Source organism: Cololabis saira, chromosome 16, assembly GCF_033807715.1.
Source record: "Cololabis saira isolate AMF1-May2022 chromosome 16, fColSai1.1, whole genome shotgun sequence".
In the NCBI taxonomy this organism is placed as follows: Eukaryota; Metazoa; Chordata; class Actinopteri; order Beloniformes; family Belonidae; genus Cololabis; species Cololabis saira.
The window spans coordinates 20,269,418-20,330,365 of NC_084602.1; the positions used below are offsets into that span (position 1 = coordinate 20,269,418).

The 60,948-nt window shown below is 40.8% G+C and overlaps 4 protein-coding genes and 1 pseudogene across 4 annotated transcripts; 2 read left to right on the forward strand and 3 right to left on the reverse strand.

Annotated features, from left to right (window-relative positions):
- Positions 1-2,851: 2,851 nt before the first annotated feature.
- LOC133462520 (akirin-2-like) lies at positions 2,852-7,812 on the forward strand. Its single transcript, XM_061743800.1, has 6 exons — positions 2,852-2,996; positions 3,492-3,665; positions 5,433-5,576; positions 5,679-5,816; positions 7,022-7,093; positions 7,217-7,812. Exons 2-6 carry the CDS (start codon positions 3,494-3,496, stop codon positions 7,225-7,227), a joined length of 537 nt encoding a protein of 178 aa, XP_061599784.1. The 5' UTR covers positions 2,852-2,996; positions 3,492-3,493; the 3' UTR covers positions 7,228-7,812.
- Positions 7,813-8,005: 193 nt separating this feature from the next.
- Positions 8,006-15,368, reverse strand: orc3 (origin recognition complex, subunit 3). The gene is made up of 20 exons (XM_061744288.1): positions 15,191-15,368; positions 15,036-15,090; positions 14,846-14,943; positions 13,559-13,697; positions 13,328-13,432; positions 13,070-13,233; positions 12,823-12,968; positions 12,574-12,733; positions 11,451-11,564; positions 11,235-11,368; positions 11,017-11,080; positions 10,799-10,915; positions 10,610-10,689; positions 10,261-10,394; positions 10,067-10,161; positions 9,871-9,968; positions 9,649-9,790; positions 9,429-9,545; positions 9,100-9,179; positions 8,006-8,286 (listed from the first exon to the last, which is right to left on the reverse strand). The coding sequence occupies exons 1-20, from the start codon at positions 15,212-15,214 to the stop codon at positions 8,181-8,183; spliced, it is 2,172 nt and encodes a 723-aa protein (XP_061600272.1). The 5' UTR covers positions 15,215-15,368; the 3' UTR covers positions 8,006-8,180.
- Positions 15,369-16,774: 1,406 nt separating this feature from the next.
- znf292a (zinc finger protein 292a) lies at positions 16,775-30,569 on the reverse strand. Its single transcript, XM_061744287.1, has 8 exons — positions 30,406-30,569; positions 27,385-27,539; positions 25,316-25,394; positions 24,953-25,088; positions 24,603-24,805; positions 23,845-23,981; positions 23,455-23,596; positions 16,775-23,350 (listed from the first exon to the last, which is right to left on the reverse strand). Exons 1-8 carry the CDS (start codon positions 30,553-30,555, stop codon positions 17,189-17,191), a joined length of 7,164 nt encoding a protein of 2,387 aa, XP_061600271.1. The 5' UTR covers positions 30,556-30,569; the 3' UTR covers positions 16,775-17,188.
- An 8,685-nt stretch (positions 30,570-39,254) lies between these two features.
- Positions 39,255-41,658, reverse strand: cga (glycoprotein hormones, alpha polypeptide). Its single transcript, XM_061743031.1, has 4 exons — positions 41,567-41,658; positions 41,372-41,483; positions 41,008-41,195; positions 39,255-39,617 (listed from the first exon to the last, which is right to left on the reverse strand). Exons 1-4 carry the CDS (start codon positions 41,639-41,641, stop codon positions 39,543-39,545), a joined length of 450 nt encoding a protein of 149 aa, XP_061599015.1. The 5' UTR covers positions 41,642-41,658; the 3' UTR covers positions 39,255-39,542.
- An 8,978-nt stretch (positions 41,659-50,636) lies between these two features.
- LOC133462949 (heterogeneous nuclear ribonucleoprotein Q-like) lies at positions 50,637-59,178 on the forward strand (annotated as a pseudogene).
- Positions 59,179-60,948: the final 1,770 nt, after the last annotated feature.

The window sequence follows — 60,948 nt, forward strand, 5'->3', positions numbered from 1 at the left end:
AGATTCTCTTGTTAACCTCACAAACATGTTTTTGAACTGTGGTTGGAACCCATGCAAGCACTGGGAGAGGGTGCAAACTCTACTCAGGAAGACCTTTGACTTAGTCAAACCAGGAACCTTCCTGTGCGAACCACCAAGCCACCATGCTGCCCTTACTTTATTTTAAATGTTATTTATGTTTTCACTTTGCACACACACAGTTACACAGACATACACACCTGCTCACTCACCTACATAATCACTCTATAGTTTTGGGGACAGTTAATGGCAGTAGCCTTGATTCAGTTTCAGAGACCTGAAATGGTTGCTGCTTGTGTCTCTGCCTGTTCTCGCGTCTGTTTGTTTTCTTTGTTTTGTCTCTTGCAGATTTCAAAGGCTTGTGTGCCCATTGTGCGTTTCCCTGTGTCTCTTTCATTTCAGACTAGCAGTGATGCCACCCCCCAAACTCCCCCTCACACATTATATGTTATATATTAAATTAATTATATATTAAAATGCATATATATGCTTTAGGTTTTTACCAAACTTGGCATTAACCATTAATATATATGCAGACAAAAAGGAAATTTGAAATTTTGTTATTTTTAGAAACCATAGAAACGGATGTTGAGAATTTCTGTCCTTTAAGTAATCTTTAACAACGGCAAAACTACAATTTCAAACCGTAAAATCAAGTCACCTTTGTTCCTGTATAACACTGCCCTCTTATGGAGACTGTTAGAAAATCATATAAACTAGTGTAGTATGAACAGTTTTGTCGAAGGAACTGGGGTTAGAGACCATCAGATACATAGCTATAGTTTAAAAAAAAAAATATCAAAGGGCATTTGAAATGAAAGGGCATTTGAAAATGTGTTATTTTTAGAAACCATAGAAGCGGATGTTTAGAATTGTTGTCCCATGAGTAATCTTAAGGCTTTTAGAAAATCATATATAAACTAGTGTAGTATGAACAGTTTTGTCGAAGGAACAGATCAAATACATAAGAAAAGAAAAGAAAAGAAAAGAAAAGAAAAGAAAAGAAAAAGTGAGTTTATTCTATACGTTTCAGCTTTATCATCTTGTTCTTCTATCGCAGTTTCAAACCCTGAATGTTTTTTTTTGTTTTTTTTATGAAACTTTATTTCAATCCCAGAAAATACAATAACATTAAAGTAAATGGCAGGCATCATTCAGTAATATAAAGGCAAACATACATAGGCATCATTATAGTCCAAAAAGTATAAAATTGTTCACTACACAAAAAAACTACATTAAAGTGCAAGTAGTTCGTGACATTTACAATTACACTAAATAATAAAAGGAAGGCAATACATTCAGATATCTGTTGTGATAAGCTATACACGGGAAGTATTATAACTTATCTTATATAATAACGGCACACGGATACTTATTAGTTTCAGCTGAACTCGGGAGCTTGGTTTATTTCCAACGTCTCAGTCCGCACCTGCAATTCTCACTGACTGTTAGAGCAGCGCAATACATCCGGTTAAGGATAGACTTTCAAAGTAAAAGCTTTAGCAGTGGACATTGCTAAACATTACAATATCCGTAAACATTTCTTTTATGAGGTTGACAGTGGTATTAATTTTTTTGTTATTAACCAATTGTATTGTCTCAAAATACATTTTGAAATCAACTTTAAAGGGAACTAAGGATGGACAGGTTTTGGAGAATTTTGCCTTATGAATGTGAAACTTAGCAACAAGAATCATTAAGTTGACCAGTTGTTGAATTTTGTAATTTTGGTTTTCGTAATATAGTAAGATATCTTTAGCTTCTAATTTAATTACATTATTAGTTTGTATGTCAAAAAATTCTTCAAATTTTTTCCAGAAACTTAAAGTATGTTCACATTCATAAAACAAATGTATGATGGTCTCTTCGTCATGTTTACAAAATACACATCTGCTATCAATGTCTACAAATTTGGATATAAGTTGGTTGGTGGGGTAAATATGATGTAAAATTGTATATTGGACTTCTTTTAATTTGTTTGAGATTGCAAATTTATAGGGAAGGAGCCACGCTGTTTTCCATTGAATGTCCGAAAAATGGGAGTTCCAAACAAATTTCCCTCTCGGGGTTATTTTCCTTTTACTGTAGAAGTAGTTTCTTATGTGTTTATTAGTGTACTTATTATTTCTATTCAAACCCTGAACGTGTTTTTTTTTTTTTCTTGATACGGTTGACGGTTGATTTTTTTTTTTTTTTTTTTTTTTATTATTAACAATTGCAAACATAACAATGATAAAAAAAAACTTCATATTATGCAAATTCACGTCGAATTATAACATATAAAGAGTACAACTCAAATAAAAAACAAAACAAAAAGCACAACACATTACAACCAGCCAGGGGGGATGAAATTATAACAGAAAGCCAAAACATTTACATACATTTATGGTTTTGATTGCCTTTGAATTATTAGAAAACTTAATAGAGTCCAGATACTGTTTTAATTCACAATGAAAAGTAAAAAAAGAGGGTTTTTTGCGTAAGAATTTATATTTGTGGATGTGGAATTTTGCTAGGATAATCAACAAATTAATAATAAACATTTCATTTGGCTTTGTTCTAATTGTTACGTGGTCAAAAACACCAAACAATACTTCCTTCCAAAATAAAATCAATTCTTTCAGACACAAAATTACACATATCACTCCAAAAAGTTTGAACAATGGGGCAAAGCCAGAATAAGTGAGTCATTGTTTCCGAATTTGCAGAGCAAAAAGTACAGTTTGAATCAATATTTTTTTTGAATCTTTTTACAATGTGATCATTTGAAACCCTGAATGTGTTGTGATCATCACCATCACCGATGCCGTCACAGACGAGGGAAGTCTCGCGAGAAGACCGGGCTGCTAAGTAGCGTCAGCTAACCTCCCGAGTAACGGCCGACAGCTGGCTGCTCGTCCCTTTAACTTTGGAAACCAACTTTTACAACCGCACAAGTTGGAGGAAGCACGTGAACGAACCCACTTTACCCTCTCAAGGTAAAACAAGTCTGATTTCTCATCTTTCCGGGTGAAACTGAAACATGTCGCGGCGGCAGCGGCGCTAGCGTTAGCTTTGTTTTGTTTTCGACGAGCTAGCCGGTAGTGAGTGAAGCTGCGTTCCATTTACCTCGGAAATCGGAACTGGGAACTGGGAATGGCAGCCATCTTGGAATGGTAACTCGGGGGTGGTGAAGTTTTTCCCACTTTCCCAGTAGGAAATCCCACTTCGAGGGGCGTTCCAGTTGAAAATTCCGACTGGGAACTAGGAAATTCCGACTTCCCAGGACAAATGGAACGCGGCATGAAGCTGCGCAGCATGAACATGTTCAACATGTTCAACATGTTTCCCTCAGCCGCAGCACCGGCCACCTGGCCGGCCAGGGCCGGCAAACAGTGAACCACCAGCCATCCATACCTAGAATAACTTTGATCGCCTCGTTGTTGTGCTGGTTTTGGTGTGTTTTAACCGTTTTCTCCCCCTGGTGAACTCAGTCATGGCGTGCGGAGCCACCCTGAAGAGGAGCATGGAGTTCGACCCGCTGATGAGTCCCACGTCCCCCAAACGGCGGAGGTGTGTACCGGTGGCTCCGTCGTCCTCGTCTCCTAGGAAGTACCTCCGCATGGAGCCGTCGCCATTTGGGGAGTCGTCCTCCAGACTTAGTGCAGGTAAAGCTGGAGACAATCACCATCATTAATCACGATCATTAACCACTAGAGATCAGGAGATCAGTATCTGTATCTGTTTGTGGCTGCAAGAGTCAGTACTCTTCCAGCTGTTCTTAGAAATGTAATGCACTGTTTCATGTAGCTTCTGTTCTGTTAGTGCACAGGTCTGTGACTGTGAGATGTGCTAAAAACTTAAGATTAGAACTTAAAAATTGTTTTTTAAGCCTAAAATCTGTAATACTGTGCTGCCTTTATGATAAGATAAGATAAGAAATCCTTTAATAGTCCCGCAGACGCAGAGGGGAAATTTGCAGATTACAGCAGCAAAGGGGATAGTGCAAAAACAAGAGGCATCAATATCACACAGTAATAATAAAAACACTATAAACAGTATATACAATAATAATAAGAAGAAGGAGAATAAAAATAAATAAGAAGAAATACTAGTATATAAAAAAATAACAGATGGATATTTACAGATGTTATTTACATAATTGCACGTTGCAGAGAATGATATTGCACATTATATTCTAGTATGTATATTTATTGTCAGGTTGTTTGTGGTCTACTGTGAGCAGTGCTGGTTGTGTAGTCTCACAGCTGCAGGGAGGAAGGACCTTCTGTAGCTCCTTCACACACCTAGGGTGAAGGAGCCTGTCGCTGAATGAGCTCTCCAGTGCTCTGAATATGTCCTTCATGGGGTGGGAGTCCTTCTCCATCATGGATGACAGCTTAGCCATCATCCTCCTCTCTCCCACCACCTGTACTGTGTCCAGAGAGAAACCCAGGACAGAGCCGGCCCTTTTGATGGTTTTGTCCAGCCTCCTTCTGTCTGCAGCTGTGATGTTGCTGCCCCAGCAGACCACTCCATAAAAAATGGCTGATGCCACAACGGTGTCGTAAAATGTTTTCAGGAGTGTTTCCTGCACACCAAAAGCCCTCAGTCTCCTGAGCAGATAGTCTGCTCTGGCCTTTGATGATGTCGTATGATGACTACAAATGCCGCTTTTGATTTGTTATTAAGGTGTTTAACACAAGTGATAGTTTCAGTTGCATCTCTTAAAAAAGAAAAGGAAAAAACATTCTTATGGGCATTTTTTCTTCTACAGTCACAAAGAAAATGCTTCGACATTTTAGCCTTAGTTTGAATGTGCAGAAATGGCAACAAATTACAGCTTTATGTATAAAAAAAAACCTGTTGTATTCTCTTTGTTTACCTTTTGTTTTTTACATCATTGTAAAGCATCAATGTGACAGTGATTTCAAGATTTATGGTGAAATTCTGACTAAAATATCAGTTGTGAAAGAGAAAACATACTAGGAAAAATTGTCTTTTAATTAATTATAAGAAATTGATAAAACACTATTGCCATTGTTATATTTTCCAGTTGTTCTGTTTCATAAAAAAATGTACCTCATGTGTGTAAGTATTTATTTATATGAGATGAGCACTAAACAGACGTGTGTATCTGTATCTGTTTGTGGCTGCAAGAGTCAATACTCTTAAAGCTGTTCTTAGAAATGTAATGCACAGTTTCATGTGCCGTTTGGATGAGTGTGTGAATGGCATCATTGTCAATATTACCCTGGGAAGAGCTGTATCAGATACTCCTCTTGTCGCAGGAGACATTGGCTTAAAAGCTTGTATTTGTAACTCTCCCTGCTGGACAGGTTTTATGTTTTGTATGTATTTTGTCCTATGTTATTTGTTTGTTTTTGTATGGACCACGAGTCACCAATAAACTTCTACTATACCCCCCGCACTAGAACAAATCCTCAACAGCATCAAACAAGAGTACAAACGCATTCAAAAGAGGAAGCATCTAGATGGGAGCTACCAACAGTCGGACTGCTGCTATTCTCCAGAATCCCCATCCCAGTTGTCTAATATTAATGTTTCCAGCATCCCAGGTTTGTCTTTTGTAGTCCATCTCGCAACAGTTTGGACACACATTAAGGTAAACATGATGTCATTTACAAAAGCTCTTCTTTTTTTTATTGATTGTAACACAGGAAGCACCTCACCAACTAGAAAAGAACAACCGTTATTCACCCTCAGACAAGTGGGGATGATCTGCGAACGCCTGCTGAAAGAAAGGGAAGAGAAGGTGCGGGAGGAATATGAGGAGACCATGACTTCAAAATTGGCAGGTCGGTTAATTAAAAAAAATAAAAAAATTCAAGCAGTAGAACAAAGTCGAAAAGTGGAAAATATTTAAATTTGAAAAACAGGTCTCTCAGTTGCAGAGTATCTAAAGTTATTGATTTCCTTTCTGTCAGTTTAGGAAGACCCCTACACACACACACCAGAACTGAGTAAATAATTTTAAACAATGCTTCACTCTGTATAGTGCTGACAACTGCTTAAATTAACAGATGTCACACAATTGTTTTAAACTAGCGGTACTTGCAGGGTGATTCTGACCCCTCCTGCCCCTCAAAATAACACCCCTTGCATTTACACTGCCCAGCATGCATCGTACTCTGTCCAGGGAAATTAACAGGAGCTAAGCTAAAATCACCTAATGTCATGCAAACTATCATCAAGCAAAGAAAGAAAAGCTGGATGAAATTGCAAAAGACCAGATGAAAGTGGTTCACGCACGAGACCAGATGTGCACGCAAGACTGAATGAGGGATGCAGGATTGAATGGGGAGGGCACACACACCTATATGGTGAATGAACGTGTGTGAGAGTGAGTGTGCAACAGAGGTGTGCTGGATTGGAAACTGACTCGTGTGCCAGTGGAAAAATAGAGTTTATAGGAATGAATGCTATGGAGGAGGCGTTTAAAACTTGGCAAGTGGCAGAATAGAGGTATTTTCTAAAAGACCAAAGTCATTTTAAAGCTGTAATTTATGAACACATTTAGCTTGAAAAGGAACAACTCATGTACGGCACTAAATGATAACTGGTCTTGCACTTTTATGGCACTTTTTTTTGTTTGCCCAAACACCTGCACTACAAGTGTTGTCCTACATTTACTCTTTATCCAGCTGCATTACATACTAGACAGGCAGGCACTAAACTCGGGTCGCATTTCGCAAAACAAATTCAGCAAAGTTCGAGGTTTGAAAAAAAAAAAAAAGGGCAGAAATTGCCATAGTAACCAGTAAATGCAATGTACACAAAGAAAGGTGAAGATACTTATTACACTTAAAAAAAAAAAAAATATAGATCAGAATAACATATCTCTGGAATGACTGAATACGTAAGAGAATTATTCAGTGTTCAGTTTGTGTTGTATTTAAAGCTTTCTAGGCATGAGGACCAGGGTTGAATGCACTGCAGTATACAGTAGTACCTATTACAAATAAGCATACATAATTTCATACAGATTTGCTTTAAATTCCAGAACAATATGACACCTTTGTGAAGTTCACACACGATCAGCTAATGCGACGATTTGGGGAGCAGCCTGCAAGCTGTAAGTTCTCATATTTTATTTTAACATTCCTGATTCGCTGCCACAATTTCAGTAAGGAACGCTTGCCTTTTACGTTTGAACTCACAGGTCTGGTTTCTCTTATTTCATCTTCCTTTTCTCCAGATGTCTCCTGAGTGTGGCACAGAACCTCTACAAGACAGCCTTCACTTGCTTAATGTGATTCTCACAGAAGAAGAAAAAAACCAACTCATCATCATAAGAGATTCAGTTTAGCTAGTTAAAATGAAAGTTTTCTTACTGTGCCATATATGAAGCTGTTGTCAGTTGTTACCACTCTGTGAGCAACTAGGTGCTTCCTGATGTAAATGAATGGACCCTCTCTCTACCAGTGGCCTCCGTTTCTCCAGCCGAACATGTATCTACAGTTATCTCACTTTTGTAATGATTCCCAGCATTCCAGGCTTTGTCACTTGCTTCTGTTTGTTACATGTAAATACGATAAAGCGTTGGGAAGTTTTACAAGGTTTGCTGGTCAATCTTAAAGGATGTTAAAGGAGAAAAAGTTGAACAGAGAATTTATTTACAGTCTGTCCTGATCGTTTCTTTTCAGATTGAGCAGAAAGTGGGTTAATTTGCTTTTTTTTTTTTTTTCTTACCAGTGTTTTTTTTGTTGATTTTATTTATTTTGACATTTGTTCTGCTGGTATCACTTTTAACCAATGTATTTCATGGAGAAAAAAATAAATCTTAGACTTCAATCTTAATGCATGTGGGACATTCTTACAAGCTGATAAGGAAAACTCAAATTCTGCACTGTTCAAACTTTAAGTATCATGTTGTATACTCCACAAATATCGTCTTTCAGGGCTGAGAATCCTCTTTATAGTTTCCTATCATTGTTCTGACATGACCTGATGAAACCACAGCACAAGTTTGTACACAACATCCCTTTATTCAATTCAACACCAGATATGACGTGCATTTGAAAATGGAGAGAAAAAAGTTTGCACCATGACAACCAGGCACTGAATACTATTTATTACTGGAAAACAAGTCGATCTGCACACGAACTAAAAAGAAAAAAAACAGAACAGAGCAGCTGTTTGTTTTTTCTTGGCGGTTGTGGTCAGCAGCCTCCCCAGGTGAGTCGAGCCACATGGTCAGTTTTCTTCTTAGTTGACTTGATGAAGCCCAGAAACTCCAGCTCCGAGACGGCGCGGATGAAACGAGCACTGAAGTGCAGGTTAGGGAGTCAAATACTTAAAATTGTAATGTAAAATGTTTTTTTGGATTGACTTAAAATCAGTACAGCTATCGGACAAGGACTATACATCAAAATTAATAAATATACCAGCTATGTAACTTTGCCTAAAGTGTTTGAACTTCAGCTAAATACAAGCATGTTTTTGGAAACTTAAATTCCAAAAACATGCTTTGTGTGTCTGAGGTTTTCAGTGGATGACACGTCTGGTCTATTTAGCACCTAAACCCTCACTAAAAGGACATACTTGAATGTGGTTTGACAGATTTTTTTTTACAAAGCAAGTGAAACTTTCTCCTGAACAAGTCCTTATATGGAGCAATATTGTTTCTTCAAAGCCTGCATATGTTGTTCAGCACTAATGATGCCTTCACAGTTGTGCAAGTTAACATTTACCCCTACAGATGTTGCAGAGATGCCCAATGATCCCTACTTTTAACCCAGAAACACAAAGAATCCCATAATTTTCCTCCCAAAATGCATCTTAAATCCTTTATCCGTCTGACCAAAGAACAAATTATTGTGCCTCAATCTTCAACTCAGAAGAGGCAGATCTCGCCTCTTTGTATAAACCATTTAACTTGCCGTTGTGTGTACGCACGCACGCACACGGCCTGTAATTTTCATCACAGGTATATCAACTATGAGAGACAAAAAATGAAAAAGAAATTCCAGAAAAATCACATTGTCAAGTAATGTATTTGCAAATTATAGTGGAAAATAAATATTTGGTCAATGTTTGCGTGCATAAAAAAAAAAAAAGTATTTTGAACATCAAGGATACTGTCTGACTTCGTCCACTTTCCCAGAAGCTTCAGAGTCTGGACGGTCGGCCTCAGCTCCAGAAACCACGGTGGCATAAGACTAAAAAAAAACAAGTGTGTTTAGTCATGTCAGTATAAACATCTACCTGGTCCAGTATTTGATCCTCTGATCAATAATGTGATACAGTCCCCCTGGATCTATACGGCCTCTTCCACACAAAAAATACAAGAGCTATAAGGCAAAGTGGTCTGAATGTTATAAATAAAACAAACACTGTAGACATTTTTAGGTTTTACACAGAGATTTTTGTAACTGCAGTACATATTAATGTTTAAGATGAAGACTCACTTCCAGCCAATCATAGAGGTTGATCAGCCTGCCGCACTCCAGGTGGAGTTTGTACGCAATGCAGATGTCAGGAGCAGCGTTGGATAGCGTCCCATCCTCCGTCTTCAAGGTTTCATTCTGAAAGCGTCACACTTCTAGTAAAGTTTCTAATGATAAATGCATCACAAGAACTAGATGTTATTGAGTTCCACTCCCTCCTGTCGTTATACGTTAGCTGTACCTGCAGATAGTAGTGGGGATTTCTGAGCGCTTCCTGAATGGAGGTACGAGGAGTTGCGTTGAGGTGGTGTCTCACGGTGGCGGACGAGCTGTAGTAGCAGACCTCATGGAGAGTCTGAGACTCCGGCTGCGACAGGTGGCTCCTGGGTAGAACAACCACATTTGACAAATTAAAGTTTTGTTGTGTTTAAGTGCCACATGACTGAGTCAAGCCAGCGCTTACTTCACCAAGCCGTCGATAAACTCCAGGCTTTCCTTTCTGAGAGTCTCGAACGGACTCAGTTTCTTGGATCGACGAGACTCGTTCATCTCCAGCAGGGTCTGTATCGGGATGATAATACATTTGTGCATAAATATAAGTTTGTTTGGGTTTTTTTGTTATTTTTTTTTTATTTAAAAGGAGAAGTGAACCGACCTACCTTCTGCAGCTGGAACAAATTTGTTTTCTTTTGAAGATTTTTCACTGGAGAGGTGATATTTTCATCCTCACTGGATACGATTTCAGCAGCAGCAGCTTTAGGAAGAACAAATACAAGTGATGAAAGATGCGTTCATTTACAGCAATAACTGCAAGAAGACATAAAATGGTATTTTGAACCTTTTCACAACTTACAGTCCAGCTGCTTGAACTTGGCAAGAAGTTCTTCCAGCTGTACCAGAGCCTTCTTCACGCTCTTCGATTTGACAGACTTCAGAATCTCTGCACACTTCTGTAGCAACAAAATCAACTCATCTTTCGCCAGCATCCTGGAAAGAAAGGATGGCATTTAACAATTGCACTTCTTCAGGATGATTTGTTCAAAGGGCCTGATGCACAACAGAAAAAGAAAATAGCCAAAAAGGAGCTTAAAAGCCCTCCTCTTTAACAGCTCAGTGTTTTGTTTTGTCCACCAGGGGGCTGCAGTAATTTAAGAATACCGCCATCTAGTGGTGACATGTGCAAGTACGTGGAACTGACTTACTTGAGAAGACTCATGGCAGACTGGTATTCCTCAGACTCCCACACAATATTTTCTAGACATATCAAATAAAGCTCCATGATCTGCAATAAAGGAGAAACATGCTGTTAGGACATGGCAGGTTTGATTCTAGTACTTTAGAAATCAAACAAAAGAGTTATAAAGAGTTAGAAACAATAATCACTTTCTTGCCTGTTTTCCAAGAGGATATCGAGGTAAAGATGAAGTCAGTGTGTGGAGACACCTCAGAATGGGATAATAGGCTTTGTGATATTTGTGAAGGTCTTTTATCAGTTTGTGACACACCTCCTAAAAACACAAGGGTAAATAAAACAAAATGTTTAAGTTTTTTGGGGGGGAAAAGCATTTTTAACCCAATTGAAAAGATGAGTTTAAGAAAAGAAAAAAACCTTTAAGTGAGTGTCATCTGTCATCAGGTTGACTTGTTCTTGCTTCTCCTGTTTCTCCATGTACCTAAGAAAAAGACCAGATGTCAAAGCCTGCTTTTACATGCTGTGGGGGGAAAAAGCTGATCAACTTAGTATTTAAAAAGTATCTATAAGCAGAGTCATTATATAAATAAAAAAACAAGCCCAAAAAAAAAAAAAAAAGCCCACTGCTTGTTTACCTCTTGAATGATGGCAGCTGCCTGATCCTCTTCAAGTTGCCAGGACTGAGCTGCATCACATTAAGCAACGCTGCCTCCTTGGTGCAGCACAGCACGCTGAGCGGCTGTGAGTTAAAGTGCTCCAGAAGAGCCAGCTGCACAGACAGCGGGCAGAAATTCAGTCCTTCATATTCATGTATTCAAGCTGCACGTACACACCAGGACGCTGATCCTTACCTGCAGACCCTTTATGAAGTTTTTGACTGAGAAGTCGTGGTAGAGGAAGATGTTGGTCAGCACCTGCGCTACTTTCTTGCTGAGTTTAAAAGGGAACTTATGCGACAGGATCAACTAGACACAAGCGGAACAAGGAAGACGATTAAAACTGAATCCGTTTCATGGTTAGACAGATTGTAAAGCATCGTGGATAATGGATGTATGTGCAAAGAAGAAAGGAACAAAATAAAAGTCAGGTGTAACAAAATACTTGCACAAGGATTATTGAAAAGCTTGATTTAAGACATTGTGCCGTTACAGTTGTTCTCATACCCTAAAAAAGGATTAATTCATGTGACATCCAGCATTATATAATCAATTAGACTCAAATACACATAATGTCTGTTTCCTTTCTAAAGCTCATCAGTACCACAGCCACGCCCACCGATAAGGGGGGGCAAACGGGTCTGTTGTCCCGGGCCCTGGGTAGGGGGGGCCCAGAACTGGGCCCTCATTATTTTCTTTTATTTTAATTTTTTTTTTTTTTTTCTCATTAAATTATGGAATCATTTTTCAAAATATGCCTATTTGTGGAAAAATATGTAGTATTTGAGTTACATAAAAGCTTGTTATTTGTTTTCTTCCTAATTGTCCTTGTGGTCAAGAACCCCCAACACAAAAATAGTTTGGCTGCTGATCAAAATTTGATGTTATCTTTTATTTCAACCATTAGAATGGTCAAAATGTCTGGTCAACACAAGTCCGGTGCTCAGAAAAGAAGAGAAAAGAGAAGAGAAGAAGAAAATAGAGGCCTCAGAGATTCTCTACACAAATATTTAAAAAAAGGTGGTGACGGTGAAGCTGGAATTAATAAAGTCAGCGTAGAGCAAGGTAAGAAACAGCGCAGCCAACGTTTACCAACCTTGTAACTTAACCTAACTGGCTAGCTCTAATGTCAACGTCCATTAGCTTGTATGAAAACCTGAAGAGCAGAGGGAGAGGAGAAGGAGAGGGAGAAGGAGAGGAAGAGGGAGAAGGAGAGATCCGGGCGCACGGTGGCCCATCTTAGATTATTTTGTCTGGGGCCCCAGCTGGACTGTCAGCTGGCCCGACCACAGCACGCCTCATGTCAGCGTCAAACTACCTTGTCTATGACCGTGGCGAGGTGTTCCCTGCAGGACAGGGACTGGAACAGCTCGATGCACAGCAGCGAGGACACGGAGTGAGGCAGCATGTGCTGCACGGTGCTGGGCGACGTGGCGATCCCAAAGATGAACATGAGTGGGAGATGCTCGATGTACCGACTGAAGGACAGAGATAAAACCAAAGCACAGTTTTACTTGCTCAGAAGTTACCAGTAGTTTAGGTGTCACTCTCTGGAGAGCTTAGTTACCTGCAGATGAGTATGAAGTCTTGAAGAACCTTGGGGTTAAAAGCTTCAAAATCTTTAAAAATGATTACAAGAGGAGGCTGCTGATGCTGATGTTCATGCACGACTGCAGAACTGCGCTTCTTCCCAGGTGTCCCACTGTTGGATTCCTGACATAAAAGGGAATAATTGATAAGTGCGTTTCACTCATCTCATGCACATAACTGAAAAAGTCAATCTTGGCACAGCGCATGAGCTTTGTGACTCACACCTTTGTTTTTGAGATGTACCAGTCGCAGAGTGTACCGAGAGAGCAGCGGGTGCTCTTGTGGAGTTGAGTACTGGTCTGCTCAGGAGCCCCCTCATCTTCATCATCTACATCCACCTCTGTATCCATGAACCTCTCCAGGACCGTCTTCATCAAATGCTTCAATGCTGAAATGATTAATTCAATTAAATGATTAACCAAACGCACCAATATGTTTTACACTACAAATGCAGTGGCCATATTGAGATTTTAAGCCGTTACCTCCGCACTCTTTGGCCTGAACGGCGGCCACATGAGGGGTGACAGACTGCCGGAGCAGGTCAGAGAGACTTTGAACGGTCATGTCATGATCTGGCATGTTCACACCTATGGTGAATATTAAAAGGGAGGTCAGGATGGATACGCATTTCTCAAGAATTACAAACTAACACTGAGCACAGTAACTGTAAAACAGCCCAAACTAAGGTCACACTCAGTTTATCACCAGCGTACCCAGCAGAAGAGCGGCTGTGGGAATTTCACTGGCCCTCATCCGTGAGGCCCAGTCGCTGTGATGCCGAGTGGAAGAACACTTCCTGGTGAACTCAAGCAAGCTGTCCGAGATTCTTCTGTTGAGGTCGTTCTGTAAAACCTTCCAAGCGGCAGGAAATATCATTAAAACAAGGTGAAACAAACACTTTTCCTCAAATCCAATCATCTTGTCTGGTGAGTGCTACTCAATTCAAAAGTATTATTTTTTTTTTATAAATCTTTTTATTTTTTAGGCAATAACAGAATGGTTAAAAAAAATAAATCAAAACCAACCCTATCAAATATGCCATCTTTTAAACCCCAACCCACCCACAATCGCATGGCTGTACAAAATAATATATAGATGTGCAGAGAAAAAAAAAAACTACAGTACAATAATACAAAAACAGATTGTACGAAGATTGTAGCTAAGATTGTACCTAAACCCAATTCAGATTATTGCTCATCCCAATTCAATATTTGTAGCCTATCATAATAAACTAAGACAGGGAGCCATATTTTGCGAAACTTCACCAGGGAGCCTCTCAGTGTGAATTTGATCTTTTCTAATTTTATGTATAACAGAACAGACTTAATCCATCTGCTATGTGTGGGGGGGGGGGGGGGGGGACTGGTGCTTCCATTTAAGAAGAATCAGTCGCCTCGCAAGTATAGTCGTAAATGCAATAAAATTATGCATAGGCTACTATTACTAAAAGCGTCCCCGTCTGGTCTCACGCCGAATATAGCCATGAGTGGGAATTCAAAAGTATTATTGAGTAAAATCACCAACTAACCCATCTGTTGCAGGTTATCGATTACAAAAAAAGGAATATACAAGAGAAAAGAAAAAGGCATTTCATATAATCATAAAAGAAAAAAAATGAGGGAAAAAAATGTCTTTGGAGGCATATTTATTAAAAGCTATCCTGTTTTTTCCAGATGAGGAGAAAAAACAAAATTACAAACAATTTTGCCTCTTGCAGAGTTTTGCATCATTACACTTGATTATGATTGCTTCATCCAACCTCTATCATTTTAGTGTCCCATTATGCACAATTATTTATTTCCACTGTGCACCTCTTTACAGCCCTTTTGAATATTTTTCTCGTTGTTTTGAACCATGTATAAATCGTTTTAAATCACTTTTGCATTGTTTTTTTTCCACTCCTGACAATTCAAGGAAAAGCACCAGGGAGACCTATGAAATGCACCTTGACATTTTTATACATATCGATTCTTCTAATCCAATTTTTTGTCTGTTCTTACCTCAGTGTCATTTTTGATGTCATTCCACAGATCCTGGAAGAGTTTGAAGCGGATTTCACTGCTCTCAGCATCCTCACAGCCCCTGATGAAGTGACTCTCTGCAGGACAAAAACGCATCTAAATCAGCAGACAGCTCGTGATTTAAGACACTTAACTAAAAGAAGCATCTATGAGCATCGGCATATCTCACCCAAATCGAGATCCTGCTTCTTTCTCTTTGCACTCGGTTTAAAAACAAAGCAGCCCTGAGGAAAACAAACCGGTTAAAACAAACACGCATGGAGCCATCTTGTTCACGTGTCATTTATGAGCTTTATCAAACTTTTATGCAACAAAACGTGTTACCTTGGATACAGAAGTAGTAGACATGGTTGCTCTAAGTTCAGGAAACAGCTGTAAGCGTCTCAAAGGTCCGTTAGTTGGTTAGTTGCACCTCCAGAGCTGTTTTGGTGAAGTTTAAATGTCTCGTCTGACAGCGTATCGACTTCCCGCCAATGTGACGTTTGCGGAAAGAGTTGTGTTCAGGAACTCAACACCGACCACAGGGCGCGTTTCTATTCAGCCACATATGAAGGAAATTATCCAGAATTCACTTGTTGCAGTGGCTTAATAGGACTTAAAAGGGGGGGGATAAAAGAGTATAATTTAATTGTCTGGTTGCTGAAGGAGGAGCCCCATATCTGCATTTCATTGCGGTGGAAACGTGGTCAAATGTTGCTGATCTTGAACATAACTTCGTCCTCTCAGAGGCAATGATGGTCAGATTTCGATTTAGTTAAGTTTGTATTTTAACGTTATTATGTTTAATATATAGTGAATAGGCACCGATCTTCCCCCAAGCTGTTGCTCTAATGAACTCTCATCACTCATAGAGTCTCAGAGTAATCAATCACTGTGCAGCAATAATAATAATAATAATAATCACAATCATATGCTGTAGCAATGCACCTTTCAATAACCATGTCTACCTCATACTGCTGCACTTTCACTTTTTTTATTGTATATATGTTAATAAGAGCTGTCATTTTTCTATTTACTGTAGTGAGCGAAACAACCGGAGTCAAATTCCGTCTTGTTTGACCTGACTTGGCCAAATAAACCTGATTCTGATGTAATGTGTTTAACTGCGTGTAGCTTTAGTAACCTTTTCAAGTTTTTATGGTGCTTCTATTTGGCTTACATTTGTTTTATGGTCTTGTGAGGTATAAAAGAACTAAAAAAAGTTAAATTGGACCCGTTATTGGATTGTCCATCGGTTCCACCGGGTCATTTGTTCTGCTCATTTGCAACCTGCAGTACAAGGAACCAGAAGCTTCAAAAACGCAGAAAACTCAGAAATTCTATGCATAAATGGGTTTCAGGGGATTTGTCCAGTTCTTCTTACACAACCTTTGGGCAACCACATGGGGTCACTATGGACGCAGCAGACAATCCCGTATAAAAACTCTTTTACAGCCCATTTACATCTCATATTTTCCCCACTAACAAATGTGGGCTGGGAACTTGACATCAGAACTGCAAGGCCTCAACTAAAGAGATAAAAAAGAGCTCACTTTTAAACCAGATAACATAGAAATTATTCTATAAAAATAATTTCAAATGCAATTACTGATAATGAAGTATCCAAGTGGTTTAAATGACATCTTTGTAAAATATTGGACAAACACAATTCAAATAAAAAAAAATGCTAAAATCAATCCCCAAAGGGAAATTAGGGAATCATTATTATTACTATTATTGATGTCAAGAAATATTTTTCATTGATGTATTTTTTTATACTGCCAACATCTTATCAGTTGAATGTTGTCATAGTAGGACCATGCCTAAGCTCAAAAAGCAAATTCTCTGTACACTAAAGTGAAGGCACACACACGAAAAAAAAAAAACTTGTGGTCATTAAATTGTTTTTCTTAGAAAAAAGAACCAGTAACATTTTATTGAACACTTTGTGGAAGACATGTAAATATTACAGATAGGTCTACTAGTGTTGAAAAAGGATGAAATAAATACAAACAGAACTTGAAATCCCATAGGGATATATAAAAACATAGTTTTCTTTAAAAGTCTCCATTTAGCAAAAGAAAAAAAAACATCTTCAGTACTAAGCATAAATACAAACATGAGTCTAAAATCTATGCCCTATAGATACCTGGTTATTATAACTAACATACATAATTAAAATCATCTGAGAACATTTTTCATGATGTATAAAATAGGCCATTTAACGCATAGCCGTGACCATGACTGTTAACAGTTGGAAATCTGGTGCAGTAAGAAACAAACCATCCTGCAGCAAAACTTCTCAAATCCTGAGTAAGACTGATTTGGAAACATAATACCGGGCTATGATCCGCTATAAAGCCACTTTTTTATTATAACCATGGGTTTCATGTCTTGTAGCTGCTTAAGTAAAAGATCAGCACTGTCTGAAAATGCTTTATCCATGACTATCTTTACATTACTCACAGATTTAAGATTCAGAGGGTTTCTGAAGTCTACAAGGTTCCCACAGTCTTTAATTTCATCAGTCGTTTTACTCTTTTTACTCTCTTTACTCTCCGCCACGTATTTCTGCCTTAAAGTTTGTTGTCGTTTGGGTGGCACTTCAGCACTAGATTTCTCACATAATTTGCGTTTAGAAGAGTTGGTAGACTCTGAGGTTTCCAAGAACTTAAGGAACGAGTCCTCGAGGCCTAAAGGCTTAAAAGACCCCGGTGTGACCGGATCGTCACGCTGCTCCGGGGCTACAGGGGTACCAGGATTTGAGTTATCTATTGAACTGTTAACAGTCGTGCGGTTTCTAAGGGACTGCATCCTCTCTGGACAAGCTGGTGTGGGCTGCGCAGGTTTTCTGGGACGCCCTCTTTTAACGCCACAGTCGGTCCCATTGGAAGCTTGAGATTCTGCACTTTCGTCATTGGACTGTTTGTTGTCCTCTTGGTTGACTTTCTCCTCCTCCAGCTCCTCTGCTTTCTGGTCACTGGGCTCTATGTTCTGGTCACTAGTCACTGTTTTCTGGTCGCAGCAAGTCTCTGTTTTCTGCTCGCCTTCGTCTGCCTCCGTCTCCTCCTCGGAGCTCGACGCGCCCTCCGCCTTGTTTGCATCTTTGAATCTGGAGCGCGAGTATTTTTTGCAGAAAATGAACTGACTCCTCTGATCTTCGATATATCTTTCCGTGAGGCCATGAGTGGTGTAATGCTTAAATATGCTTCTTTCGGCCCGCTCCACTGTATCGCAGCCTATGATCATGCACGGGTACTGCAGGGCGGACTTCTTGGTGCACATTGCTGACGCCTCTTCGTGAGATTTTAGCGTGGGCTTGCCAAAACTAGTCCAGTGTTCGATGGACTTCCCTTCTTTCTTTTTAGTGTTTTTCTTTTTAACTTTGAATTTGCTCTCCATATTTTCTTTCCCATTGCTGGCCCCTGGGAAGAGTCCGACCGATTTAGTTCTTCTTCCGTCACTCGCTCTGGGATCATAAACATAGTTGTGTTTTTTGATCAGGTGCCGGAGCAGGTTTGACTTTGTAGTGTACACGCGATCACATGACTCGTACTCGCACCGGTAGGTGGGGTCCACTGAGCCGCTCTCGGAGATGGCGATCTCCTTGTGGTAGTTCTTGATGTGCTCGATGTATTTATCCACGGAGTCGAAGGGAAGAGCGCATTCTGGCCTGTCGCAGTTGAAAGTGGATATGGACATGCTGGCCATCATGGAGGTGGCTTTGTCGCGGGTGAACTTGTGAAGCAAGAGGTAATGCTGCACTAACCTGGTGATTCCCATGAACACCCTGGAACAGTTTTTCACCTGACACCTGACTTCGTTATCTTTCCCAAAGCTCTGGTCGCTCTCCTGGTCGTCGCTGACGACCGCCGCTTCAACCTCGGGCTCGGCTTTACTTGGCGGCAGCGATGCTTGATGCATAGCCCGGTAATGGAGGATTAAATTGTGCTGAATGGTGAATGCCGCGGTGCACCCTTCATGAACACAGCGGTATGGTCTGTATGGACTGTAGGCGTTGTCCGTGTCACTCATTTTGAGGCTCAACTTTTTCTGCAACTTCTCTTTCCTCTCCTCCTTTGTTGGTGTGCTTTTAGAGCTGCTGGGTTTTTCAGGGGAGGACGAGGCAGATTCAATCGAGGATCTGGATTCTGTTACTTTACTCGGCGGCACGTTTAATTTTTCTTGCGGCGATTTGGCTTTGCTGGCAGGACTCGCTTTTTCTTTGACGCTGGTCTTCGCCTTTGTGTCTGGACTTCTGTTTACAAAGGCCAGTTGAGGCTGAGGTTGAGGTTGCTCTGCAGCGGTTTCTGGGGTTGATGGCACCACCTCCCCGAGTGGTCTTTCAGTCAAATAGTTCTGAGGCGACGGTAGTCTTGTAACAGTTGATACGTCAGGTGTCAAGCCCTGTTTCGCTGCTTCCCCAGAAGAGATTTCAGGTACATCTGGATCCTTCTCAGTCACTGGTTTCGGTGCGATCGCAATGTCGACAGGTTCTTGTTTAATAGCAAGTAAAACAGCCGCAGGCTGTGCCGTCCGACTGCTGTTGGACTCAACGTTTGCTTGGCTGTTTAACGACTCGTCTTTGTTGAGTCTGAATGCGCGTCGGTGTCGAGCGCTGATTTTTAGCTTCTGCATTTCCGCTTTTGACAATCGGTGAACTTTCTCGTAGTGAATTCTCAACCCTGTCGTTCGCGTGAAGGTCTTTGCACAGATCTGACAAGGATACGGAGACAGCTTGGATGGAGTTCTTTTGAGCTCGTCGATCATCTCGGTGGTAAAATCGTGCATTTTACTCAAGTGTTTAAATAATGCCTCCTTTGTCATGAATGAGAACTCACAGTCGTCCTGGTCACATTTAAATGGTTTAGGTACCTTTTCAGGGGGCTTTTCGTCGCTTTTGCCCTGTGCTTTACTTTTTTCGACGGCAGGAACGGCTTTAGTATGACTAACATTTTGCTCTAATGACATTGCATTCCGCATCCTCCCTTGGGCAGCTTCAATCAAATCCAGCCTTTGAAAGGCATGTGAAATTTCCATCAGGTGATCCTCCTGATAAGGCCCGGTGAGGGGCGGATTAGCCATCCCCGCTTCTTTGTCTCGCTGGTTTTCGTGGGAAGCTGAGGAGTTGGACTGGTCCATTATATTTGTATTCTGGGGCTCTTGTTTCAACACCATAGGGGACGTCAAAGTGGTCAAGCTAGAGGATTCTTGTGAAAAATCTCCATTTGGCATATTGTACATTGCTGCGTTCGCATCAGGAAGATGAGGGTCATTGAGGAAGTCCAAAAATGACGTTGGTAGGTCTGCCGTCAGGTCGATTTCATCTAAAGGCCGACACTGAGAGCGCTTGGACAGGTGACCGCCGAGAGATTTGGTGCTTGTGAACTCTCTGAAACACCTCCGGCAGATAACTTTGCCATCTTTGATTATTGCTGGCCATTTGGTACGCTTGCTCAACCTGCTGCGTTTTCCTTTCTGCACTTCGCTGTCGCCGGCCTTTTCTTCCACGGGGACCGGGTCACTGTCTGCATTCTGACAATCCTCCTCGTAAGGGAAATCGGGGGGAGCCACGCTGTGTGGACTGAGCACGCCATCCACGGAGTTGTCCATCTGATCAAAACTAGAAGTTGACACTGTTTCTATTTTAGTGATTTCACTTGCAGCTTTTAGTGGAACTTGAGCCTCTGGAGTCATGCATTTCATGGGCACATCCACTGACGAGCACTGAGTGAGACAGGAGCTTTCACTCGGAGCGTATGGAGTGTGGTAACTTCCGTCAGGAAGGCTGTCAATTGTTGAGAGACTGTTCCCATTATCCAAGTGTCCAATCATACTTGCACTGCTCTTCCTAGCATCTACGTTCTCTCCTGAACCATCAGGTTGCATAAGTCCATACTGATGCCCTCCATTATGCATATGCCCCCCATTGTCGAGCATTAAAGAGCTGGACACGTACTGAGACATCAAACTGGAATCCGAAGGAGTATGCGACGTAGCGGGACCGTGTATAGCTGCCATTGAGTGATCTCTATCAGGAGGGTGAGGCAATGTGGTTTGATAAGGGTCTGCCTGCCAGTGGGGGTAATTGCGGGAGGGGTATTCGTTGACATTAAAGGCCTCAGGATAGCAGTTATTCATAGGAGGTGAAGACCACGACTGGGACATGTCTGGCTGCATAACGTTGGGATTGTTAGCGCAGCCCCAAGATGGGTACAAGGTAGGATTGACCATCGGAGTAATAGGCACAGGCTCCATTGATCCCGGATAACATTGGGACGGCGAGGTTGAGCATCCCACCTGATAATCCATTTGCTGCATCCCTGGTTTGTTGCATAGTATCCCTGGCTGAGTTGATGGCCTGTTGCCCTTTTTTGCTGTAATTTTGGCCACTTTGTTGTATTTCTTTGCCAATTTCCAGTCTTCAAATATTTCAGGATGTTGCTTCTTCACATGCCGAGACAGACTTTTGTTTGTACTGTACGCCCTTGAACAGTCATTGCTTGGGCAGCAGTGCAGGTTTTCTTCACTGCCTGCAGGAACAGCGGAGGTGCTGCTCGGATATCCTTGCAGAGAAGAAGGAATTTCCATTTTGATTTGACTTGGGGACAGTATTTGTGGTAATGCTTTCTGAAATTCAGCACCTTGTACATTGTTATGCTGCTTTTCCGGCAGACTGGCCACAGGATTTGCTGCGATGGGATCAGGATACGGCGGAGGAAAATCCCCCGGCCCGGGCACATCCTCGTGCACTTGTGGCGCTTCAGGTGGCAGATTCACGTCAGCGAGTGATGGGGTGGGGTTGGTCAGTGGAGTGTAACATTTCTCTGGTTCTGTCATGCCTTGAGCCGCCATTGAATTTAGCATATTTTCAATCGAGTGTTTCACTTTCATGGGAGCAGAATCTTTAGCGACATCTGCTGAATCCCACTCTGAAGCATCTGCCTTTGATGCTTCCTCCAAGTAAACATCTGTATTATTTGTTTCGAGGCTAAAAACAGCTGGAAGCGTGTCCTCTTGGCTTTGGGTGCTCACGTGTGCTGGTTCTACTTTTGCAGCGACAGGGGGAGGTTGACTGACAATGGTATTATTTGTGCTATGATGCTCTTGGTGAGACAAGAAATCGGACTGAGAGTAGAATATTTTACCACAGTTTTCCGTTTGGCAGGTGTATGTAAGGTAATGCTGAGCCTCGTGATCATACAGTAGGTAGGCCTCGTTGAAAACCTGCCCACAGTTTGGGAACATGCACTGGGCCTTAAACTCTGGGTGTGTTTTCCTGTGCATGAGAAGTTCAGAATTGGAATTAAAATTGGCCTTGCAATCCAGCTGAATGCAGATATATGGCTTGCTGCCACAGTGCATCTGCAAATGATCATTAAGGTGCCGGACATTGACGAACTGCCTCCTGCAATACTGGCACACGACCTTCTGCTTTTGTATTTCTAGAAACCTCATCGCCTCCTCGTCGTCCTTGTGAGATCGGACGTGAGCCATGAGGTTGCGGAAAAACTTGAAAGCTTTTGAGCAATTTTTGACAGGACAAAAACAATCTTGGCTAATCTGAGGGTCGGATGTAGTTTGCTCTATCTTCACAGGGGTTGCCAACTGGTCACCGAGTTGAGATTCAATTTTAACAGGACTAAGGTTGGCCTTGGCTGCTACCTTGGACATTTTAGACGGACTTTTAGGGGACTGGCTCGTTACCTTTCTTGCCGCTTTCATTGCAGCGAGCCTCTCTTTGCACGACTGCTTTACATGAGATGCTACATGTGGTTCTAAAATCTCCCTACTTTCAAAACTGTCAGCACAAATCGGACACAGATACACTCCGTCTTTGAAATGTTTCTGAGCGTGGCGAACAATTCTGTGACCCAAGAACTCCTTGTCACACAAAACACAATACTGCATGTAGGCTCGCCAATTCCTAAACCGAGCAGACACAAAACCCTGCTCCCGAAGTTTCTTAGCTTCTCTGTTCTTTTCCTTTTCATCTGTAATTTCATTGAGTTCATTTGTAGTGGTTAAAAGGAAATCTTCCAGATCTTTGTATTCGGGGAGTTTGCCAAGTGCACTTTCCACCTCCTGTTCATCTGTATCGTTGAGTGTGTCAATAGATGAGACAATAGCCGCCTCCTCGCCCATCAACGCCAAGCAGTTGCGTTTCAGTGTTTTCCAGTCCCAGAACTCTGGATCAAAAGGCCACTGTGTCTTCAAGGCCAGCAGTAACTCGCAGCGTAAAGAATTGGGCACTGGCAGACTCCCATCCTCCTCAGGCTTCTGGTCGGGTTCATTGTACAGCGACTCCACAGCATAATATGAGTCAACAGTGGGCTGCAGAAGGAACTCGGTCAGCTGGCATGCACGCTTCACCTCTAGATCAGTTGGCAAGAGGCAGGAAATAGTCTTGCAGATGGTGGACTTGCTGTCTTTGTGGTCACTGGAGGTCATTTTCAGAGCTTGGATGCACATTTCTACACACACTGGAAGCCCCACCTCTCCAACCTAAGAAAACAACACAGAAAAACAAAACCCCAACAATTATACACAGAAATGACATATCAATCCCCTGAGATGTGTTAAAAACACATGGAAATGTTTTTTTCTACCTCATTTTGGATTACTTTGATGAGAAACAGGATGTGACAGACACTTGTGCAGAGGAGGGCCATGTCTTTGCTGTGGCTGAGGAATGAATCGGCAGACGACTCCATCCTCATGAGTAGTTTACTCCAGAACAAAGTGAGCTCCCTGGAAGAGATCAACAGAACCGGTCATAGATCTGACATTACACAACTTTTCTACAGTGCAATCATAGATGCAAAAGTAGAGAAGTTCATATCCATTTGCAGGTAGCTAAAGACATGACTTTCAAAGCAAAGGCCTCTGGATAACTGTTTGACAATAAAATTGAAATTATCCCATTAGTGCATTGGAAAAAAGTTTTTCTGTTGTGTTTTTTTCTCCCTCAAGTATTTGAGTCAAACTGCAAAACTTACCAGGCACAGTAAACCTCTCCTTGGAGAAGCTGTCGCTTGAGAAAGGCAGTACACATGCAGAGAGCTCCTTTCTCATCTCCATCCGACTCTAAGTTGCAGATCATCTCAAGAGCATCTTTACAGTCTATCGATGCAATCTGTAGGAGAGTGCAAAGGAAAAAGGAAAAAAAGGAAAAAAAAAAAAAAAAAGGAAAAATGCGATTAAAAAAAAAAGGAGTGAAATACTATGGGAATTTTTCACACTGCAATGTTTTCAGACCACTTATTGTCAGTTATCTGTAGTGCATTGAAGAGTTCATATAGCTCTTATTTGATTAACTTAATACCATCTCAGTTTTAGAAAACCTTCTCTTTTTGGTCAAAAACAGCCACATCAAAAGTGGCAGCACCAAACTGTCGGCTCCATTCAGGATTAGATAACTGATTAAATATGACACTGCTGATCAACACTTTCGAGAGCTGTCGCTTTAGCTCTTCTCACACAGCTTAAGTCAGATTTTTACATCTTCATTGCCCTTCATAATTCTATTTGTACGTTACAGAGACAAATCAACGTGTGTAAGCCCGTGTCAGCAGATTCAATATTATAATACCAGAGCTTTACACAAGCGTCTGCAAAGCTGGCATGCTGATGGAAACACAATGGACTGTCATCATGAGCGAAAGCAAACTGTGTGAGAAGGCACATTAAGGTAATCTCTATGCGAAAAGGGCAAATGAAGATCATATATACAGTAGATAGAAGGGGGTGTTGTTACCTCTTCCATCAGCTCCTCCTGACTTTTGGTCATGCAGATACAGAGCAAGTAGGTCTGTTTGAAGTTCCCTTGTCCTTCATATCCTGGATACTCAGAGCACATCTTCGCAAGGACAGCAGCTTTATCGATACTGGCCACTTTAATAAGATGTTTGACTCGCATGTTGAGAAGCGTGGGACCTTCCAGTTCAAGATACTCGTGAACTAAGGAGCAAAATAAGAACAAAAGAAAGGGTGAGAAAAATACCCACGGGAGTAGTTGTGATGACCTCTGATCAACACATTATAAAAAAATTACAGCTGCACGTGATGCGCCTCTAAACCAATAAATGTAAAAATGTGCGTAATTACCTTGTTCAGTTTGAAGAACTTGATTAGACAGGATGCTGCTTAATGTGGTGTTGGTCCAGATGCCATCCTGCTGCGCCAGAGCTGAGAGCAGGCGAAGCTGTGTGCTCCCACTTTCTTGCAAAAGGCTGTGTGCCAACTGCAGCAGAATGACAATAAATACAAAATAACTGAATTACTAAAACTTTGATTAAGCATTCTTTAAAGTGTGATACAATCACGGATTTGAAGTCATGTTTCAGCTCTATAATGCACCTAACACAGAGACAAAGGAAATGCACGCTAAAAACTTTTAATTGCTTATGAATGCAAAGATAAGCTGCAGCAAAAGAAAAAAAAGTATCTAATAGCCTTGAGGATACTGACCTTCATGGAGGACTGAAACTCCTCCCATAAGGCACCAGGGACATGCTGGGGCAGTAAGAGCAGCAGCTCCGCACAGCTCCTGTGAATTCAACACGGCAGTTTTTTTAAAAGCCTGATTTAGGTCAAGGATGTGAACAAAATCTACAAAATAGGAGTAACCATACAAGAATAACTATTTAGTGTGCACGCTGCTTTGAAGTCAGCGTAGCATTGCAAGAGAACAACAGAGCTGGTGAACAGGAGACAAGGAAGTGATGTGTCGTCCAAAATATGACACTGGTGTCACTTTTTCATATAAAAACGGTAAAAAAAAGTGAAAAAAAGCAGTAATATTTTTGACCAGAACTATTAAAGTCTGTTTGTATGATTAATAAGACACGTCACTTACTAGTTTATTAAACACATAATTTTAGTGTAACCCAAATATGTCGTACCCTTAAAAGGGATACTCCCATTGTTTGGGAACTTGTACATTGTCTGTACACAAGCTTAGTTTAGTCGCTGGAAGTGGCTCGATACGCCTAAATACCCCAATAAACTTTCGAACAACTCTAAAATGCTTTAATTTACAAGCTGTGATTTGTGCAGTCACCTCGAGTAGAACAAACTGTATAATGTGATGCAACAAAAACGGTTACACGTTAGGAACTTTATACCTGGGTGCAGCGACTGCCTGCAGCAGCACTGTTATGCGCATGAGTATGAGTTTCTTCTAATAGATATATCTAACATACTTTTTGAGTCATGATGCATTTTGAGGACAATTACAATCGTCTGCATGATGAAATCCACTTGGCACGGGACAGTTTTTCCAATATAGTTGAACACACCAGGATGTAGGAAAATTCTTCCACGGTTGTGACACAGAGAGTTTTTGACATATCTTCTCCAGATATGACACGTCACATGGAAACACCTGCTCCTATTCTCTGCACTGAAGACATTCAATTTCTTTCAGCATCAAGATTGCAAACTCCACATTTGTCCCCCAATTTCAACAATAACATTTGCGTTTCACAATTCAATAGTTGTATTTTATATATTCTTTACTGTCAAGAGGATAATTTAATTCAAGTTTGGGATGAATCAGATTTTAACTTCAGCGTCATGGTGTAAATTTGGGGTTTGTCCAACCTGATGCTGACAGAGACTGAATGTCTTTGCTGCAGCAAATGTGACCAGGCACTTCCACTGACTGCAGGATTCAGAGATCTCAAGTAGAAAAAAAGTGTAAAAACTCTTTCTTGACTTTTCATCTCTAATATATTATGCATCCCAAAGTAAATATACTGGCATTAACAGCCTCAAAACAAGTGGATACAATCAAGTAAAACATTATAATAGTTACCGTAATGCATGACTCACGTCTAGGTTATATATTAAACTCTGACCACTACCAAGAATGCTGGTGCACAGATGGTGATGCTTTGCCAAAATACAGTTCTTTATGCAATCTGGATCCATTTAATGAGATTGTTGCAAATTATTCTACATAGTTATTTCTATAAAATATAAATGAACAAGTCACAGCCTGCAAATGGAAACATTTCGACATTATTAGGAAGTTTATTTTCTTACTTAAGCATGCCACCTCCACTTTGTTTTGTCAGATGGGGTGACTTGATGAACACAAAAGCGAAAAGTATGCACCTCTGTTAAAGGCAAATGATTCATTTCCCACAATGCTGAAGTGTTGTTTTAAAGTCCTAATCTCTATCACAACCCGAGGAACTCTTATGTTGTGCAAACAGCTAATTATCTCCTATAGATTCAGAGTATTTTCGTATCATATTCATTCATTTTAGATTTGACTCTGTATAATTTGTTTTCATAAAGAACAACAGCACGAATGTTTTCTATTTTTGTACATCAATTTCACTGATTTTGTACTTTTGATGTCTTTAAATCTTCAAAATATAAGTGTACCTTCAAGTTTCTTTCATTAAGAGACATTTAAGGCGAAGGTAATAATAATATTGCCGTTTTCAAAGTTGGGAAAATCAAACAGGATTTGACAGCTCTTTTTTTCCATGTTTTTTTTCTTCTTCCAAGTCACAGTTTTTACTCACAATGCTAACTTTTCAAGTAGGAGTGGCACATTTTCACATGCGGAGGAGAGACAGGAGGCTGCTTTAGCGAAGCTGAGAATGGCCACGGTGTAAACCTCCAGCAAAGGCAGTGGATCCTCATCGGTTTTCCAACGACCGGCATGTTCCACCAGGACCTAAAGGAAAAACATGCAATTACTTGGATTAGAGGGCGGTACTGACTAACAATAATTTTGAGGCAGAAAATGTGAAGTCAAAGCCAATATTAATTTGTTGCATTGTAAAGTAAGATGTGTATTTGAAGACTTTAATATGCTGGCAGACACACTGGAAAAAAATACGCCATCGCTCAACAGAAATGCTGAAAATTCTGGGTTTCAAAATGAGACATAGAGTAATTTTTTTTCAGTTAAAACAATTTCTTGACGTCTTAATAAGCCATTTATGACACGCTTTGGTTAAAATACCGCATAGATACCATACAAAGCTTGCTTTTCAATCATGTCTGTACTGTAGCTGGTTATAGGGGCGGAGTCAGCCATTCGCCTCCCCTCCGCCGCCCTCTTTCTCAGAGTGTGCCTATTTTGAGATCAGTGTTACAGCTTTGTGCGATAAACTTCAGAGATACAATGAATGCAGCAAAATATAAAGTTGGCTGCTTGAAAAGTCTCCTCCGGTCTGGGTCCTTGTTATCACAAACCCCTGCAGACCCCTCCTTTTTTTTTTAAAATTGTGTGGCTCTAGTGACCTTTACTGAGTGTGTGGTTTGACAGGAAATGCGTGCTTAGAGAGGGGATAGACATGCAGCAAAGGGCCACAGACTGGGACCCCAACCTGGGCTGGTTGTACGAGTACTGTAGCATCCATACGTGGGAGGGTGGGAGGGAAGCACAATTCTGAGGGTTGATTTTATGCTGGCAAACAAACCAAAATCATCATCTTCAATGCAAAAAATGAATGCGGTTCCTCTGGATTTGACTTAATTTCCACAGACAGAGTAGAAATGACCTCTGACATCATTGAATAGGCATACAGCCAAGGATTTGTAGTAGGGAGAAGGATAACTAAGCCAGCATCAACAAAAGACATCCAAAATGGTGTGCAGTGTAGCAGGAACCGTAGTGAATGACAGTTTTGCATTAAGAACTTGTTGATCCAAGGAGTTATGGGCAATTCTACACTTGTTTTGAAAGGCAGCTCTTGGAGTCACTGCATGAATCCCCCCTGCCTTGTTGTTATTGGTTTGGTACATTTTATACCAGTAGAAATGGCTGTGAATGGGAAAGGTACTACCCATTTCACAAGAGAAAATGCTCATAACTGGAACAGGGATCGCTGGCCAGGCAAGCTAAACTATGCATTTACGGGGAAAAAAATATATCTTAAAAATGTTTTAGACCCTATCTGAGCTTAAAAACTATCTGGCAGATCAATGTACTCTGATATTGTTATTAAGGCTCTCTGTAGCTCCTTAACGCAGTCCTACAGGTGTTATTACCTGTACACAAGGTCTTCCTAGTGTTGCCACTTCATCAATATGTAGATTTATTGATGAGCAACATAAATGTGGCGTTGATAATCACGTGACAAGTAAAAAAATAAGGACAAAAGGTTCGAGTTAATACATTTGTCAATAATGTAACAGCAGTTTTATGAACAGGCCACAGTATGACTGAACTGCAACCACACACAGACCCGTCGCCTTTTCCCTCCTAAAATAACTTTAAAGTTGAACGAAAGGCTCGGGAGTGCAGGGTTAGAAACAACCCTGCAACTACCTGTACTGGTATAAAAGGATACCTCACAACTTATTGACGGAGCCGGTGTTCTGCCAATCCATGCTACCCGCCGAGAAATGCTACTTTGTGGTTCTGCGGATGTGCACAGTCGATTTTCAGAGTTTGATTGCCACGCCAATCATTTCTTGCACCATGTAAAATTGAAAATATGGGATGTAGAGTATCTGATCCTTCAAAATACACTACTTATGACATGAATTGCATTACACTTTGTGAACATTATACGATAAAGAGGAAAAAAAAATTCTATCGCTTTATTTGATATTCATTCAGTCATTATTTAACCAGGCAGGTCATAAGAACATTCTTATTTACAATGACGGCCTGGCAAGAGACAAGGACCACTTGGGGGAAAGGAAGTGGTTTAGGGAGTAAAAAACAGTAAAATTGTAGCTCTACAAAAGGTAGAAAACCATAAGGTAGCATTTTTTGTCAAAGCAGCAGAAATGGTCAGAACACCGGTGTGTATTTGATGATCAGGATGTAATGGAGTCAGTGTCCACTGACACACTTTCCCCTCCAAATCACGGTCTCAGACAGATGCTTGCTTCATTTTTTTTTTTTTAATTATTTATTTATTTTTATTCTAACACTCGCATCCGTTTATAACATCTCACCGCTGATGGCAACAACTATGTAATTAACATCCATTTTGGTGTGATTCGCTGCTTTAATTAGTGAGAAAAGGCCAGAGCTAGCACCCTGGAAGAGGAGAGAGAAAAAAACACAAAAAAAAAACCCATTGCTGCCGTTCAATGAAAACCCCACCAAAAAAAGTAACCTCGTTTTTCCATCACGCTTACACGTCCACTCAGAGCGTTTGCGTGACTTTTAATACACTTATCGCCGTGCATATCGTGCAGGAAAATCCCGCTAACGCAGCGCTCGTTTTTCCTCTCTTTTTCTGCACAGCATGACCACTGCACAGGACAGGAGACCCTGCATACCAGCTAGCGGCCATCTGGCCTGCAAACACCAGCATACTTGCACAATATGCACAATCTGCACACACTTGGAGACGACACTTTACAAAACAAAGCGAGAAACCCGCTTAAAACCCCCCGGCCGAGGCTGTTTTTGGTTAATTTTCTCCCCTCTCATCCTCCCTGGGAGCGGGGCTAGCTTTGCTAGCGCCGTGGCTACATTGTTGTAGCAGCAGAATCTGCTCCGCATCCTCGGCCGGAGCAGCCGGGGCTCGCTGCTGCTGCTCCCCGGGACCCGGGGAACCAAGGACCGAACCCACCTGGCAGAACTCCTGGCAGAAGTGCAGCGAGGCGTCCAGCGGGGAGCCGCGGCTCTCCCGCAGCGCCGCCGTCAGCCCCGTGAAGCGGCCCCGCAGCTCGGCGAGGGCTCTCCGTGTGTCATACTCCTTCTCTGTCTCCCCCTCCGCCATCTTCACAACAATCACGACCGCGCACGCACAGATGTTACGCTGCCAGGCTGCACACGCACGCTCACGCAAAGAGAGAGGGGGGTTTAGTTGGAGATGGGGGTTGGAGATGATGATGATGGGGGGGGGGTTGCACTTAATAGAGCTCTGCACACATTCTTCCTGATGTCAACAAAGCCTCCACTTCCACCCGCGCAGCCAGGCAGGCTGAGTGTGTTCACCAGTTTGACCTGCAGATGTGCTGTGATGCAGGAGGCTGGGGCTTCACCCAGTAGGGACAAACTTTAAAGGGGACCTATTATGGCATCTAATAACTATTTTAAACAGGCTTAAACATACTTTAACATATATAAAGTGGTCTCCCCTCAGCCTGCCAACTCAGAGAAGGAGGAAAGCAGTGTCTGTACAGCCGCCCGGATGAGCCATCCAGTGTGATGTGGCTTCTACGAGCCGTTCAGATTCTTTTTTTTTTATTTTTTATTTTATTTTTTTTATATTTTTATAGCGGTTTTTTCCCCCATTTTATCACCCAGCGCTCCTACCTAGACAGTCCTGGGCATTGCCATCCTCTACCAACCCCGGGAGGGCCATGCACTAAGCTCAGGTCTCCTCCTTAACCTGAGGAGTGAGCAGGCCGCATCTTTTCACCAGACAGGGTGGGGCTTCTCCGGCCGGACGTAGTGCGTGGAAGGATCATGTTATTCCGGCCAAATCCAAGGCCTGTTTAAAATAGGTATTACCGGTAGATGCCATAATAGGTCCCCTTTAAAAACAAGCTTTTGATTGTTTTTGCTAAATAAATTAGAAATTCAGCCTCTGAGCCATGTCTTTAGCATCCCAGTGTCTAACCTTATTATCTATGCAGGATTCTGAGTGGGCAGGGAGGCTATGATAATGAGGCTCTGTGCTGATTGGCTGCCTGAATGACGCGATACACGAAAAAATGGTGGAAGCTCCGGCCGGCGGAGTTAGTTGTGGGCGTGGTTTCACGCATCGGACGCCAACCTATGTAAATCGCTCCATAACGACGGGAGCAGAATCTGAACGGCTCGTAGAAGCCACATCACACTGGATGGCTCATCCGGGCGGCTGTACAGACACTGCAGAATTTGGTTGCTTTCCTTGTTCTCTGAGTTGGCAGGCTGAGAGGAGCATAGCCGCGGGAACTAATTCACAGTAGGGGGTGCGTGCTGGGTGAGATACCTCGCATGCACGCGTAAGCATGCACACGAGAAAAAAAATCGAGTATTATTTCGGTTATTTTACCCTAATTTAATGGATCTTATTGACGGAAATATAACAATAAAGAACTGCACCTTTCCTTTCCACACGCAAATAGGAACAAACTGATACAGACAATTAACCAGGCATAGTTAGCTGATCCTGATTGACACAGCATATTTATTAACAGAACTCGTTCAGAACAGGAAACCCATCAGAACAAACAAATAGCAACAAATAGCAATCTGAATGATGGGATCCCGTGCGGGCCGTGCCTCAGTTGCCCACCACAACGTCGACTCTTAACCAGACGTCTCTCTAGCCCCTTTCACACAGAGATTCCGCAATATTGGTGTAAAGAAGTCCTGCCAATACGCCGCCTTTGTTGGTTCACACAGAACCATACAACGCCGGCATAAAGCCGCTCCCGTCTGTAAATTCACACAGCATGCCGGCGTTCCGCAATCAGAGGCGTGACGACAGCGTCAGCGTCTAGTGGCATGCCGGCATGCCGGCTGTGTCATTCACACAGACCCCGTTTCGGCTCTGTGACTACCTCCGCTGCCGGCTTATTGGTGGGGCCACTTGGCCCCCCCATTCCGCCTCCGTGACTTTCACACAGAACAGCGAGGCGGCTTAAAGGCGCAACGTTCCCGCCTCGAACTGGCTGTGTGAAAGGGGCTTCTGTGTGTAGGAAAAATAACAAGGAAAGAGACATATGCTTGTTTTACTTCCTTTGAGTAGTAAAACCACCAATTCTCTTGCATGGCCCCGTTATCAAAATATATGCCTAGGCCCAGTGCTTAATTTGTAAAGTGGGAGGTCCCGGAGCGCAGAGGATGAGTGGCTCCGGTGCGAGAGAAAAAAAAAGCGCCACACACACACACACACACACACACACACACACACACACACAGCACCCCCAGCACCCCTACTTCCCGCGGTACTGGAGGGGAGACCACTTTATATATGTTAAAGCAAGAAAAAACGTGTTTTTTATAATAGGTCCCCTTTAAAGGAGCTTGAGGCAAGAATAAGAAATGAGACTCATTAGTGCCACGACGACCGTCGGGGTTACTGCAGCCAACAGCGAAGCCGGCACGGGAGAACGGGGAGAAAGCGCATGCAGCGTCATTTGACGTCACATCCGCAGGACAGCGCGAGAAATTCAGGCCCAGAATTGCAGCACATTTTGCAGCACACAGCCTGTTCAAGGCAACGGAGAGATACGCTAGAGGGCTCATTCTTTTGGGTTTGGAACGCTTCATCTGACATTATTACTCGAAAACTTAAAACGTATACGCATTTTTTTTCATAAATCCTGCCTCAATCCTGCCTCATGCTCCTTTAATAGAGCTCTGCACACATTCTTCCTGATGTCGTACTGTATCTGCATCTGGTACAGCAGCTGTACAGCAGCTCAGAGGAAAGCACTCCAGAGGGTCATCACCACCGCCCAGAAGATCATCGGCTGCCCTCTCTACACACTGGAAGACCTCCACCACTCCCGTTGCCAGAAAAAAGCCCAACATATAATAAAAGACACTTCACACTCCGGACACTCACTGTTTGAACTGCTGCCATCTGGGAAACGATACAGACTCATGAAAACGGGGACAAACAGACTCAAACACAGCTTTTATCCAACAGCAATAACCACTCTTAACTAAAAACAGGAGCTAATGTGCAATAACAAAAAATTATTGTATGTTGATGAAAGTTCTTGTAATGTCCGTATGTTGATGTATGTGTGGAGGGGTGAATGTGTCTAGATATATATATTTATTTTATTTCTTTTTATTTCATTTTATTGATTTATTCATTATTATTATAGTTATTTTATTTTTTATATGATGCGCTGACTGGAGAGCACTTTTAATTTCGTTGAACATAGTGATAATGACAATAAAGATCTATCTATGTCTATCTATGTCAACAAAGCCTCCACTTCCAACCGCGCAGGCAGGCTGTGTGTGTTCACCAGTTGACCTGCAGATGTGCTGTGTGATGTACGAGGTGCTTCAGGGAGGCTGGGGCTTCATCCAGTAGGGCCAAACTCCAAGTTGACTCAAAAAGAGTTCTTGAAAAGAAGTTTCTTCATGAAAAAATACATTGGAAATCTATACACTTTCCAGAAGCATGGAAGTGCCGAATAAAGCAAACATATTTAAATACAATGAATAAAACAAATTCTGGACCACAAGTCCCTCCACATTCTTTGCTGGTTATTAGTTTTTCCATAGTTAAGCTACTGTGCAGAGGTTTGTAGCAATATAATTAAGTATACTTAATCACCACTAGTTACACTGCAGGAAAGGCAATACGGATCATTCCCAATACCGGTTTTACAGATCATACAAATGTACTATTTTTTTTTTTTTTGTAAGATCAAATAAAAAAACTAAGTCTCGCTGATGTTTAAAGTCAAAGAATCAAAATGGGGTTTAAGATTACTTTTAACAGTGAAAGGGCCTCTGTAATGTGCAAGGGTATGCTATTCCACATTTAGGAAGCAGTAATAGCGAAGGGCCTGGCTGCTCTGAGCTATACCTCCTAGACCTCGATACCTGGGGGAGCAGCGGGTCAGGTCTATGTTCTTGTAATGACTCCAAAAACCAAGGAGGTGTATAACCTTTTACAACTGAGTTCAAATAAGCAGGTGCGGCGCCCAAACTCAGTTTCTGTGTAGCGTCAGTGAATTCTGTTTGATCGGAGCAGACAGCAGTAACTGGTGAACACTCAAAAAGTATTCACTCTGTTCACAAGGTTTTTACCCCCCCCAGTGAAATAGACAGCAGGCCACTTTATTAGATACACTTCCCAAGTACTGGGTTGGAGCACTTTTTCCTTTAGAACTGCTTTAATTCTTCATGACATAACAAGGTGATGGAAACATTCCTCAAGAGATTTTGGTTCCTGTCCAATCAGACGGACCTCTCTGGCCCTGCCTCCTGTTCCCTGCTCCCTCTTCTCCTCTCTGGTGGCGGTTGCTGTTTTGTCCGTCAGCAGTACCCAGGTGGTAGGTAAGGTAATTGCCATTAGGGGAGTGACTCTGGGATGCCAGAGAGCACTGTTTAGCCTTCTGGAAATGTGGTGGAACGAACTAGATGTAATTGTTGAATGGAGGTCCTCACCCCAAAGAAATATATCAGTGCTAATAGGCTTAAGTTGTGCTGAGGCCCTTTGAAGCACAAGTTTCTCGTGTTTATGTTAGCTCACATGGCATTGCTGCAGATTTGTTGACTGCACGACCATGATGTTGACTCTCCTGTTCCACCGCATCACAAACGTGCTCTATTGGACTGAGATCTGGTGACTGTGGAGGCCATTGGAACACACCGAACTCACTGTCATGTTCAAGAAACCACACATATTTATATTATTTACCATAAATTATGGGGAAAAAAAAGATATATGAATAAATAAGTACTACTACAACTACTTTTTCTGTGCATTAAGGGTTAGGTTAGGTTTCTGAAGTGACTACCATTCTGGCATAACCCTGTAACTCAGTTTCCTGCAGCCTGAGGCTGAAAAAGTGGTGTTTCACTGAGGTGTTCAGAATTGCAGGGCTCTGTGACATCACAGATCCTGAGCAAGGTTTTCTGGTCTCACCATCTTTACTGCCACAGAACATCACATGTTCTTTGAATGTGGGTTGTACAAAGATAATAATACTGTCATTTAGCAGACGCTTTTATCCAAAATGACTTACATCTGAGAGAACAAACACACAGGGAGCAATTAGGGTTAGGGGCCCAAGGTGGTTCATCTTGGTTGCTTGAACCTGGGACCTCCATACCCAAGCCCACCACTGTAGCCACTAGACTACCACCCCCCCGTGTTGTAACATCGATTTCAAAAGATACACCCCCCATGGACAAAAGGGGTGGAGTAAAGCTGAGTTGCTGAAGTTGCTATGAAAGGAGTTGGAGTTGTGACACTGGCTCCATTCACACAGCCGGTTCACTCTGCTTCTGTACTCCACCCTGCTGCTCCGTGTGAATGGCACAGGAGGTGGAACGGAGTAATGTTTAATGCCATAGTTGTATCGCCTCAGGAGGTAATGTCAGAACTGAGATGGCAGAAAAATGATTGGCGTGTGTGAACTTGAGCAGCAGGAAGGATATTTCAAACTCTATCACTGGACTTGCAGCACTAGCTACTCAGGCAACCGCTGTGCTTAGAAACCTGCAAGCTCCATCAGCTACAGGGGAAACTGCACCTGCACTGCTACACACAGCGGTGCTGGTCTCACAGGAACAGCCAGGTAGAAGCTTTATCTTTACGGTTGTTTTGCGCCATGTTTATTTCAGCTGAATAAAGCAGCCAGTGATCAGAAGATAAAATGGGGACTTGTTGCTGACCGTTGACTACAAAGTGAAGGAACAGCACCATCTTCAGATTGTGGGAATGGTAATGCTTTGTGAAAGCACTCACTTTGGAAAATAAGGGGAGAGAAAATGGCACGTTCCTGCATCACCGTGAATGAATGACTGGAGGATGGAGGCAGAATGAAGAGGAAACACAAGTACTTTTGTTTAGTTGGAAGGTGTCTACTGTAATTCTGAGGTGTATTGATCAAAGCACGCCCCCTTGTTTATTTAATCTTTCTATCATCCATCCATCCATCCATCCATCCATCCATCCATCCATCCGTCCGTCCGTCCATCCGTCCATCCATCCATCCATCCATCCATCCATCCATCCATCCATCCATCCATCCATCCATCCATCCATCCATCCATCCATCCATCATCTTTACCTGCTCTATGGTTGAAAGCCATTTGACAATTCAGTTTTGAAACTGTGTGTTTAAGTTGAGCAATTTTATGTTTGTTTTGCTATTCCTGAACAGATATGTCTCGTCGGAAGGAAATTGACCCAACATGTCTGCAAAACAATTGGCATCATAAATCAGTCATCAGCTGTTCTGATTTTTAAAAACTGGTATCAGAAAGTAGAAAAAAGCCATATCAGTTAACCTCTAGACACAGCACCATCATATAAATTATATAAATTAACATGATAATAACATAAACTACCTTATGTCAATGAACCGATGTTCAGGGGTCATCAAGGGTCATCAGCGTCTGTGTGCACCAGCTTTGTGAGTCTCCTCTGCGTCATTTTTGTTCTCCTCAAGCTGGAAAGTGGGTAGGAGGCCGCTGCAAGCTTTTGTCTGTGGATGTAGCTTAGACAGAATAGATGCGACTTCCCTCCCTGTGCTGTATGGAGATTTGCCAACAACGCCTCCCCGCGTCTTTAACTCCGGGCCAAGGTGATCGGTGTCCAGCTCCTGGAGGAATTGGAGTGGGTCCATATCAACTCTTCTTTCTTGGGCAACCATTAAGAGCTCTCTCCTTGTTAACTGCTACTGTCAAAGCCTCTTGAAACAGCCGTGATAAACTCACTTCTACAGTTCACTTTTGCTGCGTTGTGCGCCTGCTTCTGCCTCCGTGGTTTGCTGAAAGCGGGGCAGGAGTCTGCTCACTCTCCGGTACGGTCTCTGGAATCCTCAGGTCCATATTGAAGCATTTGCATTTGCACCTTATGATCCATCTGGTCCACATTTTCTGCTCTATCTCAAAGTGCCACTATGTATTTGTTGAGCGCATTTGCTCGTTCGAGTGCACCAGGAGCCTCCGGGCCACTGCTCTGCGGTTCATAGAGCTCCTTTCCACAGAGCTGTGAGAAAAGGAACAAAAAAACTTTTGGGCAATTTTTTGGCCAATGTGTTCTACCGTTTTGGGTCTGGTTGTAAAGCCCCTGTAGTCTTTGTTCTGCTGCCTCCTATGGTGACCGTGTCATCTTTTAACATAGGCAGTGTAGCCAGAGGAGTGTCATAAGATGAACAGATGTGTTTTATGGCCGCCACCTCATCAGGCACAGCCTTAAGAGGTCAACAGCAACATCACTGCAACTGCAAATGAGTCAAGCAGCTGTTTGTGTTTTGGCAACTCTCCACCCACTGAAACGCCACCACGCAGAAAATGTAAATTGTCACCCTCAAGGCTCACTTCACAAGCAGCTATTTGAAGAACCGAGATCAGTGCAAGGTTGTCGCAGTGCACGTAAATCATCTGTGACGTTCTTTCAGGCGGGCCTGGACTCCCGACAAACCCCTCGGTTTTGGGCTCATCAAAGCAATTTGCCACAAGGTGTTCGATGTGAATGTTTTGCCTGGAAAACATATCCCTGAATAAAGCGTGAGTACAATGTTGTTGAGGGCATTATAAAATGACCCAAAATAAACAGTGAGAAATGAATTTATAGAAAAAAAGTCCATAAAGTTTCTCCTCAGGTGAACAGGCAACAATGTCTCCGGAGAACACGAGCGCACTTTTGGATAATCTCATTTTGTATCATGTTTAATATCCAATTCTGCCCTCTCATAACCTACTCTTGGAGGTCATATGTGCTCCAGCATCATGTCATAAAGTAAATAAACATAGTTCCAGGGTATAATGTCTGTTTGGAGGCAGCATTTGACAAGAGAGCATCAACTGACACATTTTACAAAGCAGCAAGTCTCTCGTGGAGTCTTAGAGTAGTTTGGAGCTGTCTTATTTGTTGAATTTTACCAGGGGGTACGCTGGCTTTAAGCTTATTTCCAAATATATCTAATAGAAGTTGGTTACATCCTTGAAAAATGTCTGCACTAATGAGCTGTTTTGCTTTTAAACAAGGAGAATTAGCATTCAGTCGTGGCAGCATGTGGTAGCAACTTCGTCCTATTAAACCGGGCTGGTGTGAATACACGATTAAAATTTACAGTGATGAGCCGTCGACCCTGAAAACAACAGTTGGAAGGTTGAAAAGGCTCTGCAGTAATTCCAGTGGGCTCCTGAAGACTGTCACAAATCATGATCTCAGCGTCTGTGAAGCAGTTTTGCCGGTCAGCTTCAAAGTGCTGTCTTCTCCCGCTGGCGCTCTGTTGTGATCTTATTAGAAGCTGCTGGGGTGTTAACCATGATGCAAATTGTTTATACTTGTTGACAACTGTCCAAGGTTTACTCTTATTCCTTCTCTTTCTCAGTCACGCTCTCCTTTTCTATTTAGTTAATATTTTCTTGAGTCTCCCGGCCACTTCGGTCGTGGTGTCCTTTGTCAGCTAGCTATTGATGTGTGACAGTGATGTAAATCAAAAAAATAATACATGTAGTTTGGGAGTGCAAGGTTACTGTAGCTGCTTTATTCTGGTTGTACAGACAGGATGCAGCCGGAGCTTGACAAGTGGCTGCTGAGTTCAATTCAATTCAATTCAATTCAGTTTTATTTATATACGTCAATTACAACATCAGTTGTCTCAAGGTGTTTCCAGAAACCCAGAACATGACCCCAAAGCCAATATTACATAATCTTATTGTGACTTCTGCTCTGGATTACGGATAAATCTGACTTCAAAATTGCGTCAACCGCAGTTGTTGTTTTTTTTTTTTTTTGTTTAGATGTCGTCCTTTTTCTTTCCCATCCATTTTTTGTGTCCAGCATAAGTCACGATGAATAAACTAGCTGCAACCTCAGCTTAAAAACAATGCATTTATAATTATATACAACACAATGTTGGTGCACAGTATAATTTATTTTGAATCCACAATTAATGAAAAAAGCCAGTTACAGAAAACAGGGACAGAATGACTAAATGAAAATACTATCTGAAAATACCAAGATCATACACTTTAAAACAAAGAAGAGCTTGTACAATTTAAAAGAGAAACTTTTGTTGGCGAGCTGAGTGCTGCAGAGTGGTCACACGTCCCCATCAGTCATATCTTATGGTAATAACAGGTGCTGCAGTGGCACTCTGTATGGTTTCTCAGTGGGAAGCCTTCTACGATTACCTAAAAAAAAGAGGGTGGGGTGGGGGGGACAATGGAGAAAAAACACAGAATATTAGCAGCGTGGATGACAAATCTATCGATTTGCTCTGAAACAAGAAATGAAACTAAACACAGTCCAAAATAAAATCGACTTTAAGGAGGGGTAAGCGATTCTAAACGACTGGGGAGGCTCATGATGTGGCGTGTTTTTCAGAGAAGCACCAGAGGGAGGACAAAGAGTTAACGCGCCACGCTTTGTTGATGTTTTGGATCAATTATTAACAGATGTGATGTCATCCAGAAATCCCTTCCATCAATGTAAATGTAAAAAATAAACTTCAGTCGATGATGAATCATTTGAATCATTAATACTGAAATGTTAACGCAGCCTTATTTAGGAAAGAAGATGCAAAAGCTTAAAAAAAGGAAAGGAAAAAAGTTATCATGAATAAATCACCCCTACCTGCTACTTGTTTCCAGTTGCATTACTATTGTATCTTCTATGTTAGTTTCAGATTTATACAAACAGTAGTTGAAAAAAAGCACTTTTCAAATAAAATATTAGTCTCTAAAATAAATAAAAAAAACAATATTTTTTGTGAAATTACAAATTTGTACCCGTTAAAGATACCTCTTTCAATGCAAACATGACATCGGGGCATCATAAAGTTTTATAAACCTGCATGAAAGCATTTCACATCATATTAACAGAATGATGACCCTGAAACCATCACAAACATTAAATCTACCTTCGTCTCATGTACAGGAGCACAGTTTGAACTGAGCGGTCAACCTCACTCCATTTTCATTGATTCAATAATCATTGATCAAACGTGACGATGAGACTCCTTCCTCTGACTGTTGTAACCAGGTTGAATGCTTACCATAAGATTGTAATATTCAATCTAGTTTTTTGATCAAACATGTTAATATGAACAGCATTGTTATCTTCTTGCATCTTATCCTGCTGTACCTTCTGCATCTTTCTCTGCCTTCTCCTCAACCGGTCTTTGGTTTTTTGTTGTTTTGTTTTTTTTGTACCTGCCTTTCCTCCTCTTTATGTGTCAAAACCATCCCAGTGTAGCCTCTCTTACTCTATCTCCAAAATGTCCAACCCTTGCGGTTTCTTTAATAGTATTTAATCCCATCTATTGTAAACTGTTCTCTCTTCTGCATCCCGTTTGCTCTGCACAGTTGAAACCAGGTATTTAAACTCCTCCACCTTTTTCACCTCCACTTGTTGCATGCTTGCCCTTCTGTACCTAGGTCAACGTCCTTTTCACTATTGATGGCCTTAAACGATCATCCAGTCAGACACAAAGATTAAATTCAACATCAACAGTAACTATAATGCCACTCAAATGTAATACACTTCGAAGGGGACCAGACCCCTGACTGTCATCCCTTTTACCTCATGGCTGTGCTTGGCAACACAGCATGTTGCCTCTGATGTGATGTTTTTCGGAACCGTCATCGTCTTCATGGCCCTGAGAGGTGTTGGGTACGCTCTGGAGAAGCAGCAGCCCATACACTGGTAAACTGGCCCTTTTTCCCTTGAAAAAAGGTGGATGGTCTTTGGTCTGCATTCATCACAGCCCACTGGAAAAAGTTCAGAAAAGAGCATGACATGGAGCTACTGTAGCTGCACGCTTTCGATATTTGTTCTTCCTTCTTTCGCCGGTCATATATTTATAATCCAAGCACAACTGTCTGAATAGTGAATGCAGTAACTCATCACGCAAGCATTTGTGCAATTATCAAGCGAATCATCATACCGTTTGAAGAGCCAATGTTGGGATAAGAGTCGGATATGGAAAGTAGAAAAGACAACAGGAGGAGGGACACTCCAGCTGATTTTACTAAGCCCATCGTGGTAGTAGCAGATGTCTAGTAATGTGGAGACAAAAGAAAAAGGTTAGTCCAAGATCAGTTTGTTTGATTAAAGTCAATCATTGAAAAAACCGTATCACCATGTTGAGAGTGAGTTTCCCCTTCATTGTACTGTGCAGGACTCCTTTATATTGAGAACCTCTGCGACAGCTCATCTAATTTTATACCAGCGTTTTAGGTAACTTCCTGGATTAAGATGCAACCAACCGACCTTATCAAAGATCTCAGTGAGTCAGTGAGGTTGCTCTGCTCCTTCCTCACTAATCTCCTGAAAGCACTAAATGACGAGAACAAATTATCCGAACCCATAACACACGTCCACCATCCTGACTGGGGATGTACATTTAATCCCTGGATTTCCGTTACTTGGTAACTGAGGATCGTTATCGTTCCTTGGGTCAGCGGTGGATATTAATTAGGGAGTTGTCTTCAGCATTTTGGTTCCCTGCAGATAAAGCATTTGCATTTAGTTTTTTATAAATATAATTGTGTTTTTGACAGTATAAGAAGATGATGGCAATGCGCTACATCTAAAGCAAGTTTATTTGTCTTAAAATTGCAAGCTGTTGACATTTGAGCATCCGCTCGTTTCTTCGGGGTTTCAGTGAAAGATGAGGACCTTCCTGACAAAACTGTGAACATTCAGATGGTTTCTTTTAAATTGATGATATCAGTATTTTCCCAAACGTTACTTAAAAGTGGTGTCAGAGTTCAAACATTGTCACTACTGACAAAATGAAATAATATTCAGGTAAAAGTTTATCTCATCCTAAAAAGTGTGGAAGTATCAACTGTGCTGCCTCTCTTGATCCTCTCTTGACTCTCCAGCTGAGACTGTTGGTAAGTGAAGCCTTACTTATCTTATAATGATACTTATAATGATACTTCTGGGGCAGCAGTGGCTCAGGTGGTAGAGCGGCTCGTCCAATGATCCAATGATCGGCGGGTGATTATGTTTTCTTAGCTCATAATTTACAGCTCAGATTTCAATGTCGCAGAAAAGCCAAGTTCTAAATAGCTGAAGAGGTGACAGACAGCAATGCAGCCATCACTCAAACAGATACGTTTGTTAACTTATTTATTGTAACCCCAGAGTCTATAGGGGTAACCCTATAAGTGCAGACATTGAAGGATAATATGACAGTTTATTAGAGGCCGGAGCTTAAACTGAATAGATCTTGTTTCTAATTATACATGGGTTGGTTTTCACACCAGGTTTAATGATTACTGAGCCTTGATGATCTCTGTTGACCTCCATTTCTCAAATGTCAACATTTTCAGTTAACTTGACTTCAGATCGTCATATCTGGCTCTGTTTCGGGGTTAGACAGAGTCAGCTCCTGCCAACATGACAGTTCTCACAGAAACCTATAAACAAGAGTTTGTCCATTTCTCTTTATACTGTCCAGGACCGTCTCCCGGACGGTGCAGGTGTTGGGGATTTACTCATTAGAATCATATTTGACATTAAATGGCGTCAGTATCCATTTATCCATCTATACCTGCATATCTTCCATCCGACACTGTACACTCTGGATAGGTGTTCACTTCAACACAAAGATCCTTGCATGATGCACCAGGATACCTGTGGCATATGCTGCACTTGGTTAAGGTCCGACTGGCATAAGCTTTCCCATTATATGCATTCGCTGAACAGACTTAAAAACAGAAAAAAACTGCAACATTTTTGTGTGCAAAATATAAAATATTGAGATGTACAATATTAGAATAAGAGATTAGAGTTTAAACACACTGATGCAGTTTTTCTTTTTGTAAAATGCAAACCTGCTTCCTTATTTGTTATTTGAAATGTATTTCAGGCATACTGGGGACTCGTTTAAAGAAAGGGTTTCATTTTATTTATTTCAGTTTTTTTTTCTTTGTTCTTTTCCTAGTTTGAGCCGACAACAATTTCATACCCATGAATGGCTGAATGGAAGAAGCGATGAATTAATGAAGAGATACTGGATACTGGCCAAGGAGTTTCCATGCATCTACCTTCAGCTTTCAAAATGTCAAGGATGAATATGAATGTATTCTGGATTTAATTTGGTGAGATCACCTAAGTGCCCATGTCCTTTGTCCTTGGTTGTGCTGGTGACAAATCCTTGGCCTTAGACTTGTAAGTTCAGAGTGGAAGATATGGTGGTGAATCACAGTTTGTTATCAATGATTACAAACTGCTTACAAGTTTGTGTCTAAATGACTATTTGGTGAATGAGTTTGTACATCTGATTGGGATAAAACCGACTCGAAGATATTTGAGAGACCTCTAAGATAATAAAAAGTAAAGGGAAAGGGAGGAGTGTTGTAGCTTTAAAGTTCATTGTATGTTAATTAACAAAAGACTGGATTGCATAAAGTATGAGTGCAGCTGTAGATTTGTGGACAAGCAAGACAAACAAAACAGGATTTTTATCCAAGATGAGAATTTACTAAAAGCGAACTATAAGAGAAAGGATAAAAATAAGAATTATAATAAAAATTCCTTTATTAGTTTAGCTTAGCTTTTACAGAGATTCAGTAGTAAATGTAATAGAATCTTGAAAAATGTAAAAAGAAATAAATTGGGGGAAAAAGCAAAACTGAATAAATGATGTAGGCAAGATCTACATCTCTTACACAGAAAAAGAAAAGTAGCTTCAAACATGAATACGTTATACAACGCAGACAAGTGTGTGTGTGTGTGTGTGTGTGTGTGTGTGTGTGTGTGTGTGTGTGTGTGTGTGTGTGTGTGTGTGTGTGTGTGTGTGTGTGTGTGTGTGTGTGTGTGTGTGTGTGTGTGTGCGGTCTGCTGTGAGCAGTGCTGATTGAACAATCTGATGGCAGCAGGAAGGAAAGACCAGTAATATCTCTCTTTGACACACTAAGGCTGAAAGAAGGAGATGCTCAGTGAGTGTCATGAGAACATCCTGCGTGGTGTGAGAGTCAGCGTCCGTCACAGATGCTACCCCTCCCCCACCACCTGCGCTGAGTCAACAGGGCTCCCCGGTGCAGAGAGGATCTTCCTCAACAGTTTGCCCAGTCTCTTCCTGTGTCCGGCTGAGATGCTGCTTCCCCAGAGACTCACCCCCACAGAGTCACAAAGGAACCTCAGAAGTTACTCCTGCACTCCAAAAGAGCTCCGTCTCTTTAGCAGGTGGAGTCTGCTCCGGCCCTTTTAATAAGTGCAGCAGTACTGTGAGAGCAGTCCAGCTCATTGTTGACATAAACACCCAGGTACTTGTGAGAGTCCTCTATCTCAGTGTCCCTTTCCTGCATGCTCAGCAGTGTTAATGGGGAGCACACTGAAATGTGTGTGTTTGTGTCATCATTTTCATATTTACTGCATGGAGGACCCTGTTGCAGTGGGCTGGCATCAGAGAGCCACACTACCACCTGGTGATGATGACATTTATGATTTACACACACCACGGGAGCCTTGCACACTAATGCATGAGTGTTGCGTAGCAGTCCTGTAACTTTTCAAGCATGTCAACAAAACCTCTAACCACTCCTGCCCTTAGATGGCTCTGACTTTCCCAATCGGTACTGATGCATTTATTTATGTTCTTGCTTTCATTTGCTTTGTTCTTTTGACAATTGTTCTGATTGCTTTACACTTTCAACAAACAGGAAACTGCTTATTGCTGATACTTTATTTTTAGGCTATCTGTTTTCAGTCGATGACTGCTTTAGTTTAGACTTACTTATTATGATTTAGAAAAGATCAAAACCGGACATTTGTTGTAATGTTTCCATTTTATGTCAACCTAGTTCCACAACCACAGAGTTTGAGTAATAAGGTTAGATTTCTGTGTAACATTGATCAGAATAGCTTATCGTAGAGAGTCCCTGCAGGCCATTTCTATGCTGATGATAACATGAAAATAGTCACTGCAGGATCATTACATTTACTTTGTCCATTTGCGACAATTTACCATATCACCGTCACCATGTTTTCTTTCTGATTTGTGAAAGTTCTTACCTGTGGGGGATTTTTTTACGCAAAAAATGTGCTTTATAGAAAGTTATGAGTATTGTTTACAACTAGAAGAGAAAACTGTTTCCAGATTTCATAAGGAATCAGAGCCGAACCCCTCGAAACTGATCATTTCTGTTACTTCTGCCGACAGGTTCTGAAAATGCACAAAGCTAATCAATAACCGTATATAAAACATGACATTTTTATTTTGACATACAATGATACGGTGACAGATTCACAGATAGTGGAAAAGCTGCGGTAACCTGCAGCAGTGCTGCATTTCTGATCTGTCGACAGTGCTCTTTTTGAAGTTTGAGACAGTAAAGCAGTTGCATTTAGGCCTGAAAACCTACAAATACTTACTTGGTTCCTCACTGAACCTCAGCATTGATAAGGGGATCAATAAACAATCGGGCTGGTAGGCAGAACATTGATAATTACGCTGGTATCAATACAATCTAATCAGTTCCTGTCCCTAATTTACCTAATTTACAGACCTGGTAAATCAACTCTGGTTTTAATAAAAAATGCATTTGATGAAAATCACAGTGAATAATGTGTTTAAATAGTTCCTTATTTTAAAAGTATTTTCTAAATGATAATTAAGTACCTACACCGAATATTACAGCTTTCAATACTTAATTACTGTTAAAGGATCTCACTACTACTGTCATTTAGCAGACGCTTTTATCCAAAGCGACTTACATCTGAGACACACACCATAGAGCAATTAAGGATAGGGCTTTGCTCTTTTGCTGTTGATTGTTTGTCCTCTTATGTACAGCACTTTGTTTCAGGTGTGGTTGTTTTAAAGCGCTTTATAAATAAAGTTGAGTTGAGTTGCTCAGGGGCCCAAGGTGGTTAATCTTGGTTGCCATTCTGGGGCTCGAACCTGGGATCCAGACCCAAGCCCACCTCTGTAGCCACTAGACTACCACCACTCACTACTGATGTTTAAATGCAAAAGAAAAGGTGCAGAATCTTCAATCATCCTTCTTTCAAAAATGTCAGGATGCACAAGTCTCCCTCTGTTTCCAAGTATGGGATTTTTGAACAAAGGTATCTATTTGTGTTATTGCCGCTTCAATGCAACCGAACAGGAGAACACAACCGAAGGATCCATCATACACGTAGTCATGCACACACATCTCTTAAAGAGGAGAATGGGCCAGTTTATGAGGAATGGAGAACAGGAGGGCGAGGTTTCGTTTAGCCAGATCAAAGATGACACAGAAACTGTCTCTCCACATGGTGGCATGAGAGGTCCGTAGTGGTTATTACCATTATCCCCATCAAGAGAGGCTATTTCAGGTTCTTAAGCTCACACAAGTATGTAACTTAATGCATCTGAGATGGAAATATTCAAAAACAAGAAATAAAAATCAATTTTTGGAGAACTACAATTCATCTGGGTTAAAAAGTTTAGTTGTTATCTTTAAATACCAAAATGTGCCAAAATCAACCAATTTAGGATATTATCATTCTATAAAATGTATTTTTACACCAGAAAGCGTTCAATCTTTAACAGAAGGTTTTGAGCATGTGTTTGAAGGGGAAACACAACAAGCAACAACCAGAGTCATCAAAGACAAGATTTAAGACATCCAGAATGGTGCGCGATGGAGCAGAAACTCAGCTGGAAGACTCGAAGCAGTTTTGAAGGAAATAAAACTTCTAGATCTAAGGTGCTAAGAGCAATTCTTCAGCAATTTTAGTTTCTTGAATGATGGCTTTTGAATTCTGCTGTATAAGTCATGGCATGAAGTCTGCTCCGCCCCTTTGTAGTTGGTTTGGTTCATTTTCTACTGGTGGAAGTGGCTCAGAATGGGAAAGGTACAAAAATCTCTCTTTTTCTTTTTTTCCTGAAGGTATTCTTTGGTGACATCACTCAACTTCTACAAAATAAGATGGTCAACTCCTGAATGAATTTCCCCCTTGATGATGGCAAACGGCTCAAGCCCTGAGCCAACGCAGCCCTGAGCACGCCGATCCATGATGCTGTCTCCATCATACTTAACTTTACCATTTGGTGAAATCACCTACTATTGGCTGGAAGTGAAGTGCCATAGGATGATGTTTTGAAGTTTGCAAACTGTGCTCCTTGGTGCTGAGTTTACTTCCAAAACTATTCAACTTTGGCCGAATCGGTCCAAAAAACATGTTCCCCGCAGTACAGTGGACTGCCAATGTACTACTGGGGGACGTCTTCTGTTCCTCTCCGAGGATTCTGCTTTCTGTCATCGTAGCCATCTTGGGTGCGCAGGAGAAGCCACAAAAACAAACTGTCTCTATTTTTTTCCCACACTTTCTCTAACTGTGGACAGATGGATGCTTTAACTTTTTTGAATGGCCTCTGTTTCCCTTTTGTGTGATGTCCAGGATCAATTACTCTCAACAGTGTCCTCAGAGCTCTCAATTTTGTGAGGTTTACATGCTTTTTCCTCCAGTACTGATAATATTTAATTGTTTTTTTCAGGAAAGAAAATACTAACACTTTGCCGGTTATCAGCTCAGGCACATTGTGCTTGTCCCTTATTACGACTTAGAAGAAAATCAGATCACATTTTGTGGAAAATGACTGCAGAAGAGTGATCAAATAAAAAGTGTATTCACATATTTTCTTTTGTCACACTGTATTTATGTTTTTCTATTTCATTATATAAGTTACATTTTATTATGTTATTATCAAATCTGGCAACAGTCCATAAGGTGACCCACAGTGTGGGAGTTGGCTCACTCCTAATGTATTTTCAACCTTCCCCATCAATTTTGTTCAGTATTTATGATGATCCAGATTTCACATCCCATTGAACTGTAACCGGATATTCAAATAAATAATAGTAATTATCGCTGATGCCAAAGCATGCTTTCTGTCCCCAGCCCTTCAAAAAAAAAAAAGTTGTAGCGTGTTTTATGCTCACGTTATCTTATCTCGTCAAGAATCCATTATGACAAACAAGTTCTTCCTGTTATAACATAGAAAAGTTGTATTTAATGCTTGTTTGTTTACATGCAGTTCTGTAAAACCAAAACCAGCACCGACTCCTTTGAATTCACTTAATATTTATTGTATCAAACAACCAATGGTGGTATTTTCACTTCGAATATCTTTGGTGCAACTACGCACACTGTAGGAGATGACCGCATCAGCATGCGACAAATCACATAGTGTGGAGGAAAATGGTAAAATGGTGGCACAGAAACTGGCCTGATAGGTTCCACATACAGTTTAAATACACATACTTGTATCTGATAACACTTTGAAAAAGATACATCTTCGAGAACATGTTATTAGTGAACTAGAATTGTTTTTATTATTCTTTTTTTTAGGTCTTGTTGGTAGACATAAAGGGATGATGACATAATTGGCCCCTGGGAACAGACATGTGAAAGCCCCCTCACTCAACCCACTGAGATTGGAGACATGGGCTGAAACAAGGACAAAACAAAGGCAAACCATTAAAATATGATTTCTGGTTGTGTCTGCATTTAAATCTCTAGAAGAGATTTTGTAGAGCTGTTTTGTGTTTCCATCTATCCATCCATTGAGCCTTTTTTTCATACTGTGTTTCATTTAGATCGTTGTTTTTGTTGCTGATGAATTAGTTAAAACACATTTTAGTTGCTTCAAGTTTCCCTTGGGTCATTTTGTGTCTATTTGTAGTCAGAAAATGTCTTAATGTCTTAGTTTAATTACCCCATTAAGTTATTCTTATTAATGTTATTGTTATTACTACTGGTAATATTAGTATTATTATGAGAATTACTAATTATAATATCTACTAGTAGTAATAGCTAGTAACACTATTACTTGTCACTATTGTACTCTATTAATATAATAGATATTAATTGTACTCTATTAATATCATATATGAATATAATATTGTACTCTATTAATATAATACTCTATTAATATCATGTATATTATCTATTAATGTTTATTAATAGATAATATATATCTATTAATATACATTATACATATATAATGTATATCTATCTATTATATATATATATATATATATATATATATATATATATATATATATATATATATATATATATATATATATATATATATATATATATATATATATAATATAATATATTTTGTTTCCCTTTTTTCACAGTCTCTATAAAACAAACTATTAAATATATGTAAATCTGTGCCTTAGCTATCGTCCCTTCAATACTATACATCTCTTTGTGATCACATGTCAAAGTTCATTGATATGTATCAATTTGTGGTAATTTTTTGAAAATTTTGAGTCCTTGTATTAATCTTTTATTGTCTCTTTCTGAGATTACGAATGTCATTTCTGGGCTAAAACCAGTTTCTGGTAAATTATTAGTAAATTATTAATGAAACATGACTTCTTTGTTAGAATTCATTTTTGTGTGCGTGTGTTTCTTTTTTTGTTAAACCACTATATTTTTTATATTTAAATATAATTAATGCTCTAAGTCTCACCCAAGTACATAACGTTCGGAATAAGATTTTTATTATTTTTTTTCCAAACAAACAAACCAAAAACCGAACGTGTGGCGCTGTCTGAACTGACTCGGTGATCTCCGGTGATGATGGACGCAGTAACGACCTCCTGTTTTCGGGCTGATTTACGGTTCCACGTTACACCAACGCAGACCCTACGCCAAACGGTACGCGTCGCCGCGTACCACTACGGCGTAGGCTCTGCGTCGATCTAACGCGGGACCACAATTCAGGCGTTCCATTTGTCCTCGGAAGTGGGGATTTCCTAGTTCCTAGTGGATTTTTCAACTGGAACGCCCTTCGAAGTGGGATTTCCCACTGGGAAAGTGGGAGAGTCTTCACCACCCCCGAGTTCACGTTCCAAGATGGCTGCCCCGGTTGTAAACAGTAGAAGAGAGCTCTGTAAAAATTCGTAGCACTTCATTCTAGTTTTGGTCACGCTAAATCAGTCGTATACAAGTATTGTTCGGCATATATATGCTGCTATAGTGTAATTTACATTTTTCATGTGGTATATGCGAACTACAATCTTGTTTTCCTACTTTGTAACTGGAACGCTGATAACTGGTCATTCCTAGTTCCGAGTTCCGACTTCCGAGGTAAATGGAACGCAGCATTACTCCAGCATGCATACAAGGCGAGCCCGTGCAGGGTCGTCCAAGAAACCCCATCGACGAGACAAAACTCGAGGCGTGAACGTGGCAGCCATTTTACATCATCAAGAGTGAATGACTGAAGCCGGACAAGTGCCGGGAGTTTTACACTTTTTCTGTCTTTTAAATATTACGTTCATCCTCCTACATAATCAGACTCATTCACGTTGGTGTGCCAGCGGCAGGTAGGGCGATTGCTTCTAATCTGGTGGCGTGAATGTTGCTTAAATCAAGCGGGGAAGACAGAATCGCTGCGGTGCTTGTTTCAAACAATGTGGGAACTGCTGGACGAGCTCGTCCACACCGGCTTTTTGAAAATGGATTCTTCCTGTGTGGCGGCACGTTGGCCGACCACGCATTTAGCAAAAGCTAAAACCTCCACCCTGCAACTGCAAAACCCGGGTGGATCACAGTAAATCCGAGCGGGAGTTCTCCGTCCCCGGCCGGGCTCTGTTAACAATGGCCGGGCTGGTGTTCGTTAGCGCCGTTAGCTCCGTTAGCTCGTTTGACAGGAGGAGCAGCTCACATGCTCATTGTCGCTTTACATGCGGGAACCGCACAAGCACAATCTAAAGTTATACTGGCAATCACGCCTTTAGCGCTGGGGGAGTAAACCCGCCTCCTGTGTAATAATAATAATATCAGTATCGGTGATTAAAGCCGGGGCTTTTGGGGGAGACTCGTGTTATTGTCCGGGGTTAGCGTGACTGCGCCAGCTAGCTGCTGCTAACTCACCTACACGGTTACAGTCACTCATCCGCCGGGATATCTAGCATTTATAAGCAAGTTCTGGGGCGGGAGTGGTAAATTGAGTCATTTTGTAGCGTTATGTGCTCGGATTGGGGGAGAATAGTTGCAGCAGCGAGCGTGTTTTAAGCGCAGAAACCACGTGGTTGTGAGGGCTGATTAGCAGATCTCAAGATACTGGGATTCACACACTTAAGCCTTTATTAACAAAGAGAAACGCTAGGCCAAAAGGCGTTTTACCCCCTTCAAGATTAAAAAAATACAACATTCCCCTACCGCGGTTGAATTGGTTTGATATTGGATATTCGACATTAACACCCATAAAACTTGTGATACATACCACTGGTTTTGGTCAAACCACTTGTGATGTGTTCATGGTCATCTAGACTATATATCACAAAACAGTAATTATTAAAAAATCATATATATGGGCTGATTTAATGTGGTTTAATGAATTCAACACCCATAAAACTACATAACACCAATTGTTTTAGGGGTGTTGAATTCATTAAACCTCATTAAATCAGCCCATAATATGATTTTTTTTAAATAATTTAGTTTTGTGATATATAATCTAGATGACCATGAACACATCACAAGCAATATGACCAAAATCAGTGGTATGTATCACAAGTTTTATGGGTGCTGAATTCATTAAACCACATTAAATCAGCCCATATATATGATTTTTTTTTTATTAAGATTTTTTAATAATTACTCTTGTGATATATAGTCTAGAATCTAGATGACCATGAACACATCACAAGTGGTTTGACCAAAATCAGTGGTATGTATCACAAGTTTTATGGGTGTTAATGTCCAATATCCAATATCAAACCAATTCAACCACGGTCCTTCCCATTGATCATTTTCTAAAGCTACAGTACTAGTATCCATCCAAATAATTGGGTTTGGAGGAAATCTTTTTTGCATGATAATTCTCGCACTTAACTTACTTTAACAATATGCCCAGCTCTGTGCTCTCTCAATAAACTAAATGCCAAAGGGTGCATACTTGCTCACTGGTCAGTCACCGGAAACCAAAGCTCAGCCTGTGATGAAAATGTATATCAGCTATCTGGCATGTGCTGAAATCAGCAGTAAGGAGGCGAGCTAACATGTAATTTAGGCAACATGGCAGGCAAGGCTACAACTGAGAGGAGCAGCCAGACTGAGAGGACCAGGATTTTTTAGAAAGGGACTTCTGTGCTGTTTGCACCAATTTTCTTTCGCCTCAAGTAAACTGTGCACATCGATAGAATGACAAAACCCATTCAGTTTAATTGACATTAGATTATTTAACTGACAGCTTAGGGCAGTTTGGTATGTGCAGTGTCTGTTTTCATATAGGAACAAGTCTGTTGAGTGCTGATATACACGCTTTGGGGCTTCAATCAAGATGACAGTTGCTAGTGTTAAGATGGTGACAAAACTATTATCTGTTTTGCACATTTGTCAGTCATCCAGGTCATTGTTGGATTTGGCAAAAATAAAGAAAAAGAAGCCCAGTAACCTTACATTCAACAATTTTAAGATTCTTCCTCCCTGATTATAGTTGATCAGACCTTTTTAATTTTATGATTTTATTTTATTTTTTTTCCTAAAGTGATTTTTGCTGACAAGTGAGACTTCATGTTCTCTTGAACATATCCAAAGTCTTGCCCTTGATCTGGAATTAATTTGGCTCATTGCATTTACACAGATTTCTGGAGACATGGCCACAGAACATATTAATGGAAATGGTCCAGAAGAACCAATGGACACCTCTGCTGCAGTTACCCATTCTGAGCACTTCCAGACTTTATTAGAAGCTGGTTTACCACAGAAAGTTGCTGAAAAACTAGATGAAATTTACATAGCAGGTAAGACATTATGAATATACTTGCATATTAAATATGCAGTTATTTTGTGTATTAATTCTTGCATGTTTTGTCATTTTATCACCTTTTTGAATGTGGGAATTGAGATCCTTAAGCAACTTTTTGTGGTTTCCTACCAAAATGGGTACTGCAGTGCTACAAAATATAAAATTACATATTACCATTGTGAAAACAAATGTGAAAAAGTTTAAGAGAATTTGCACTCCCAATATGGTTGCATGATCATTGGTCTCTTGGTGAAGGAATTAACTTTTCCTGGGAGTGTCTTGATGAGCCTATCCAGACTTGCTATTTATTTCTGTGAAGGTTTTCTGAACCCACATCATTGCAAAGTGATGAGTTGGCATGCTGTTTTTGTATAATCTTAATTTCAATTTAAATATGTGTTGATTTGGACCACTTTTGCCAGAAAAGTTCAGCGGATCAATGTAGGACTTGTTAGGATGGTCATGTCCATAATTATACTGGTCTAGTGTTTTCAGCCAGAATAAGTTAAAGCTGGAACGATGACAGCAGCTGTGCATGTGGCTTCTATGGGCAGGTGATGGGGCATTGGCATATCATGTTGCACTGTCACATCTGTTGGGATTATTCATGCTGAAACATGCAGAGTAGAGAGTAAAACAGCCGATCTACTGCATTTAGCTCTGTTAGATTAAGCCAGGTACACCACTCATATCTAATCATTTTTATGAATGTAATTTGCAATATTTGTGATATAAAGTAATCTGTGTAAAGAAAAACAAAGTTTTTTCATAGTTTTTTACTACAACCAATGGGGCGGGGAGTCTAATTTCTTATTAGTAGCTAATTTCTTTCTGTGTTGTCAAACCTCCAGGTTTGGTGTCACACAGTGACTTAGATGACAGAGCGATTGAGGCTCTGAAAGAATTCAACGAGGAAGGTGCTCTCCAAGTCCTTTTGCAATTCAAGGACAGCGACCTCTCACATGTACAGGTATTCATACCATCCTTTGGTATATTCAGATTTATGTTGCTTCAATACAAGTTGAATGTCATGTGTGTATTGTAATGACATTATTTGAAATTGTAACTGCAGAAAAATCTCTTACCCATGAGTTTGAGGCATGGCTGTTTTTAAATCTACTCCTGCATCTCTTTGTATATGATGGGAAGATGGCTTAATGATTGATTTGTACTCAGTAAGTTGTTTTTGTTTCAGAACAAAAGTGCCTTTCTTTGTGGCGTGATGAAGACGTACAGGCAGAGAGAGAAACAAGGGACCAAAGTGTCAGACACCAGTAAAGGACCAGATGAGGCCAAAATCAAAGTGAGAATTCATTAAATTTAAACCTTCAAATAAGTTGCTTGTTTTGTACTGTGTGTACTGTTTTTGAACAGAAAAATGTATTTTATTTATCTCGTGACTTATTTTTGCAAGGCTTTGCTGGAGAGAACTGGCTACACACTTGATGTGACAACAGGACAGAGGAAGTACGGTGGTCCTCCACCAGAGTCTGCTCACTCAGGGGCGCAACCCACCATTGGTACAGAGGTACAAGAATCATGCCTGTTACTCCACACTGTTTAGAAAGCAAAACGTTTGAACAGTCTTGAATTTTTATTCACTAAATGTGGTTTTCTAACTCTAAAGTGCATTGCATAAGGTGTCCAAATGATGAAACTTTATTTTTCTTCTATAGTAACCATGGTTACAGTGATAGCCTACCGCTAAGAGCTGATTGGATACCTTATATGAAGTGTGGTGTATGTTTTAACATTGCATCAGAAAGTTGTTCTAATGCACCATGCTGGACTTTCCTCTCAACCCGGCCAGATATTTGTAGGCAAAATCCCACGAGATCTTTTTGAGGATGAGCTGGTCCCTCTGTTTGAGAAAGCTGGCCCCATCTGGGACTTGCGCTTGATGATGGATCCTCTCAGTGGCCTCAACAGGGGCTATGCCTTTGTCACTTTCTGCACTAAAGAAGCTGCACAGCAGGCCGTCAAAATGGTACGTGTACTCCACTGGAATTAGAGAAGACTAAATAGAACTGTGCATCACACAGTGTGCTAATATTTTTCCGTATAGCATTATATGAAGCTTGTCTGCCATTGGATATCCACCGCTTCCTTCATATAAACTCATTCATGTATGTGGTCTGTACTTCCACAGTGCAACAACAGTGAAATTCGACCGGGTAAACATATTGGCGTATGCATCTCTGTGGCCAATAATAGACTGTTTGTTGGCTCCATCCCCAAGAGTAAAACAAAAGAGCAGATTGTCGAAGAGTTTGCAAAAGTTACAGGTGAGTTTCTGCCACCCTTCGATTTCATTCTCTAATTGGTCAGCGTTTCTCTGTTTTTAATGCTGTTGGAGTTTTCACAGCAAAGATTTCTTTTAACACATTTCCTTGTAATGTCCAGCGGCTGGACAGATATATTTTACATGTTCTTTCATTCATTTATGTATTTATATTAGTCTCATGTTTAGAATTCTTTAACTCAAATGAATCAACCCTTTTTTTATAACGCAAAGTTTTACGACTGTACTAAAAGCTTTTTGTTATTGTGAATGAAAGCTTTGTTGAATGTCAACAGTAAATTGGGATATAACAAAGCTTTCAATGTCAGAAAGAAGAAGAAAAAATAAGTAAATTCTCAAATTCCTGCTGTTAATTCTTCACCCCAAATCTCCTTTTTTCCCTGTTTTCAACAGAGGGTCTAAGTGATGTCATATTGTACCACCAGCCAGATGACAAGAAGAAAAATCGGGGCTTTTGCTTCCTGGAATATGAAGACCACAAGACGGCAGCTCAGGCCCGCCGGCGACTGATGAGTGGCAAAGTGAAGGTGTGGGGAAATGTGGTCACAGTGGAGTGGGCTGATCCCATCGAGGACCCAGATCCAGAAGTCATGGCTAAGGTACGGCACCTGCTCATACAGAAGCATAATAGTTGCACGTTCAGCCATAGTGTAAATTGTTAATATTTCTACAAAAAAAACCCACTGTTTTTATTTTTTTCCCAGGTTAAGGTGCTGTTTGTGAGGAACTTGGCAAGCACTGTCACAGAGGAGATACTTGAAAAGACCTTCAGTCAGTTTGGCAAGCTGGAGAGAGTGAAAAAACTGAAAGACTACGCCTTCATCCACTTTGAGGAGAGAGATGGTGCTGTAAAGGTATGAAGGGAAAACGATATCGGACAGATGTACAAAACATTTATAGTGAAATTGAATTGACGCGAGCAGCTTTTAATGCTAGTTGGATATGATTTCACAGGCTTTAGCTGACCTCAATGGCAAAGACCTTGAAGGAGAACACATTGAAATCGTCTTTGCCAAGCCCCCCGACCAGAAGAGGAAAGAGCGCAAAGCCCAGAGACAAGCTGCCAAAACACAAATGTAAGGCGAATGTAATTTACTCGGTTCTGCTTTGTTTTTTGTTTTTTTCTTTTTAATATATGCATTTTTTAAAATATGATATTGAGAAGCTGTACTGGTATTTCCTCAGGCTTTTTCAAGTATTTTACTTTTATATTAGATCTAATAGATATGGACATTATCGTATACAATGATGCAGTTTTGATGTAAAGACTTTGTGTCCTCTCTCAGGTATGATGAATACTATTATTATGGGCCTCCACACATGCCCCCACCCACAAGAGGAAGAGGAAGAGGTGGGCGCGGAGGCTATTCATACCCTCATGATTATTACGGCTATGAAGACTATTACGATTACTATGGATATGATTACCACAACTACCGGGGTGGCTATGAAGACCCGTACTATGGTTATGAGGACTTCCAAGGAACCGGGAGAGGACGGGGAGCAAGGGGAGGCGTCCGTGGAGGTGCCAGTCAGAACAGGGGCCGGGGTGCTATCACACCGAGGGGCCGAGTGGGCTTTTCCCAGCGAGGAAGCCTTGGAACAATCAGAAGTAAATTCATATCTCTTTTAAGGATTGTATCAACTTTTTAACAAATCCATACAGTTGCTGTGATGTCAAGCAAAATGTAATTTTGCTGCTCCAGATTATAGCCTTACACTGGTGAAAATCTAGCACCATTGCTCAATTTATATCATGTATTTTTTTGTTGTTTATTTTTCGGGTACCAGAAGAAATATGACCACCAAGTGCAGTCTTGTGGTCAGTGCATTTTCTGTCACTTTCAAAAACATGGATTTCATAGTAATGACATGGATGCACATGGCTCTTAAATTGACATTTTAAATAATAATATATAATTAAAGACAATTAAACTTTGCTTTGGGAATCTTTAGCTTGCTTTGAGATTGTGTTTGCATGATTATCGGTAGGGGCTTCCTGAATATTAGACTCACTTGTTGGCTTCATTAGTCTTAGATTATTGCCATCTTTCAAAGCAGCTAACTTCTCTATTTTTGTCATTCCTTCAGCAGGAAAACGGGGCCGTGGACGGTCCTGACCTGTAACGGCGGATACTGACTTGACGTGTGGGACTACACCGTAAGCTGCAATTGATGTTGAAATGATGACAAGCAAGAAAGGTCCAATGATATTCCAGCCTTACAGAAGAAGCATCTTCCCTCCCCCATGTATTTTCTTTTTTCTTTGTTTTGGAATAAATGCCCCATGTCTTTCCTTAAACTGCCACCTTAAGAAAAAAGAAGATTTTTTAAAAGTAAATGCTCCCTGTCTTCCCCCTGAAAACTGCCACCTTAAAAAAAAAGAAAGATGACTGGAGGAGTACACTTAACAAGCCTCTTTGCCCTGTATGTCAGCCTGATTCAAAGGGCTCTATGAATTGCCCTTACAATCTACCCCTTCCCTGTCCCCTAACATGCCATTTTTTAATAATTATTGAAGAAATTGCACTTTTTAAGTTCTTAGGTTTGAAGTGGCTCAAAGGAGCTTGATGCTATTGTATATTTTTGTGCTAATAGCAATTTTTATTGTCGGAATATCCATGTTATTGTTTGATCTGGATGTTTGAAATAGAACATTTGCAGGATTTTAGGGTGTACCCACCTGGCATGGATAAGTCAGGCATTCCAGGAAAGTGGTTCTTTTCAGAACTTGTCTTTAAAGGGTTGGTTGACTACCTCAGTACAGAGGACTAAACTACCCGGCCTGTACTGTACATAGGGAAACTATATTGATGAAAGCAGGGCTTGTTTTCATACAAAATATGCACAAGAGCTGCAGCGCAAAAATGATGTACTTAATGTAATATACTCCTTTTAGCTGCAGCTCTGCAGACTGCAAACAGTCAAGCTGGGCATGCAAAACAATCTCATATGATGAGTCTTGAACAAGCCCTGCTTTCATCGTATTTTGAACTTGCTTCTTCAGAATATGTAGTTACTGGTTGTATAGTTTTTCGGAAAATGTTACGTTTTGTAAAGGCTTACACATCACAGGCATCCAACTGCCTTTGATTTAAAAAAAAAAAAAAATAAACAAAAATAAAGCCCTGCAGTGTCCCTTTTGTGCCACTGTATTATTCCAGTGGGTTTGTTTTTATATTCATGACACATTTTCGATAATTGACATTCTGACAGCCGAGTCAAATCTTCCATCTTTAAATCATGGCAATCTTGAATGATCCCTTCCTGCCTCCTAAGACAGCAGCCGTAAACAATCTTTGAGGTAATCTTAACGGATGACTGCATTGCCATATCTTCCAGTCAGCGAGCATGTGTGCCTAACGTTAGCTGCTATGATTTGGTGAGGGATCGTAGCCCCATAGTGGTAGAAGGGATACTGCAGTGAATGATTTCTCTTTCCAGGTATAGCATACAGGAAACTGCTCTTCAATCTCAGTTTTCTATACAGTTAACTCCCTCAGTAAAAGCATAACAACCACCTTTTGAAAAAAAGAAAAAAAACATGTTAGCAGTTTTAAACTATTGTTGGTGGCCAACAACATTTTTTGCATTCCTGCAAATAAATTGTTTTATACTGTAAAATGGAGGCGAGTGTAACTTATTTTTGTAATAAAGTTTTTGATTTCTATCTGTGTCTTACTCTTTGGTTAAAAATGAAAAAGTGCAAACTTTCTGGGGCTGGCGAGTGTCGGAGGAGCAAGTGGACTACCGGTACAAATTCCTGTTTGACAAAGAAAGGTTGATGTTCCAAGGATACACAAAAGTGCACAAATTAAACATAACTACATGATTCAGTAGAAATTTGAAGGGCTTTAATTTATGATGAAGATAGAGATTCCCTTCAATGTTTATAGTGTGAACCGAGATTTATTTCTTTAGTCTGAAGTTTGAGAAAGTCTGCTTTCAGGAGGATAAAAAATCCCTAATCGTTGGGTTGAGAGAACATGCTGGTAAGGATGCAAATATCCAGAGTCTTAAGTTAAACTGACATTGTTATCCACCCGTTTACCTCAGAGGTGTCATTTTTCTCATGGGTTGTGGCACAATTTGTATTTTTTTTCCCCCCTTTTCTTAGATCACTGAAATTTGTTTAAGGTTGGATCCTCAACACTTATCTCACGATGGAATTATGCAGTAAAGCTTCCAGGTCGCGTGATCTTGTAAACTCCAAACAAACGCTCAACAGCAAGGGACAAATATAATATGAGGATTGAAGTGTCAGAGAGAAAAAGCTATTCATATGTGGTAAATAACTGCCTTGTCACTTGTACCATTAGAATTCAATAGGTTTAGCATCAGTGACTTGTGGATTGGAATGTATGAATACAAATGAACAAACATTTCCATGAAAATGTAAAGATCAAATCAAAAAATCACTTCAATCAAGTGGATTAAATTGCTTTAGAAAATAACTTCCGATGAAAATGCAAATACGAGCTTTAAAAAAGCACTTAAATAAAATCTAAACAGGTGTCTCTTGTAGAAGTACCACTTATCTTATGCATGGGAATAACTGACATAAGGCTGATTTATGGTTCCGCGTTACACCAACGCAGGACCTACGGCGTAGGGTACGTATCCAACGCCGTACCCTACGGCGTAAGCTTTGCGTCGATTTAACGCAGAACCATAATTCAGGCTTTACATTCTGTGGACGTGGCAGTTCCTCCACTGACCACTGGAGGCTGGTCCAAAAGAGCCGGTCAGTCTCCACTGACTCCCATGTCAAAACTTTGCAGCAGAAATAAACATATTAGCGCAAATGCATAGCCTGGTTGAAAAAAAAACAAAACAATATTGTATCAATGCAGTTTGCATCCATGACACATGAGCACCACCTCAGATGGATTAAAATAAAGCAATACATTTATTTATAGTATGGGGTGTAGACCTTTGATTGGCACTTGTCTAGTACAGTGGGAGAGCTCCACTGTTTGGGGGCAAAGATGCAGTAGTCATTTCTGATTTTTCCACTGAAAAGACATTTGAAACAGGATATTCCACCCACAGCTCTGCAGCTCCTCTGGCATACATCCCTCTGTCTGACCTTTTACAACATGGCACCGTGCAATAAGGAGGGAAATGAGGCCATTCTTTAATCGCCAAGTCTGGACTTGTGTACTCTCAGGTAGCTCACACTTTGCAAGTACAATTTAGGAAAGTGTGCTTTGGAGGACACCAGAACACATGTCAGTCTTTCCTCAGAATCAGAATCAGAAAGGGGGTTTATTGCCAAGTTTGTTAACACACACAAGGAATTTGTTGTGGTGATTGGTGCAATACAATAAAAATACAAATATAAAAACAAACAAATATATAGAGATAAAATAAGAGATAGAATACAATAAAATGTAAACAGAAATAAACAGAAATGTAGGCTACAATATGAGGTTTTAAA

What these genes read in the sequence shown, in the direction of transcription:
- LOC133462520 (XM_061743800.1), top strand. Translation starts at nt 3,494, where the DNA reads ATGGCGTGCGGAGCCACCCTGAAGAGGAGCATGGAGTTCGACCCGCTG. An exon ending in GTCCTCCAGACTTAGTGCAG is followed by an intron (nt 3,666 to 5,432) that starts GTAAAGCTGGAG and finishes CCCCCGCACTAG; the next exon opens with AACAAATCCTCAACAGCATC. An exon ending in TAATGTTTCCAGCATCCCAG is followed by an intron (nt 5,577 to 5,678) that starts GTTTGTCTTTTG and finishes ATTGTAACACAG; the next exon opens with GAAGCACCTCACCAACTAGA.
- orc3 (XM_061744288.1), bottom strand. Translation starts at nt 15,214, where the DNA reads ATGTCTACTACTTCTGTATCCAAG. An exon ending in ATTTGTTCCAGCTGCAGAAG is followed by an intron (nt 9,969 to 10,066) that starts GTAGGTCGGTTC and finishes ATCCCGATACAG; the next exon opens with ACCCTGCTGGAGATGAACGA. An exon ending in TTTATCGACGGCTTGGTGAA is followed by an intron (nt 9,791 to 9,870) that starts GTAAGCGCTGGC and finishes TGTTCTACCCAG; the next exon opens with GAGCCACCTGTCGCAGCCGG.
- znf292a (XM_061744287.1), bottom strand. Translation starts at nt 30,555, where the DNA reads ATGGCGGAGGGGGAGACAGAGAAGGAGTATGACACACGGAGAGCCCTC. An exon ending in TCTGCCAGGAGTTCTGCCAG is followed by an intron (nt 27,540 to 30,405) that starts GTGGGTTCGGTC and finishes TTTTTCCTTTAG; the next exon opens with GTCCTGGTGGAACATGCCGG. An exon ending in TCAAAGTAATCCAAAATGAG is followed by an intron (nt 23,351 to 23,454) that starts GTAGAAAAAAAC and finishes TTGTTTTCTTAG; the next exon opens with GTTGGAGAGGTGGGGCTTCC.
- cga (XM_061743031.1), bottom strand. Translation starts at nt 41,641, where the DNA reads ATGAGCTGTCGCAGAGGTTCTCAATATAAAGGAGTCCTGCACAGTACA. An exon ending in GGAAACTCACTCTCAACATG is followed by an intron (nt 41,484 to 41,566) that starts GTGATACGGTTT and finishes CCACATTACTAG; the next exon opens with ACATCTGCTACTACCACGAT. An exon ending in TTGCCAAGCACAGCCATGAG is followed by an intron (nt 39,618 to 41,007) that starts GTAAAAGGGATG and finishes TCTTTTTTTTAG; the next exon opens with GTAATCGTAGAAGGCTTCCC.